Source organism: Oryctolagus cuniculus, chromosome 8 (assembly GCF_051225735.1).
Source record: "Oryctolagus cuniculus isolate XC-2025 breed Fujian yellow rabbit chromosome 8, ASM5122573v1, whole genome shotgun sequence".
Classification (NCBI taxonomy): Eukaryota; Metazoa; Chordata; class Mammalia; order Lagomorpha; family Leporidae; genus Oryctolagus; species Oryctolagus cuniculus.
Genome location: NC_142874.1, coordinates 125,453,856 through 125,525,944, shown reverse-complemented (window position 1 = coordinate 125,525,944; position 72,089 = coordinate 125,453,856). Strand labels below are relative to the sequence as shown.

At 37.1% G+C, this 72,089-nt stretch overlaps 3 protein-coding genes across 10 annotated transcripts; all 3 read right to left on the bottom strand.

Moving 5' to 3' along the window:
* Positions 1-7,599: 7,599 nt before the first annotated feature.
* On the bottom strand, positions 7,600-18,605 carry LOC149125150 (UDP-glucuronosyltransferase 2B31-like). Of its 2 annotated transcripts, none has more exons than XR_016212136.1 (6): positions 17,825-18,605; positions 16,265-16,413; positions 14,458-14,589; positions 11,773-11,860; positions 10,723-10,811; positions 7,600-8,113 (listed from the first exon to the last, which is right to left on the bottom strand). XR_016212136.1 is itself a non-coding variant. In XM_089302683.1 (6 exons), exons 1-6 carry the CDS (start codon positions 18,546-18,548, stop codon positions 7,834-7,836), a joined length of 1,593 nt encoding a protein of 530 aa, XP_089158809.1. In that variant the 5' UTR covers positions 18,549-18,603; the 3' UTR covers positions 7,600-7,833. The 2 variants fall into 2 exon arrangements, 1 of the variants encoding a protein (XP_089158809.1); XM_089302683.1 differs by having other exon boundaries at positions 10,723-10,942; positions 17,825-18,603.
* Positions 18,606-25,329: 6,724 nt separating this feature from the next.
* Positions 25,330-36,246, bottom strand: LOC100357464 (UDP-glucuronosyltransferase 2B14). 4 transcript variants are annotated; one of them, XM_051819758.3, is made up of 6 exons: positions 35,336-36,246; positions 33,550-33,698; positions 30,645-30,776; positions 28,563-28,650; positions 27,565-27,784; positions 25,330-25,767 (listed from the first exon to the last, which is right to left on the bottom strand). In XM_051819758.3, the coding sequence occupies exons 1-6, from the start codon at positions 36,057-36,059 to the stop codon at positions 25,488-25,490; spliced, it is 1,593 nt and encodes a 530-aa protein (XP_051675718.2). In that variant the 5' UTR covers positions 36,060-36,246; the 3' UTR covers positions 25,330-25,487. The 4 variants fall into 4 exon arrangements, 3 of the variants coding, with proteins under 3 accessions (XP_051675718.2, XP_089158805.1, XP_089158804.1); XM_089302679.1 differs by having other exon boundaries at positions 35,901-36,228; XR_016212134.1 differs by lacking the exons at positions 25,330-25,767; positions 27,565-27,784 and having other exon boundaries at positions 30,645-30,796; positions 35,336-36,236.
* A 5,346-nt stretch (positions 36,247-41,592) lies between these two features.
* On the bottom strand, positions 41,593-57,734 carry LOC138843182 (UDP-glucuronosyltransferase 2B14-like). Of its 4 annotated transcripts, none has more exons than XM_089302681.1 (6): positions 56,024-56,173; positions 54,892-55,040; positions 51,307-51,438; positions 48,811-48,898; positions 46,710-46,929; positions 41,656-43,792 (listed from the first exon to the last, which is right to left on the bottom strand). In XM_089302681.1, the coding sequence occupies exons 1-6, from the start codon at positions 56,037-56,039 to the stop codon at positions 43,513-43,515; spliced, it is 885 nt and encodes a 294-aa protein (XP_089158807.1). In that variant the 5' UTR covers positions 56,040-56,173; the 3' UTR covers positions 41,656-43,512. The 4 variants fall into 4 exon arrangements, 3 of the variants coding, with proteins under 3 accessions (XP_089158807.1, XP_069904170.1, XP_089158808.1); XM_070048069.2 differs by lacking the exon at positions 56,024-56,173 and adding an exon at positions 56,978-57,734 and having other exon boundaries at positions 41,657-43,792; XR_016212135.1 differs by lacking the exons at positions 48,811-48,898; positions 56,024-56,173 and adding an exon at positions 56,978-57,734 and having other exon boundaries at positions 41,593-43,792.
* Positions 57,735-72,089: the final 14,355 nt, after the last annotated feature.

Here is a 72,089-nt window from a genome sequence, read left to right as displayed (position 1 = left end):
GCGAACAAAGTCTAGAAGTGCAAGCTGGGTCCATACCAGGCCGGGAGCCATCTGGAGCAAAGCACACAGTGGGGTCAGCCCCAGGTGGGTAGCACAGATAGAAAAGCAGAGATTGGGCAACCAGAGGTGCAGGACAACAAGGGAGCTGCCCAGGTGTTCCAGGCCTTTTACTCACTTCCAAAGGGGTGTGGATACTTGTCTGATTGGCAGGTGGGCATACAGGTAAGATTAGGTAGGGGGCAGGGTGAAGGCATGGAATCCAGCTCTCTCAAATCTAATCAATTTAATCAAATCTGCCTGCTTATATAACTTGTACTCAGGTTTCATGGACTTTAGTCAACCTTTCTCTGAAACTGCCTCTGAAGTGATCATTCAGATGTAGCCACCGAATCTTGCGTTTATGAAAATAGGCCACAGGTCCTGGAAGTGGACCAAATTTCTGAGTCAATACTCCTAGAGCAACCCTTTGCTTTTTGCTATAAACAGGGAGAATGGCTTACAAGGTTAGGATTTTTAATACTGGAGCTCCTGCTAATAGCTCTTTAATCCTTTGGAATGCCTTTTGTAGCTTCCATGTCCAGCACAGTGGGTCGGCGTTGTTCATTTTAAAGCTTCAAATAAAGGTTCAGCTTTAACCTAAATCCTGGAAACTATTTCTATAGAATCTTATTATTCCTACAAATGTTCTTTGCTGTGGTGGCCCTATATAATAGAATACTTTCCTTTCTCTTGACTGAAAGAGCACACTTTCCTAGGGTCGGAATATATGCCAGGTAATCTACCTCTTGTTTAGAAACCTGAGCTTTTTTGCTGAAACACTCTTTGATTATTTTGCTAGATTCTGGGTTTAAGGAAATGCAGAAGAAAACATTCTTTAGATAAGGGTTTATCACAATAAGATGCAATGAAATAAATGCCTCAGTAATAGCCCTTAGGTCTTAAATAATTCTTTACTCTCCATTTAACTTTAAAACAGACAAGGTAGTAGTATAACAGGGGGACTGAGATACTACCTAGAGTCCATGTTTGAGGAACTTAATTAACATTAAGGAAGTACCTAAGGATAATAACAAATCTCTTTCAAGCCATGAAATTGAGCACCCAGACATAACTAAAACTTGTAAAGTTATTCTCTAAAAAAGGGGAGGTCAGCACTGTGGCACAGCAGGTTAAAGCCCCAGCCTGAAGCAACGGCATCCAATATGGGCAGTTCTAGTCCCAGCTCTGATGTAAGTTTGCTTATTAATATTTCTGAAATTAATAAGCTATGTGGGCTCTTGCCACGAATTCAGAGAAGAATTCTGAATACTGACTCAAAGAGACCAGATGACAGGGTAAGTTTTTAAGCTTTTTATTCAGGGAGAGAAATGCATAGGAGAGTGAGGGCTCTGTCTCAAGGGGAAAAGGAAGTCTGGATCCACACCGAGCAGAGAGTAGGCAAGAGCCACCTGCAGCAAGCGTTTGGTTATGAGCAGCTGCTAGCAGCTTATCACGAGCAGCAAAGTGAAGGCAGAGAGTGCAGGCTGTCCGAAGAACACATGTCCCAAAGGTGAGGGGAACAAGGGCAACAGGGTCAATAATGGTGAAAGAAGGGCTGGGCCTATCGTGTTTCAAGCCTTTTATCCACTTCCAAAGGGGAATGATTATGTGGCCTGATTGGCAGGTGTGCATACAGATGGGGTCAGATAGGAGGATGAGATCACACAGGGGACATGGCCTTCCAGCTCACAAATCTAATCACTTTTACTCTGTCTGTCTACATCATTCCCCTCTTAGAGACTTTCCAGCCCTTAATCCTAAGGGCTGTTGAAGGGCGTAGAATCATATCTTCTATAGCTGCTTCCTGCTTATGAGGGGTGTAGCGCAGGCCCTGCCTGTCCTGGGTCTGGAAGTCTCTATCTCAGCTAATAAATTCACTTTATAAACTAGAGCAGTCTCAGTCACTGCCAAAGGCTGTGTCCCTTCTGTGGTCAGAATTGTTGAGTTCTGAAACATGTAAGTTTGTTAATTAGCATAAGCAAAATCAGAACAAAACCAATTGTGAGTTGTGTGTGGCCTTAAGATGGAAAGGCTATCCTCATGTAGATCATAGGAATGGAAATTAAATCTAATTAATTCTAATTTCACTGAGGTGGTTGTTCTCAGTAGCACCTGGTAAGGTCCCTTTCACTGCTGTAACTGATCTGAAGTGGATCGTTCTATGAAGGGCTTGCTCAGGAATTTCTAATGTTGGAGCTTCTATTAAAAGTTCCCCTGTCCTGCACAGTGTGTCAGTGTCAGGGCCTTTTAAAGCCTCATACCAAGGCTTGCAATCCAATTCTTGGAATCCAGATTCCACAGAATCCTACCATTCCCAGAAATATCCTGAGTTGCCCTTTTACATAGAATAGCTTTCTTTTTCCCTTGACTGAGAAAGAACACTTTTCTGGAGTTAGAACATATGCCAGGTTCCCTACCTCTAGTTTAGAAACCTGAGCTTTGTTTGGAAACTTCTGTATCATAACTTTCCCAGATTTTGGGTTTAGAGGAATGCAGAAGAAATTTTCCCCTAGGTAAAGGTTTATCACACAGTAAGATGCATTGAAACAACCATCTCATTAGTAGTCCTGAGGCCTTAACCCTCCTTCACTCTGTATTTGACCTTGTGTTAAAACATATGATATAGAAATGTCACAGAGAGACATGGATCCAAGAATTTATGTTTGAGAATTTAAAGAAACACTTAAGAATACAGCCAATGGAGTTTAATACTTAGACATAACTAGACTTTATAACACATAAGAATATAACATGTTAGAACAAAGTAAATCTTTGGGAACAAGTTTTACCATTAATGCTAATTCTGTAGTTTTTTGAGGAAAGAGGTCTTGATTGGGAAGTTAGTAGATACTTGTTAATTTAACAATCAGCACTCTTATGTATGATGTTAGTGACCACCCGAGGCTCTTGACATGAGCTGCCGAGGCTATGGAAGCCTTTTGAAACCACAAACTACATCAGTATTTAGACGAGGCCATAAACAAAGTGGAAGTTCTCTCCTCGCTTTAGAGAAAAGTACCTCCTTCTTTGATGACTACTTCTTTCCACTGAGGTCTCACCTAGGGAGGTTCTCCATGTAGGGTCACTTTTTGCACAAGTGTGCTGGCTTTCCATTCCTGGAATGCTCTTGTGGGTTTTTCAGCTGGAACAAGAATGCCTTTAGAGCTGACCCGGAGGTCACTGAGCATTACTTACAACAATTGCCATTCTATGAGTCTGCTGTATGGACTGCTTCCCACGTTGGAGCATTCTCTCCTCCTCAAGCCTATCTATATTATCAAAGAACACTTAAAATGATATTTTATGAACCAGATCATGGGGATTTGAAATGCCATACAAACTGTACCCTTAGAAGTAAGTCCATAGGAATGTATGCAGAACTATACAGCTCAACAGTCTCTTTGTAGGACCTAAGAAGCAGAAATAGATATGACGACCCACAAGCCTAATCATCTGTAAGCTTGTGACTTGGATACCTTGCACTAACTATAATTTTGACACCTTAGGTTCTACATTTACACCCCAAATTGGGTCCATTATTTTACCCAGCCCACTGAAGGGGCTCCCTATTTCCACTAACTAGCATAAAGCCAAAGTAACATACAGAAATGAAAACAGAATGCTTCCTGGTCTGGGAAACAGCAGAAGGCCTAAGGGAAAACCACTTGGTCTGTGATGAAATCTCAGAAGGCCACCTCTAGATCTGGGTTACGGAATCCCAGGAAGCCACCACCATGCCTGATATATGGAATCCCAGAAAGCTCAAGAGAACCAGTGTAAAACTAAAATTAAAAAAAAAAAAAAACTGAAATTTAAAATTCTCACTGGAGCCTGCATTGTGGTGTAGTGGGTAAAGCCATAGCCTGTAGTGGCAGTATTCCATAGAAGCACCCGTTTGAGCCCTGGCTGCTCCCTTTCCAATCCAGCTCTCTTCTATGCCCTGGGAAAGCAGTGAAAGATGGCCCTTGTATCTGTGTGCGAACCCAGAAGAAGCTCCTGGCTCCTGGTTTTGGATCAGCCCAGCTCCTGTACTTGTGGCCATCTGGGGAGTGAACCAGTGGATGGAAAACCTCTTTCTCTCTGCCTCTTCCTCTCTGTAACTCTGCCTCTCATATAAATAAATAAATATTAGGAAAAAATTCTCCCTATTGGCCAGGCATTTAGCATATGATCAACTATGGGGGCCACCATATTGTGTTGTTGGTGAGGTCTTTGGCCCATCTTCCAGTCAGGGCAGAAGTCCCCCTGGTGCTGCCACATTGGGGGTAGCATTTGTTGCCCACTTTGAAGTAAAGGTGGAAGTACCCATAGCAGCCACTGGCTTCTAAACCACGTTTTTACTGGAACTCATCTTATGAGGTGGAAGTTCATATCAAAAGGAAGAAGGAAAGAAAAAAGAAAAGAAAATGGAATAGACAGTAGTCTAGCGTTAAGAGAGGTTCAATAATTCAGTCTCTGCTACCCATGTAAAAAATCTGGATTGCGTTTCTGGCTCCTCATCTCTATCCACCCAGTCCCAGCCATTGTGAGAATTTGAGGACTGAAATATTAGATGGGAGCTTTCATAGTCGCCCTGTTTGTTTTTCTGTCCATCTGCCTACCTGTCACATAAATAAATTTAAAAACAAATTTTGAAAGGGACCAGATTTCAAAGGTAGCCTCGTACAAATGATGGAATTCTTTTTATTTATTTATTTATTTTTGACAGGCAGAGTGTAAAATGAGAGAGAGACAGAGAGAAAGGTCTTCCTCTGCCGTTGGTTCACCATCCAATGGCCGTTGTGACCTGCACACTGTGGCCTACACACAGTGCTGATCCGATGGCAGGAGCCAGGTGCTTATCCTGGTCTCCCATGGGGCACAGGGCCCAAGTAATTGGGTCATCCTCCACTGCACTCCCTGGCCACAGCAGAGAGCTGGCCTGGAAGAGGGGCAACTGGGACAGAATCCAGCACCCGACCGGGACTAGAACCCGGTGTGCCAGCACCGCAAAGCGGAGGATTAGCCTAGTGAGCCACGGCGCTGGCCAATACTTTTTTATTTTTGTCATTACACACTGAACATTATTATTGGTAAAGTTACTAGTTAACATTTTACCTTTTTGTGATAATATCTTTCGTGTGTACTTGCCCTCAAGAATCTTGACAGAAACTCCCTGATTTCTGTGTTCCTCGCTAACATTGTGATGACATCAGAACTCTGTGTTGTGCCAGTTTAGTATCTATTTGTTTTTTATCAGACTGTTAACACCAAAGTTATTATCAATCACAAGCATTTATCATTTTAGCATTTATCATGTGTATCTTTGTTGAAAAAGTGATTGACCAGAGCCATTCTGACCGCTTACTTTTCACACAGGAAGCGTCTGTACTCAATCTTAAGCAGAATAAAAGAGGCTCAGTCAGTATGTGCCCACTATTAGGACGTTTCCTTCTAACCTCTCACTGAAGCCAAGCAAGGGCTGATGCAATCATCGTGGCCCTATCTTCTGTCAGCTCGCTGACCATTGGTCCCAGGGAAAAGACCGCAACTCCCTTTTCTCTAGAGCTCAGCACAAAGTTTTCCATTTCCTGTGCAGAGAGGACTTGCTCCTTCACAAAAGGGCAGCAGCACAGCAAATACTAGTGAAAGGACTGATGCCAACAACTAAGGAGTGAAAGTTAAATATTATCAGAGTATTAGAGTGTTGGTCACTGTTCAGATCTGCACAATTCTGGCTGTTGCAGCCATCTGGGGAGTGGACCAGCAAATGGAAGACCTCTCTTTCTCTCTCTCTCTGCCTCTGCCTCTCTACAATTCTGCCTTTCAAATAAATAAATAAATCTTAAAAAAAGAAGCCTAAGAGGAATGGAGAGTGAGCTGAAAGGAAAGACTTTTCCAAATAGCACCATCTCAGCAGTTAGGAGTTATTATAATTCAAATCCCACATACATTCCAATGGGAAATGGCTTGAGCAGGAAGAAGGGAATTACTTTGCTCTATTTTTAGGGATAAAGTTACCTGGAGGCTGCATGTGAAATCGGAGATGACCCCCTAAAATTCATACAAAAATGTGGCCCTTAAAATTCCCCAGAAGTGCCATCTGGGGTGCCACATATGCTACAGGAATTTGGGGTGCCATATGATATCACCATATACTTATTAATAAATCCTCAATATTAATAAGCATGAGAGGGTTCTTTCCTAATATTTAGAGAAGAATTCTAAATACTGGCACAGATAAACTGGCAGCATGGTATATTTTAAGCCTTTATTTAGTGAGAAAGATGCATAGAAGAGTGAGAGCTTTATTTAAGAGAGAGGTAAATCTGGGTTTATACCAAGCACCAAGAACCAGCCACGTGGAGGAGCATCTAGGCCAGGAAGCCTAGGGCAGGTGGCCAGAAGACCATGCGCCCTGGAGGCGCAAGGCTATAGCAAGCCCCCTCCTGGCAAGAGGCCAGGGAAGAAGAGAAGGGCGGGACACACCATGTCCCAGGCTTTTAACCCACTTCCAAAGGGGAGTGGTTAATTAACCTGATTAGCTGGTGCGCACCCAGGTGTGGTCAGGTAGGGGGATGAGGTCACTCAGGGGCCTGCTGAAGGTATCAAGTAGGGGGTGAGGTGACAGATGGGCGTGGCAAGGCGTGGTCTTCCAGCTCACAAACCTAATCAATTTTAGCCTGTGTGCTTGCCTACTTCACATGCCCAGTAAAAGCCAATCAGAAATACTAGTTTCCAAAGCCAAATGGAAAAGTGAGTCATTTTCATGTTTTAAACTCATTGAATAACTTCTATGGAAAAAGAATAAAACTACAAAATTATGAGCCAAAATGAAGTTAAAGTTTTGTGTGTTATTGAAAAAATAACAATGAGATTTTTTTAAATATAATTCTTTTTTGACAGGCAGAGTGGACAGTGAGAGAGAGAAAGAAAAAGATCTTCCTTTTCCGTTGGCTCACCCCCAATGGCTGCTGCGGCCAGCGCGCTGTGGCCGGCCCACTGCGCTATTGCTAAACCAGGAGCTTCTCCTGGTCTCCCATGAGGGTGCAGGGTCCAAGCACCTGGGCCATCTTCCACTACACTCCCGGGCCACAGCAGAGAGCTGGCCTGGAAGAGGAGCAACCACAACCGGACAGAATCACGTGCCCGACTGGGACTAGAACCTGGGGTGCCGGCACCGCAGGGGGAGGATTAGCCTATTGAGCCCCAGCACCAGCCACAATGAAATTTTTTTAAATTAAAATATTTGAGAGAGAGAGAAAAAGAGAGAGAGAATTTTCATCTCCTAATTCACTCAGTAAATATTTACAATAGTAGTGGCTGTGCCAGGATGAAACCAGAAACCAGGAACTCATTTCAGGTATAACACAAATGCTGCATGAACCCAAGGAGTCCCATCAGCAGAAACTGGAATCAGAACTGGAGAGGCCAAGGCTCAAACCCAGGCATTCTCATATTGAATGTAGGCATTGAACCTCTGTGCAAAACACAGGAAGACTAAATTCTTTGTGGTCATGTGTCCATGAAAAATCTGTGAATCATTATTCAGCTTATTTAGTATTAAAAGAGAAACTGAAATGTTGCATAATTTTTTTATTTGCCATAGATTGCTTTCTTTGGCCTGAGATATTTCTAATTTTTCAAAAGTTATTAATTCCTGGGAAACAAATTTGTACTTGACAAGGTAAATTGCAAAAACTAGTTTTGTCACAGGAGGAAAGGAACCTTGCATCACAGTTTCTTCTGCATTTTGTGCCTTTCAATTAGAGAACTCCCAAATATCAGGACTCTCAGCATCAGACTTAGGTAGAATCATTCCTTTTTGTTCTTCTTTCCAGTTTTAACAAACATTTTGTATGAAAAGAGACAACACTCTAGGATTATGAACACTACAGTTCCCACACAGGCCAGCAGGAACCCAATCACATCCAGAGAGTGGTACTGGTACCAGGTGAGGTCGTGGGCTGCAACCCGAAGGTGCTTGGCCCCTTTGTGGCGCATGACATACTCGATCCAGAAGACTGCTCGATCCAGGGGCTTTGTGGGTTGATCGTGGTGAATTCTTGATAACCTCATAGCATTCTCTTTATATCTATAGGAGAGAATAAAGATATCAACATTAAGAGGAAGTTAATTTGCTCAAGCACAACAAGTCCAAAGATACTAGTATTACAAGGAAGTCAATCTGCCTAAGTATATCATGTCCATATCGTTTTTATGAAAAGTGCCATGAATCATTCCACAAATACACAATAGAATTGCTATATAGTTGGTGCAATTTTGCTGATAACCTCAGAAAATGTTTCAGGCTTAATTGAAATTTTCTTATTGAGAAATATTTTCCAAGGCAATAATTGAAAATTGGGAGTCAAAGTTAAATGTTCCTTCGCTGAGTAAATGGTAATGTGTTACTCAAATTTTCAACTGAGATTGTGAAAAAGCAATTTGAGAACAATCGACTTGAAGCTTTTAAAGAGAAATTATTTCATGGTGGGTGAAATACCTCTAATCTGAATGGTCACCTTAAAAGATACCTTTCCTGGTTACATTAGCATAGCAGTCCTAGCCAATTGTAATATTTAGTGTTTACTTTGCTATTTCTTTCCTAACATTTTAAACCATACTGTATTTCCTATAGTAAACATATGATGCCTGCATGAAATATCTAAAAAACTGCACATATCCTAAGTGAACAGCTGGAAAGTTTATAATTAGGTTGAAAATTGTGACAAAGTGAGAATGTCAATGTACCTACTAATCAGATCATGGTCTAGGATGCTGCATCTTCACTCCTCAGGAACCATTTCATTCACTAATCCTGTTCCCAACTTAAGCATTTTGCTGACTTGTAATACCATATATTTATTCTTCTCCTCTATACATTGGAATCATATGGTATGTACTCATTTCTCTCTGACTTTTGTGTAAGATTTGTTTAACTCTGTTGCTGTACAATATTCTGTTGTAAAATAATACCAGGGATTATCTCTTCATTCAATACTTGATGGGCATTGGGTTTATCAAAAAGATTTTCCCATGGGTAATAACTCTGTTATGAAAATTCTTGGGTATGTCTTTTGGTTTTCATAGACATATTTTCTAGTGGATTTTTACATAGTATTGGGATTGCTGAAGCAAAGGGACACGTGTGAGTTCCTTGCTGATTATGAAAAACAAAGCAGATTCCAACATTTCCAAAAACCACAGATTTTTTTCAGTTTCTTTTTCTTATTTTAAAAAATGTATTTAGGTTATACAAGTTTCATGTATTTCATATACACAGATTTAGGAACATGGTGACATTTCAGGATCTCCTCTCCCTCCCAGCCATATCCCATCTCTTTTTCCTCCTTCCAATCATATTCATAGAGTTTTTTAATCTACGTTCTTTGCATTTTTTTTCTTTTACTTACAACATAAGCAGATCATCTACTCTTTATTGTTTGAATATTTTCAAATTTGATGAGGCTTTAAAATGAATATCATTCGCCCAATTCTGGTAGCTATTTTGATGGCTCATAAAATGTTTATTCCCAGTTGAAATATAGATCATATAGGTTATATGTGTTTATTTTGTTCTTCAAATCTCTTATTTAAGTTTTCATATGTTAGAGAAATCCCACCTGCAAGTTCTAGCCAAAGCTGGAGTCAGATATTCAATCCAGACCTACCACCTGTGATGCAAATACTTGAAGTATCATCTGTTGCTTCCCAGGGTATAAATTAGCAACAATGCTGGAATGGAGGTCGTGAGTGGGAACTGAACCTTGGCACTCCAATATAAGACACTGGCATCTCATGTGGCCTCAATGGCTAGACTAGAGACTTATCTTTATGTTGTCATCTTTTAATTAATTAATTTTAGCTTTTTCTGTTTTTAAAAGATTGATGTAATTCATAGATTGAATTCCAAGTTTTGATGAATTCACATTAAATCTCTGTTCCCATTCCATATTTTCTTTTCTATCTAGGTACAAGCTGGTGTTTCTTTTATTATATACTTCCTAAACTTTCAAAAATCAATCTCATAATTTATTTCTCCACTTTTTTGTTTATAAATGTATTTTACAGTGTTCCTTTATGTGATACCCTCCTTATATGGTAATAATATTATAGTATTAAGTCATAGTATTAATGACTGTTATGTTGAGGGTGGTCATGCTATGTACTGCATATCACACAGCATCATTTACTTTGGAGCATGACAAAAATTAATTCTTAAATATTTTCTCATCAGTTATCACAAATCCTATTTTTTCAAGAAAGTGAAAAAAAATTTACAATAGTATGTATTTCACAATATTATAAGTCTGTCACAATAATGATAAAATTATGAGCGAAAAGACTTATATTTCCAGAAAATTTAGGTAAAGAATTAAAATATTTCATCCTGTTCCTTTGGTTTATCATTCTTTCCTGTGTGTATTCTGCCATACTTAAAGATAATTCTCTATTTTTATAATTAAATGCATAGGTTCAATATTTCTTGTATGCGCCAAAATTGTTTAACTAATTGATTATCCCTTAAATCTATGAGGTCAAGTGTGACCTTGAAATGACTTTGTTGTTAAAAACAGAATTCAAATAGGATGCATCCTTCACACTCTTTCAAAATTACCCTCTTCAATAAGTTTGGAACTCATACTGATGACTAGAAACCATGTAGAAATACTACCTAAAAAAATGGACACTTATACTCACGATGGATTGTAAATGACTGTCTTCAATGCATTGAGTAAGTCTGTACTTGTCATTGTGTTAAAATCCAGTCTCACAGCTGCTCCCTTGGCCTGCATATGAACGATGTTATCAGGTTGATCCGCAAACAAAGGAATGCCCACCATAGGGACGCCATGGTAGATCGCCTCATAGATGCCATTGGTGCCACCATGAGTTATAAAAGCCTTGGTTTTTGGATGACCTATGGTTTGGTGAATTTCAGAAAATTGTTAATCATGAGTCTTTGCAGTGAAATGAGAAGTATGTAATACAAGACTTCAAAATGGGTGGTGTTTTCTAGATAACAGATTATATTAGACATGACTGAACATTGAAAATAACTTCATTTCTCAGAACAAGAGGCACTGAAGTCCACTGGAGAGGCAAATAAAAGTCACATAGGAGATGTGAATATAAGCTAGCCAAATAGACAAAAATGAGAATACTTTGTGTAACAGAAGCAGAATACTAGCATATTAGAACATTTTCTCTTGATAAAATTGTGAAGTTATTGGGCCTGAAAGTTGGGCATTCAAGTACACAAGTACTGGTGAAATCAGAAAAAGAGAGGCTACTATTCATCATGAAATGTGTTACCATTTTCTGAGAGATATTATGGATTTATTTTCATAGAAAATTCACTTGTAATCAAAGAAGAGCTATTATTTTTCAGTGACATTGAAATGCTCCTGAATAGCAGAAAATGTGACAGCTGTAGATATAGGAGATAGTAGGTCAAGTGTGAAATAGGAGATAAATGTTGGAAATTATTTAAAAAATTATCTGACAGAAACAATTACAGCTGATTTAATGATACTTTAATTCTTGCCATAAAGATTATAAGTATGTGCAGTAAAATATCAATTTTTATAGTATACAATTTTTCATTCTTAGGACTAGAAAATAAAGACATAATCACTTTATAATTAAATATTTTAATAATAAATGTTCAGCAGAATTGCTTCCTATTGAATTGTTTTCATTTTTATTGATTGTCATTCATAATTTCGTGTTTTTTCTTCAGGGTCTTACCTAGTAAATCATTCTGGGGGATCCACTTATACAGTCGGGTATTGGATCCTAAGGAACTTGGCTTCTGGCCATCAAATCTCCAGAAAATCTTGTAGGTAAAGAAAATGCCTCATACCATTAGTGGAAGTTCAAAGATACAACATGTCTGAATTTTCAAGAACTTAAGACTTCATCTAATTGAACACCTTCCAAATACAGATAAAGTATTGAAGAAAAGATGTTTGAAGCTAAGAAAATTATAAAGTTGTAGCAAACAGAATATCTCATTTTCATGAATGCAGTGCAATCATGATCTTCATTTATAGAAGCTTAGGGTAATGTGATTATCAGTCACAAAAATCAAGTGTTTTACAAATTCTTAAGGAGTCGATGTAATTTTAGTGTGGAAAATTGAACCAAATTAAAAAAAAGCTTCACATTCATTGTTTTAACCCAGTTCTCATCCTCCAAAGCTAATATTGTCTTCTTCCATTCTTTTTGAGAGATACAAGAAAGAATTTACTTCTATCTGCTTCTTCCTCAAGTTATGTATTATAGTTTTAGTTTTCATTTGTTTACAAAAGATTATATATAATCAAACAGTTGTGAATATAAGTGACCAGTGAATTCTAAGTAGAAAGAATTTATAACCTCTTTTAAATTACAAATGATTAACTACCATGAAGAAAAGTTACACTTGACAGATTTCAACCTGAATCCAATGGTCTATCACTATTGCTGACTTAGAAATTCTTCAGGTATAAAAACCACTGTGTCTGTCAATGTAGGAACAATAATATGTCGTTGAAACTGTTGAAAAATTCTAAACTGTGATGCTACTAAATTTTGTTTAACAGCCTGATTACACTTTCATGATGCACTACAAGACTTGATTGCAGTTACTAGCAAGGCCTTATAGACCAAAGCCATTTTCATGACTAGAATCAAATGAGGAACTGAATTTGTAATTCCCAAGAAATCCCCATAAAGCAGAATATAATTTATGAGTGCTCAACCTCTTTTTTCTCTATGGGTATTCTTTTTTTATTTATTTATTTTTTTATTTTTGACAGGCAGAGTGGACAGTGAGAGAGAGAGAAAGAGAGAAAGGTCTTCCTTTGCCGTTGGTTCACCCTCCAATGGCCGCCACGGCCGGTGCGCTGCGACCTGCGCACAGCACTGATCCGATGGCAGGAGCCAGGTGCTTTTCCTGGTCTCCCATGGGGTGCAGGGCCCAAGCACCTGGGCCATCCTCCACTGCACTCCCTGGCCACAGCAGAGAGCTGGCCTGGAAGAGGGGCAACCAGGACAGAATCCGGCGCCCCAACCGGGACTACAACCCGGTGTGCCGGCGCTGCTAGGCAGAGGATTAGCCTAGTGAGCCACGGCGCTGGCTTCTATGGGTATTCTTTTTTAAGATTTCTTTATTTATTTGAAAATTAGAGTTACACAAAAAGAAGGGGAGACAGTGAGAGACAGAGAGACGGAATCTTCCATCCTTATTTCCCAATTGGTCACACAGCCAGGCATCCAGGGCTGGTCCAGCCCAATCCTGGACCCTGGACCTCCATCTGGGTCTCTCATATGGGTGGCAGGGGCCCCAGTAGTTTAGCCATATCATACTTCTTTCTTAGGCTTATTGGAAGGAGCTGGATTGGAAGGAAAGTAGCCGGGACTACAACAGGCAATCTGATAGAGTATGACGGTACTAAGGGTGTCTTAACTCACTGCCTCACAATGTTAACCCCTATTTTATAAATATTAAGGTAGCATTAGGTTCACAGTAAACAATTGCTTTAGACATTAGAAGATACTATGCAGGAAACTAAAAGGTAGTTAACAAACAACTGAAGCCAACAGGCATATCTAAATATTAAAAATAAGTTACTAATACACATTTTGGAGCTAAGGGCATCTGAGTCGTTTCAAATGCCAGACTTCTCATACTCCCTTCTCCTTCCTTAGTCAGGAGGAAGTGTTAATCTGATGTATTAAATGCAGCATCTTTGTGGGGTCACATTTTATAATCCATAAAGTCCACTTCCAGGGAGAGATACATCGCTATCCTTTCCTTACATCCTCCTGCTTGAGACTGGCAGGGGCCAGTTCCACAGCACAACCTGTTTTTTTCTCTTTCTCTAAATCTACTTGGCTCAGGGAGGGGGTGGGTATCTGCACTCAAGACTGGTGGACTTTAGGCAACGTTTTCTGCACTGACCTCTGAACAGCTCACTGAATAGGGCTTTTCCAACATTGGAAAATGGTCAGGATATCACAGGAAGCCTAAATTACATGATTCAAGTCTGCCTTTTGTCAGTAATAATCAACATTTTACTGTTTTCTGATAATGTTGTATAGAAAGAACAATGGCCCTAAGTGTGCTGAAGAAAGAAGGATCAAATACAGCAGAATTTGGTGGTTTTTGTCCACTTGCCTACAATATCATGATATTACTAATATTTCATACTCTTCCCTGTTTATATATTTCTTACTGATCATAATGATGTCAACATCGATGTTTATCAGTCAAAAACAACCAGTATCATTTTGGCATCCATAATTTATATGTTTGTTTGAAATTATTTCAGAGATAAATCAGAGCTATTATAAGTTTACCTTTCACACAGGAAGGTTCTGTAATTAGATCTCTGCAAAACTTAACAAAATCACTCAGTAACTGCCCAACACTAAGGACTTTTTGCTAACCTTTTGTGGCAGCTGGGCAAGCGCTGATGCGATCACATTGGCCCTTTCCTCTGTCATGTTGCTGACCATGGACCCCAGGGAAAACACCACCACTCCCTCTTCCCCAGAGCTCTGCACAAAGTCTTCCATCTCCTGTGAAGGGAAAATTAGCTCTGTAACAAATGAGAAAACACTAGCAAACATAATCAATAGGAATCCTGCAAAAGACTTGAAAATCAAGGATATTAGTGTGGCCTCTGTTTTTCAATTGACCCAAACACTTAAGTTCTCTGGGAGGAGATGTGTAGTATGAAATAGATGGCTGGTATTATGCATTTGTGTTAAAATGTATGTGTCTTTATATAAGGAAGAAGCAAAATAGAGCCATTACACAATTTTTGAGGGAATTGGTGTTAGAAATTACACACAAATTCTCAATGTATTATTTATTAAACACTAATACAGGATGTTTTGGAAGCATGCACTACGGGTCGTTCATTTAGCTTCGGTTCTAATTGCTAGAGTTCTATTAAATTACATGAATATATCCTAGGAAGGGAATCTGAAGATTTATTTTAGTTTGGAGTCATTGATAGTTTACTAGTCTCTTGATGAACACAGAGGAAATGTTACTTTTGGTTAGGATCGTTTTATATGTGTTTTTTTCAGTACTAAAATCATTCATTTCCCAACTTTTGGTTGTCAGTTTTTCAAACATTTCTGATATAGTACCTCATAAAATGGAAGGTTAAGGTAACGACCACTTATGAGTCTTTTATTAGTAGTAGTATTTCCTTTGCAATAGTTCTAAGGATCCTATGTCCAGAGCCCTATATGTGTAGTTACACATTTGAGTCACCAATATTGGTGCATGTTTACAGATGACATAATTGATATAAATTTTTTCATTTTTACATGTTTACAAATGACAAATTCACATGTTTCTTTCACCTTTGGACAAAGAAATGTGGCATGTATAACTGATTGTGAGGGACCCTCTGCATCACCTCACATCCCAAAAATGAACCACAGTGGAAGGAGTCACCAAAGTCTTTTCCAATAGTCATTCTGTCAGCCTCTTAATTCTCTCACACCATGTAAGCTAGTGAGGACACGCTGACTTGACATTATTTGAGGATTATTCTCATTTGTGATCCCCAATATGTGGTAATTTAAAATTAACTGCATTGTATATAAAAATTATTCCATATTTTCAATATACTCTCTCATCAAGAAGTGAAACATAGGGCCAAAAGTTTCTGAAATGTCTTATCAGAATAGATTACTCATTTCTTTTTATTTATATTTTGAATTCCTAATTTTCTTTTTTTCCTTTGAACTAATAACTAAACCCTTCCAATCTGAAAAAAAAATGTATCTCATGATCGTAATTAGTGACATAAGCTTCTTTTCTTTTTTTTAAAGATCTACTTTATTTATTTCAAAGACGAGTTATAGAGAGAGGTAGAGACAGAGAGAGAGAGAGATGTCTTCCATACGCTAGTTCACTACTCAACTGACCTCAATGGCTGGAGTTGAACCAAGCCAAAGCCAGGAGCCAGGTGCTTCTTTTGGGTCTCCCACGTGGGTGCAGGGCCCCAGTGACTTGGGCCATCTTCCACTGCTTTCCCAGGCACATTAACAGGGGGCTAGATCAGAAGTAGAGCACCCAGGACTTGAACTGGTGCCCGTATGGGAGAGGTCGTTTTACCCCAGTTCCAATATCTTTCTGTGAGTTAAACTCTCTGAATGCATAATGCAGAATTATTTCCACTAGAAACGTCAAGAACACAAACAACAACAACAAATCAGTGTAGCACAGGTTCACCTTAGGCAAAGGCTTGGCAGGTCTGCAATGGAGTCCTCCAACAAAATGGAAATTGGGTAAGAATGGGCGAGGAAATTCCAAATCCCAGTAGGTTCGGATGAGCCACATGTCAGCTTTTCTCATTGTCTCAGATAGTGTAGTGGGTCTTCCTGAACGAAAAATACAGAATTTATAGCACATGGGAAAAATTGTCATGTGAATATGCCAGTTAATGATCTTAGACAATTTTGAATTATGTAGCCAAGGTTGTTTAAATGTTCCAATTGGGGTTTAAAAAATCTGTATGTATCATATAATGCACATTATAATTTTTGTAGTTCTTAACAAGAGCTCTGGAAACATTTTATGCTAAGGTCTAATTATTCATAGGCCATTAAAATTATAAACTGTAAAATTAGCCTGCGACAGATTTATTGAATTTTGAGACCACCCGGCAGTTGCTTTGGCAGGGACAGATAAAATGATTTTCCAGCTTTATAAAGCTTGCAGGCTGGATGCACCCCACTGCTGTACTTAAATAACTTGTGTGAGTCCACTTTCATATTTAATGTCACATCAGTATATTCTTCATCTCAAATATTTATGAAGATAAGCCAGCATGTAATTATGCAAATGAACATGCATTCTTTTTGTCTCTAAGGTCACAAAAATGACAAATATCAATTTAAAATCATTCTGACCTCCACAAGCAGTTTCCTGGAGGTATGTATTCTAATTTTCACAATTTAGTACATTGATTCTTAATTGTGGAATTTATTTTTGAGGTTTTTTGAGGGTATAACCGAATTCCTAGTAATTAGCTACAATACATTTCATTCATATCAGGAGACTAATAACATTGCATTACTAAAAATCAAAAATATTTGAATATAAAAGATGGAAACAACAAATTTACAAAATATGTGCTTGTACTCTACTGTAATGGGTATATCATTTATTATGAAAAATTATAACCATTAAAAATACAGACTAATAACTTGAATGTATTCTCTTCAAAAGAGTTTAGGATATGAATTTAGGATGAGAATTCATGATACATTGAGGACATGAGAAACCTCGAATTACAGTTGTCTGCTGAGACAGAGACATGGATCACCCAAGTGTGAGTGATTCTCCATTGTAATATAGGACGATATTTCCAGTTCTAAATGAGCACATTGATCCACGGAAGAGGAAACTATGCCACATATATATATCCACTTGCATGTAATACATATGTATATCTTTGATCTACGTGGCCATCAAGACAATTAGTCATATTTAAAATTGCTGTACTTACACATGAAAGAACATACATTCAGATGGGTATGTATTTCTATAGAGAAGTCGTTATTGGTTCAGTTTTCAAGGTTTTGATTTTCTGGAGTGTTTAGACACAGTTCTAACTGAACATCTATGTAAGCTTTTCCAGAGTATTTGCAAGAATAACAGATCATTTTACATTTCATTTCATCATTTTACTTATAAAAACAAATTACTCTGATTTTATACTCATTCAAGCTTGTCTTCAAAGGCTATGGATGGTTAGGACTTCACATCGTCAATTAAAACATGACTTACCTAGAACTTTGCTGTAAAATTGATCCCACTTCTTCTCATTAAATGTTTGGAACCAAAAGTCAAAATAGAACACATATATCATATTTTTCACCCTCTCCATAAATGTCATTTGATCAGTTAATTCTGATAAAACAATGGGCACATAGGAAGAAGGGAACATGAGTCCTCCACTATACTTTTCATAGGTGTAGCCAGGAGTGAAGCGGAGACTGTACACAAGGGGTGCTTCCAGAAGCTCAGCCAACAGCTCACCACAGGGACCTATGGCATCAGCAAGAACAATGTCAAACCTTGAGTCTTGTAGTTTCGCCATGAGTTTCTTGTTCAAAACAACTTCTTTACAAAACATTTTAATACAATCAGAATATTCCGAAAATATTTCTTGAACTTGTGAGAAATATTCCCAAAACATCTGTTTTTTAAAATCATATATCCATTTCCTGAGCCAACTTGTGAACAAACTCTCAAGATCATCTTTCATTAAAGATGTAGGATAAACTTCAAAGTTAATAGTTGATGTTTTGTTTGGATCCACAAGAATGGAAGCTGAAGATGTCAAAACAGTCACCTCATGGCCCCTCTGGATGAGCTCATCCAGGATGGTCTTCATATTAATCCAATGACTGTATTCTGTGGGCCACACCAACACCTTTCCACAGCTCCCAGAGCTGAAGCAACAACTCAGCTGCATTAGCAGAATAAGGGAGTTCCATTTCAAAGACATTTTGGCTTAATGCAATGCTTCTGTCAAATTATTCTTCCCTTCTGACAGAGAGCATAGTTATATGCAAGGATAAATCCATCAGGAAGTTAAATTATAACTCTTGCACTTCAAAGCAAAAACATCATATGAGCGATCTGACCATGTGGAAAGCAAGTGGGAAAACAAAATGCAGATGACCTTGTGTTACACAGTGTGTTAATATCTCATTTTGTTTGTGAGTGAAATCATCCATCTAAGACTGAATGGCCTTACATGTGCAAGTTACTTCCTTATAAAATATATTATATAATATTGTGGAGAACAGTAGTAACATGTTACAGGTTATTGTGACTGAAATCTCATTGACATAGAAATAGATCTTTCATGATGTATCATTAATGTATCATAAATTTTTAATGTTTCTAATTAAATTTTTCATAGTATATTTTTAGAATTGTGAGATCTTCACATTAATCGATTTTAGAAGAGCTTCATCTCCTTCAAAGAAGTATTTTACTTTCAGCCATCAACCGCACCATAATTTCTGCCAAACCAAAGCCTTGAACAACTACTAATCCAACTTTTGTCTCTGCAGATGCCCTGTTCTGGAAATGTGTGGGTATATCCATTTATGGATTCTAAAATCTAGGAATATATGCCCGTATATACGGCTGTATATCTGCGCCTCACTTTACTAATTGCTGTAGATTTATAGTTGGCCTTGATATAGGAAGGATAACCCTTCAAATATGTTCTTTTCAAGATTGGCTATTACTAGGTACCTTGAATATCTTTATGACTTTTAGGATCATCTTGTCAATTTATGTGATAGAGTCAGCTAGAATTTTGATAGTGGTGGTGTATGCTACTACAACTGCATCAAGTATTTCAATCAACAAGTGTGAAATATATTTCCATTTACTTAGCTCACATCAAGGGTCAAGGGGATTCTGGCGAAACAGATTTAATAGGATTCTTGTTGAGGACTGACCACGGTGATCAGACCACTGAGGGCATAGTAGGGAATGAAGAATCTGATCAGACATTGGGGATGCTTAGACACTGAGGAAGGGTAGATTTTAGGTAAATATTTTGCAAATTTCTCAATAAAGCTTTATTTCAAGAGAAAGTGCACAAATAGTCTTAGAAGTTTGAGAAATGACTAAAGCCAATAAATGCAGCCCGGGCTAAAGTTGTGATCCAGAAACTCAATCTGCGTCTCCCAGGTGGATGGCAGGGACTCACCCACATAAGTCATCAATCACTTACTACCTCCTAAGGTGCACATTAGCAGGAAGAAAGAATTGGACATGAGACTGGTACTCAAACCCAGGCATTTTTATAGAAGATATAAGATTGTGGCTGAACTGACCTAACATGAGTTTCACTGAAGATTGGTCACCGTGATGAGACCACAAGGGATGGTGCAAAGTGAAGACTCTGCTCAGATACTGGAAGTGATCAAATATTGGGTTCTGGCCAAACTGACATAGAAGGTTTTTCTTGCTGATACTGAATTTCACAAGCAAGTATCCAAATGCACTTAACAGAAGTTTTAAAAATTGATTTAAGGCCAGACAAGGCTCTGAGAGAGAACAAGAAAAAGAGAGTGTGCTAAGAAGAGACAAAAAAACAGAGAAGAACAGAGGAAGACATGGAGGCAGAGGCAGAGACATAGAGAAAAATAAAGAGGACATTTTCCTTTTCTTGCTAAGTCTTGGAAGATAAGTTTTGCTAAGTCCAGGGTATTCTCTTGGTTAAGACAACCACAACTCTGGCCAAATTCGAGGGAAGTTTGCGTGACTTGATGAAGGGATTCTACTCTTACAAATATTTGTAGTCATGTATACAAATCACCACCAGCAAAAGACTTTGAAATCACTAATACTGCTGTAGTAGAGACAAAAAGATACACCTCCTCGAAAACCTCATCCTTAGAATTTGTCACAATTATTGGGTTTTAATAGCAGAAATGTTAAATAATATACTTAATGATATTAAAGTGTATATTTAAATAATAAAGAAAGAATACCTCTAGTTTGCATATTTATGTTTCTAAACATTTAATAAACATTTGATTCTACAAGAAATTAAAGGACAAATCTCCTAGTTACACAATTATTCTCTGACACAGAATAAGATTCATGAAATATTTCCATGAAATATTTTATTCTCCAATTTCTATGGAATTTGAATATTGATGTCTTCAAGAAGCATATTTGATATAAAAAATGTTATCACAGAGAAAAAAAGATAAAAATATTACCTAAATTCTGTGTTTCTACATTATCACTTAGATTGTATTTAAATATGTTAAAACTTCATTACTTATAACCATACCATACAACCCAGCCATCCCACTCCTTGGAATTTACCCAAAGGAAATTAAATTGGCAAATAAAAGAGTGGTCTGCACCTCAATGTTTATTGCAGCTCAATTCACAATAGCTAAGATGTAGACTCAACCTAAATGCTCATCAACAGTAGACTGGGTAAAGAAATTATGAGATATGTACTCTATAGAATACTGTACAGCAGTAAAAAGAAATGAAATCCAATCATTTGCAACAAAATGGAGAAATCTGGAAAACATCATGCTGAGTAAATTAAGCCAGTCCCAAAGGGACAAATATCATATGTTCTCCCTGATCAGTGACAACTAACTGAGCTCCAAAAAGAAAACCTGTTGAAGTGGAAATGGACACTATGAAAAACAATGACTTGATCAGCCCTTGTCCTGACTGTTGATGAACAACTTAACACTTTATCCCTTTTAGTATTTTTTTTGTTCTACTTAATACTATTGATTGAATTCTATAATTAACACACAATTATTCTTAGGTGTTTAAATTTAATTGAAAAGTGATATTAGTTAAATATAAGAGTGGCAATAAGAGAAGGAGGAGATGTACAGTTCAGCACATGCTCAATCAGACTTGCCCTAAACGGTAGAGTTAGAAACATGCCAGGGGATCCCAATTAAATCTAATCAAGGTGGCATGTACCAATGCCATCGCAGTAGTCAAAGGGATAAGTTTCAGTTCATAATTGATCATAATGATAGGATTAAGAGTCAAAGGGATCACATAAACAAGACTAGTGTCTGCTATTACTAACTGATATAATTAAAGAAGGAGGGAACAATCCAACATGGGAAGCGGGATACACAGCAGACTCATAGAATGGCAGGTGTCCTAAACAGCACTCTGGCCTCAGAATCAGCCCTTAAGATCCAGATCCAGCTAAAAAGCCCATGAGAGTGTTTCAGCCATGGAAAGCCAAGACACTCTGGCAAAAAAAAAAAAAAAAAAAAAAAAAAAAAAAAAACAACCACAAAACACCTAAATGAAACATCTCTATGAGTGAGATCCCAGCGGAAAGAATGGGCCATCAAAGAAGGAGATACCTTTCTCTGAAGGGAGGAGAGAACTTCCACTTTGTCTATGACCTTGTGTAAATAAGATCCGAGTTGGCGAACTTAAGAGGCTTCCATAGCCTTGGCAACTCATGACAAGAGCCTAGGGTGATTACTGACGCCATAAACAAGAGTGTCAATTTGTTAAATCAACAAGAGGAGTCACTGTGCACTTACTCCCCATGTAGGATCTCTGTCCTTAATGTGTTGTACTATGTGAAATAATGGTATAACTATACATTTTGTGTTTCTGTGTGGGTGCAAACTGTTGAAATCTATTCTTCATATATACTAAATTGATCTTCTGTATATAAAGACAATTGAAAATGTATCTTGATGTGAATGAGATGGGAGAGGGAGCATGAGATGGGATGGTTGCGGGTGGGAGGGTTGTTATGGGGGGAAAAAGCCACTGTAATCCAAAAGCTGTACTTCGGAAATTTATATTTATTAAATAAAAGTCAAAAAAACTTAATTACTTATTTTCATTTGAGAAAAATAGGGGGGGTAGAAAGAATTTTCAATGTGATTGTTCACTCTCCAAGTGCCTTCAACAGCTGGAGCTGGGCCAGATCAAAGGCAGGAGCCAGGAACTCTCTGAGTCTACTACATGTATATCAGGAATCCAAATACTTGGCCCATCATTTGCCACTTCCCAGAAACGTTGGCAGGAAGCTGGATTAGAAGAAGCGGCAGGACTCCTTCCCAACTCTAATGTGGGATGTGGGCATCCCAACTGGTGGCCCAATCCACACACCACAGTATCTTTTATTTAAAAAATTTTGACTACTGAAACAATTGAGAGCAGCAAGTCTCAATCTTGAAGAAACAAGGTGGATTCTAATGTATTATGGAACTCTGATGATCATCAGCCAAGTCTATCTTCATGTTTACATGTGTTCCACACTATGTGTTGAAATATTCCTCCAAATGAAGATTTCTCAAAATTTAAGAGAAAGAATTCTTAAGTCACCCACAAGTAGACACAGATTTATGTGTCTCCCTTAGTGTTTAATAATTGCAAATAAGATCAAATTTGATAAGGTTATTGATGAATTTGACAAGGTTATATTTCATTCAGAAGTTATTTCATTAAGAAAGCAGCAGTAATTTATAATTTAACTTTAGTGGTGCATGAGCTTTATTATTGCCTCATAATCATAGATATGTACAAGATTTCACCTCTTAAAAAAAACACATTAATGTAGCTAACGTACTCTAAGGCATTACACTTTTCTTCTTTTAAATTTTACCACATAATGTCTATTTTGTTTTATAGTGGCTTGGTTATATATCAAAAGTTTAATAAAGGAAAATATTAACTATTAACTGGACATTATTATTGTAATTAATTTCATTAATAATTATTACTCAAAGTAATTTAGTAGTGTAGAAAAGTGCTGTAAACATTTTTCTTATTTTGCAAAAATGATAATTCTTTCTTTGAGCTATATAAATATGTATCATATCACACAAAACATTGTCTTTAACTTCCATTTTTTTCCTATGTATGCTTTACAATTGGTATTCTGATTTCAAAGGCCATGGTTAACAGTATTTAAAGGCAAGAAGTGAGTTTTTTCCATTTAAAAGACTTCATCTAGAATAGGTTTTAAAAATTGCTGTGCATAATATTTGGATCTGTATCTATTGTTTCCATTTTTATGTATTTTGAGGAAAGAACACATAAAGATATTAAAATTTATTATTTTTATATCCTAGTTATTACAGATATTAAAGGAGTTGGACATATCTGCCATAACAAGGCAAGGCTAGGAAACGGGAGGTCTCAGGGTCAACATTGCAACGTAGTTGGTTAAGCTGCCACTTCTGAAGCCACCATCCCAGATGGGTGCTGGTTTGAGACCAGCTATACCACTTCTGATCCAGCTCCTTGCTAATGTACCTGGGAAAGCAATGGGAGATGATCCAAGATCTTGGGGCCCTGCTCATGTGCAAGACCCAGAAAAAGCTCCAGATTCCTAGCTTCAGCCTGGCACAGTCCTGGCCATTGCAGTGATCTGGGGAGTGGATCAGTGGACTGAAGATTCTTTACCTGTTTGTCTCTTCTTCTCTCTGTGATTCTGCCTTTCAAGTAAATAAAAAAAAGTATTTTAAGACAAGAAAGTGGTCCGATGCTGTGACATAGTGGGTAAAAGCCACCAGCTGTGGTGCTTGCACCGCATATGGGTGCCGATTCAATACCCATCTGATCCATTTCTGGTCCAGCTCCCTCCTAATGCACCTGGGAAACCAGCAGAGGATGCCCCAAGTCTTTGGGCCCTGAACCCAGGAAGAAGACCCAGCAGAAGCTCCTGGCTGCTTGCTTCCAACTAGACTAGTTTCAGCCGTTGTGACCATTTAGGGAGTGAACCAGTGGATGACCATTCCTCTCTGTCTCTCCTTCTCTCTCTCCCTATAATTCTGACTTTCAAATAAATAATCTTTAAAAGAAAAAAAAGTCATTAGAGGTCTTAAGACAGGAGAGGGAAAATCTAGCATTATTATGTGTGTATGGAATAGAATAAACTTACTGGGATCAAGCCAATGTTCTTAACTAAAGGGAATTATTTTGTACTATACTATCTAGTTACATAAGATCATTCAATGAGGTGAAAACTGTAACCCAAGTATATTCAAGGCCTCATGTGGAAAAATATTTCCTTTTTCTTACCATATATTTTACTAGATTGCAAGGACTTAAATAGGAGACATGTGATGATCATTCGAAAATTTTAAAGCAAAAAATTGTTAATATATTTAGTATTTCATGAGATACTGGAACTATAACCTCCAGAAAGGATAAAGACATGCCTAAACACTCAGATAAGAGACTTCCCCAAGTAAAACCTCATTTCCATCTGCATGGATTATGGCAGTAATGTAAACCCAGACTCCATTCTCAGTCTTTGTTCAAGAAAATGCAATCTTGCCAAATTTTAAAACATACATTTTAACCTCACCTTAACAAACCACTTTAGTAGTTTTCAATTATCATGATGTTAAATAGTCCCTTTTGGAGAACATACTTCTTAACTACCCAGTGCTCATTTTTTATTTCTTTAAAATAAATATTTTCTCATGGTTAGCATTGAGGTCATTATACATAGGAATCCTTTTTACATACTGCAGTAATCTGAATAAATTATCTTTTAAATTTTAACAACAGTCTGATCAGTTTTCTTTGACAGGGACACAGATATTCTACTTGGTTGTATTTTAGATAAATACAGGGTTATTTCTGAATATGCACAAAAAACTTTCTTGCTGTGTTCAAACCAATAACTTGACATTCCAATGTCTTATTTTCCTTTTGGGGGGGCAGGTTTATGATAGAATAATAAGTCAACATTAACGTAGAATTGCATGAGAATTTATGAATATTCCTTAATGTTCAATCAATAATACTTTATTTGGATGCATCAGAAAGGCACAGATACCATAAAATGCCCAGGACAGTTTTTGCCACATCTTGATCCATAGTGTTTGCACTAAATGAAACAGTCTTACATATCTTGGTTGCTAGCCTTGGGTATGAAAAGACTCTAATCTCCCTTTCTCTTCTTTGCTGTTTTAGTGAGCTTTTGATAAACAAATAAACAAGTTTTTATGACAAGGAAAATAATGGTTGTCACACAGGCCAGTAGGAAAGCAATCACATCCAAGGAGTGGTACTGGTACCAGGTGAGGTCATGGGCTGCAACCCTAAGGTGCTTGGCCCCTTTGTGGCGCATGACATACTCGATCCAGAAGACTGCTCGATCCAGGGGCTTTGTGGGCTGATCGTGGTGAATTCTTGATAACTCCATGACATTATCTTTATAGCTGAAGGAAAATAAAATAGACAGCACATTATATAAATAAAATTATATAATTGTGAAATTTTCATACAGATGATAAAATGAGTGTCGTGTAAATATGGAAAAAATAAGTTATTTCCTTTGGTGATTATCACAAAGATCTTAGATGATAGTCTAAAATTTATTGGAGGCTTATAATCTCAAGAGGTGTAGAGAATAAGAGAAAGAACAAATATTTCTAACAGTTCATCCTAGAAAATGGGGTCATTTAGTCCTAAATGCAGCAAAAGGAAAACACAAAAACAATAAAAAAATCATTGGAAATGTGAAACTTGAATTATACAGTAGGGAGTATGAATAGCCCTGATGTACAAGGTTCAATATACTAAAAAAATTTCCGATAGAAGGCAGGTCCATGGCAAAGCTCAGGTGCATGTCTGGGAAACGCTGACAAGGTTATTACCAACTGTAATTGAAATACTGATATTATATCAGTGGATTAATGATTAAAACTGTGAAAGTATCACAGTAACTTGCCTTGTTTTGAACCTTGACTCTGATACTGCCTTATCCTTTTTATTAATTTCTCTGTTTCTAGTTTCATATCCATAAGTAGAATGGATAGGGATAATGCCTTTCTCATTCTAATGTTGTGAGGAATAATGAATTGATTCTTAGAATACTTTCAATTATTCTTATCATTTAGTAGACAGCAAATGTTTTCTTTTTAGTGTTGTGATATCAAACTAGAGAGTGTTTGACATTTTACTTTGAGACATTGCCATTACATTTGTATCTAGTATTGAAATGATGAAGGATATTGGTCATACAAAGATGAAGAGTGCATGTAGGGCTATTGCTGATTAAATCTAAACCACGAAGAGGGATAGTATGAAATGGAAGGAATAGCAATAGAGGGAATTACCCTTCTTGTTGTTTAAAAAGCACAACGGGAAGGATATTTCAGAGAAGTGCAATTCATATATGTGTATGTAATACAATAGAGAAAGACTATAATAAAGAAGTTATATAATGATGCAAAGAACTAATAAAGTGTGTGTCATTGGCCGGTCCCACAGCAATAGTGGGTAAAGCCAATGCCTGCAGTGCTGGCATCCCTTATGGGTGCCAGTTGGAGTCCCAGCTGTCCCACTTCAGAACCAGTTCTTTGCTATGGCCTGGGAAAGCAGTGGAACATGGCCCAAGTGTTTGGGCCCCTGCACTCATGTGGGGGACCTGGAAAAAGGTCCTGGCTCCTGGCTTCGGATAGACCCTGCTCTAGCCATTGCGGCCACTTGGGGAATGAACCAGCAGGTGGACGATCTCTCTCTCTCTCTGCCTCTGCCTCTATGTAAATCTGCTTTTCAAATAAATAAATAAATCTTTAAAAAAGGTGTGTCATATCATACACATTCAGTGTGTCAACTAATTAAGAAATTTTCTTCATTTCTCAGCATTGTATATATTAATTTTATAAAAATATACATCTGTACTGGAGAGGCATATTTTTACATTATGCTTCACCTGACTTTTAAAAACTTTCTTTTAATACTTTTGCTGTTATCTTCAGTGATAATTGTCATTCCATTTATGGACTATTTCAAAATTTCTGATCTATCCAAATATCTCTGACAAATTCTTTTACTAAAACAAACTAAAATTTATTGTGAAACTCCTAATCATTTATTGATGATTGCCTTCCAGGTTAAAGAAAATATGTATGCAACATTAAATTCATGTCCAAAGTCAACTGATGCCCCCTTAGCCTTCACGGAAAATTTATGTATAAATAATCTGTTGTTTTAAATAAAGTAATACTCACGAAGGGTCATGAATGACTGTCTTCAAGGCATTGAGCAAATCTGCACTTGACATTGTTTTCCAGTTCAGCCTAATGGCTGCCCCCTTGGCCGTCATGTATGCAACATTATCAGGTTGTTCCCCAAACAAAGGAAGGCCCACCATAGGGATGCCATGGTGGATTGCCTCATAGATGCCATTGGCTCCACCATGAGTTACAAAGGCTTTGGTTTTTGGATGACCTAGGATTGAGGGATTTTTCAATAAGATTATTAAGTATAAGTGTTAGCAATTATATGAAAAATGCACAGTATGAGACACTATAGCTAACAGTGATCTCCAGACCATGAGTGCCACAAAACTACATTAAAATTGCTTTCAAATCAAGAGGAAGAGACACCTAGGTACACTGGAGAGCTGATTGAAGGCCATATGCAAGACTTGAGCATTGAACAAAAGATTAACAAGTGGACATAGTGAAAGAGCATTTTTTGGATAAGACAAACTTCATATTCTAAAAAAGAAGCTGAGTGCATGTGAAAACACTTTTTCTAAAAGATATAGTATGTGGGATATCCAGCACAGCAAGGAGAGGCACTGTAACAACGGTGGAAACAGTGGAAAAGGAGACCACACTTCATCTTGACATGTGTTATCATTTAACATTAAATACATGGATTTTATATCATGAAAAATGTAGTCATTCATACCAATAATGTATATTACTTTTCAGTGTAGTTTGTTCACACTTACATTAGGGAACAGACAGAAGTAATAAATAAATTAGGACAAAAGCAATGTAGGAAATTTTTTAAACTTCTCTGTGAGAGGTAATTACATATAAAAACATTTTGAGTGTACAATAAAATGTTAAATGTTAAAGTTTACTACATTTCAAATAAGACTGGTGTTTGATCTTGAGCTTGTACATAATAAATTAGCATCAAGATTCCTGGTGATTGATTATCAGCCTGAATGACTGTTACTCATCATTTCACTGTTTGTTCTCAAGATACTTACCAAGAACGTCATTCTGGGGGACCCACTTATAGATTTGAGTATTGGGTCCTAAGTTTTCTGGTTTCTTGCCATGAAATCTCCAAATAACCTGTTAGATAAAGAAAATACCTATTTGATGAGTTGCATTTCAAAATAGGCCATGTTAGAATTCTATTGAGATTGAGAGCTCACCCAGTTAACATTGTCTTCCATAAGAAGGACAAGGAAATGAGAATAAGGCGAAGTTATGAGAACTATTAAAAAATTGAGGTAAGTAAAGTAACAACATTTTTTTGTATATTTTTACTTGAAAACAGGCATGTGACACATTCATAATCTTTCACATATAGTGCCTTGGTTAAGTGAGATCATGAATGGCCAATTCAAGTATTTCATTCTAGTGCAAAGAAGAGAAACTCAGGTCCAGTGAACTCTACTTTGTAAAGTGTATCTACTTTCTCTATTAGCTTCATTTTTCAAGTTTAACACAAAGCTTTTTTTTCAACTTTTATTTAATAAATATAAATTTCAAAAGTACAACTTTTGGATTATAGCTGCTTTTCCCATCATAAACTTCCTCCAACCAAACACAAAGATTTTTAATTAAGAAAATGAAATGAGAGTTTCTTTATGTTGACTTTTATATCACTACTAAGTGAAGTATCATTAGGATTGGACATCTTTTGGTGAATAAAAAAATTCTGTATAATCAGAAACGTGTGAGAACTAAAATAATTCTGCCTATGAACTATATATACTCATTCTGAATTATAAATTATTAAACACTTTTTCCAGAAGAATTTTCAATGAATTTTTAAATGAATTCAAAGTATTATTCATTTTTAAATGAATTCAAAGTATTATAATTATTAGTTGAAATGGAAATATTTTGAGTAGGAAAAAAGAGCTGATTCATAAGTAATATGGCAGTTGAAAGAAATCCAAAGCAGTGATGATGCTAAATTCTCTTCAAGTTAATTCTTCCACAATGCACTACAAACACTGAGAGTCATGTTTTAAATTTTTATTTAATGAACACTTTTTAATATGCTCGTCTATACCCAAACTACCACCATTCCAATAAAGAACTGGTTTTTGCATCTCCAAGCAATTCTCACAACTGGAGCATACAATATGAGTGTTTCAGTTATATATGCTCTGTGAGTATTAAAAGTAATTTCAGGTTCTCAGCATAATATAAACATACAACTAACACAGATGATTTCCACAGTTTATATCAGATAAAAATTAGTTCATAAATACTCAAAGCTAACTGCTATATTATGTGCATTAGACAAGTAGGCCTTAATGTATTTTATGAGTTGGGGACATTTGAACCTCTTTCTAGTCCATGCTTTCTTCTGTTGGACTCCTCACATTCTCTTCTCCCTCTATGCAGGAGGGAGAGGTGGATTAGGGGCAGAGTCTTTGAGGGTCCACAGTTTATGCTGCATAGGGTTCACCTCCAGAGCAGGGCCTCCCTGCACCCTTTCTTCTACATCTTTCTTATTCAGACACTGACAGGGTCCAGTACTAGGGGACAGGCTGGGATTTCTCTAAATCTACTTGGCTGAGTGGCAAGACTGGCGATACTGTCTTCCTTTCTCTCAACAGACTTGTGAATAGCACCCTGAATAAACCTATCCCCAAATGAGGGGAAATAAATAAGCCAGAATTACATAAGAAGTCCAAACTGCATGATACAATTCAGAATTTTCTCAACACCTACTTATGTTCAGTGTGCAGAGGCAGTTAGCAATTAACATTTCAATTCTTTCTAATAGCACTTTTAGTGTGTAGAATAGATTCAACATTCCTGGAAGAGAAAGAGCAAAGGACAGAGTAAAATAGGATTTCCGTGTACCTACCTACATTCTTTATATAATACTAAAACTTTGTACCAAATCTTTTAAATATATTTCTGAGGAAAACAAAAATAGCAAAGTCATCTGTACTACTGTAGCATTTTTGCTTTTAAACTGATATCTGAAGAATTAGAGCTGTTATAACTGTTTGCCTTTCATCAAAGAAGTCTGTAATCAGACCCTGTGCAAAGTTTAAGAGGCTTGTTTAGTAACTGTCCACTAGGACACTTTTTCTAACCTTCTGTGGAAGCTGGGCAAGTGCTGATGCAATCACATTGGTCCTTTCTTCTGTTATATTTCTGATCATGGACCCCAGGGAAAACAGTACAACTCCCTCTTCTCCAGAACTCTGCACAAAGTCTTCCATTTCCTGTGAAGAAAGACAAAAAGCTACAACACAACAAACACTAGTGAAAGGATTGGTGCAAGCAACAAAGAAAGTATTCAGTATTATTAGGAATTATTGGAATCGTATATATATATAAAACACAGTGATATATGCATTATAATTATCTTATATATTATATATTATGTAAAAGCATTGCTATATATACATTACATAAAATAATATAGATTATTATATATTATGTTTTATTATATGTGATATAATGCTGTGATTTATATATATGCATGTTTATTTATATGTGTGTGTGTGTGTGTATGAAAGACAAAATTTGCCACTTATCCATTTGTTGGTATAGAGGTGGTGTTGTATTTTCTTTTTTTTTTTTATTTATTATTTTTTGACAGGCAGAGTGGACAGTGAGAGAGAGAGACAGAGAGAAAGGTCAACTTTTGCCATTGGTTCATCCTCCAATGGCCACCATGGCTGGCACGCTGTGGCCTGCGCACCGCGCTGATCCAAAGCCAGGAGTCAGGTGCTTCTCCTGGTCTCCCATGTGGGTGCAGGGCCCAAGCACTTGGGCCATCCTCCACTGTGCTCCCGGGCCATAGCAGAGAGCTGGCCTGGAAGAGGGGCAACTGGGACAGAATCTGGTGCCCCAACCAGGACTAGAATCCAGTGTGTCGGCGCTGTAGGTGGAGGATTAGCTTATTGAACCGCAGTGCTGGCCCGGTGGTATTGTTAAGCCATCTTCAGCTGCTTTCTCAGGCATATTTGTAGGGACCTGGGTTGGAAGTAGAGCATCTGGGACATGAAAGATCACACATATGAGATGCTGGCATTGCAGATAGCATATTACCCACCATGCCACAAAGCTGCCTCCTGCCCCTTTTTTGACAAATGTCCTGTTGTGGTTGATTTAGGATCAGTAAGGATTCTTTGATAAACAATTGTAATGGTGTGGTATAGACATAAATATGTTATTTGATCATTCCTTTTACTATTGGCTGTATAATTTGCTTCCATTGTTTACTTTTATAAAAAAGAGTTTTAAATATTTATTTTGCACATTAATTTTCCCTGTAAATTTTCATATTAGCATATTATATAGAAAAGCATATAAGCAATTGTAAGTCCTGTTGTCATTTGTCCAATTTCTTATGTCCCATTTAAAAAGAATAAAGATTATCTCAGAATTTGATAATTAATGAAAAATCAAGTAATTATGAGATATAATAAACATAGAACACCACGGCTTCACAATCGTTGGCAAGGATTCTAACCTTGTATGAGTGAATAACTATAGGTATTATTACCATTATATTATTACCCATCCTTCTCTTTGTTCTCCTTTTCCCTGTTGTTAAATGAGTCTACAGCATTCTTCTGGATGGCTTTGAGCATATCATTTTGATGTTGGAAAACTAGTTCCTAATGAATGAGGCAATGTCTAAATTGTGAGTACTTTTTATATTTTTGGTACTAATAAAATAACAACATAAATAACAATAGTGTTCTGGCTTGTTTAGATCCAGAGACCTTTTATTACTGTTATTTATTTTTATTTTCACTTGACACAAAATTACACATATTTATAGGATACTACATAATGTTTTGATTTACATATACACTATGTAATATTCAAATCAGGGTAAGCACTTCCATCTCCTCAGACACCTACTCTGTATTTTAACTTCATTTTTTTTTTGAAAAAAGGCATGTACAGCACATTATTCTTGTCTGTAGCCCCCAGCTTTCTTCCTAGAACTTGTGTTTTATACTTAACTGTAAGTTCATACTGATTCATTAATCTTTAGCCACCCTTCACAGGCCCCTACTGTCAGCCTCTGGTAACCATCACTCTATTCCTAACTTCTCTGAGGTTAATTTTCAGATTCCTCATATAAGTGAGGTTACATGGTATTCGTCTTTCTGTGCCAGACTTTTTTCACGTAACAGAATAACCTCCATTTCAATCCATGTTATTGCAAATGGCAAGATCCCATCCTTTTTATGGTGAGTAGTACTCCAAGGTGTATATATACCATATTTTCTTTATTAATTCTTCAGTGGGTGGACACATAGGTTGTTTCCATTTCTTGGCTATTGTGAATAGTGCTGCAATAAACATGAAAATACAGATGTCTCTTTGATAGATAAATAACCTTTTAATATCAGAGACAGGTGGAGTGTTATCTCTTCCTATTTCTCATACAACACGAGTGTGGTATTATTGTATGATCAGGAATAGCCATGCTTAAAAGGGTTGCAATTTAGTTATCTATCATCTTTGCCTGAATTCATACAACAATGCTTCCCTTCTGCAAAGCCCTGTCTCTTTACAGATGAACCAAGTTACTGAATCTGGAGTCTTCATTTTTAAAGGATGTCTTGTCTTACCTCTCCCCAGATTAACTCTCTGGTCTTCTCTCCTATGCCCTCACTAGACCTTACAATTTCTTTCTTTCATGTGGATCCCAATTTCCTCCCTACAGAAATCAACCTCTTTATTCAACTCCATTCTCCTACACTGAGCATGTACTTCTTGGGAACTATAGTTACCACTCTACTTGCTTTTCCTTTTGTCAAGATCTCCTAGGTTACCCAAGTTGTTCACCAACAATTCTGAAATATGAATACTTGTGATTTGTAAAAATATATGAGTTTCTAATTGACAGACCACTTTACCTCACTTTTCCTAACGCTCTCCTTGTAAAGAAAATGTTCTAAATGAAGGATGACAGATCATTTCAACTGAAAATGTGAAGCAAACAAAACAGAGCAAACAGGGCATATTTACCTTGGGCAGAGGTTGGGCAGGTTTGCAGTGGAGCCCTCCAACAAAATGAATATTTGGTAAGGTTGGGCGAGGGAACTCCAAGTCCCAGTAGCTTCGAATGAGCCACATGTCAGCTTTCCCCACTAGCTCATAAAATTTAACGGGTCTTCCTGAATGGAGAAAGAAAAGGCAGGGTAAAAAGAGAATTGTCATGTGGAGTATAAAATGTAATTTTATGGGAGATGTTGAAATAACTCAATGACATATGCAATGTCTGTGCATTGATAAAGCATGTGTGTTTATTTATGCATAATTATGAGTATGCTTTATGCCCCATTCACATACTAGAAATATGTAAAGGCAACACTAACAGAGTTTCTGTCTCTAATATCACCTGAGTCTATTCACATAGTCAATAAAATAGCCTTCAATATAATTAAATGCGTATTTGTTTTCTCTCTAAAGTGAAGAAGGAAATGTAAACAACTATTTTACCTCCAGGATTTACTATAATCATAGAAAGAACTTTCCTGGGAGTACTCAGTCCAGTTTCTACAATTTAACAAGCTAGTCCTCATATGAAATTTCAGAGTGAACTCTGAGGTTTTTTTTTTTTTTTCCAAAATTTATTTGTTTATTTGAAATAATGATAGAGAAAAAATTTCCATCCACTGGTTCATTCTCTGTTTACAACAGCTAGGGCTAGGCCCGGCAGAATCCAAGAGCCAGGAATTCCTTGTGGGTTTCCCACATGGTTGATTGGGACCTAAGTATTCGAGCCATCATTCACTGCCTTCCAAGTACATTAGCAGGAAGTTAGATCATATGTGTGAGGTAGTTGGAACACAAACCAGACATTTTAACTTGAGATGTAACTGTTAAAATCATTGATTTGGCTGAATGTGACACCACATGTGCCTCAAAATGTGAAATAAAAATGTAATTGACAACTTCAATGGAAGAATAGACCAAGTGCCAGAGAGAATCTTGTCAAGGACAAGATTTTTAAATAACCTAATCAGACAAAAATAAACCAAAAAAGAAGTTGAAAGAATGAAGAAAGTTTACACAAAATATGGGATACCATTAAATGACTGAATATTCATGTTATGGATATTCCTGAGGGAGAAGAAAAGAAAAAAAGACATTGAGAACCTTCTAAATTGAATAAGAGTTGGCACATTTTTAATGGAGAAACAGAATTTGAAAACATTGAGATTAATTACATGTATGTACTCATTTCAATGAGATAATTTACAAACATTTAACGATATAATCTAGAATCAATAGAAACCTCAAATAATATTTTTTCAGTCTGCAATAAAACAGTGTGTATCTCAACTCTGAAGGAACTTTTTAGGTTATATGGAAAAACACCTTAATTTTCAAAAAGGGATATTCTTTTACACCAGGAAAAACAGTTTTCTCACTGTTGTCTGGACCTGAAGATGTGTGTAACACCTTGATCTTAATGTCTCTATTCACCAAAATGTTAGGGAACTGTCTCCTGACTTTTCTATATCATCAAGAAAGTAGAATAATATGGACATTATTTGCTTAGATAAATCCTCAATACTTAGTTATTTATAGATGTGTGACCTCCTGGAATGCCCTATCCAAGTGATGGGCCACTGGCTTCTAACTTACCCTGTAATATAAGCCTTCCCTTAACATTTGTGAGATTAATAAATCATTTGTCTTTCATGTCTTTATCTATATATAATTCTTCTGACTTTATATCCATAGAAGTTCAACTTCAGACATAGGAAATTAGGACTCTACATTACCAACGAACAACAGGACTTACCTAGTACTTCACTATACAGCCGATCCCACCTATTCTCATTAAATGTTTGAAACCAAAAGTCAAAATAAAGCATACATAGCATATTTTTCACCCTCTCCATGAACTTCATTTTCCCACTTAAATCAGACAGAATCATAGGTACATAGGAAGGAGGCAATGTAAGTCCTCCGCTGTATTTTTCCAAAATGTGGCCCGGAGAGAAGCGGAGACTGTACACAAAGGGTATTTTTAGTAGCTCAGCCAGCAGCTCACCACATGGACCAATGGCATCTGAGAGAAGGACATCAAATTTTGATTCTTGTAGTTTTGCCATGAGTTTCTTATTTGAAACTGCCTCTTTACAGAGATTTTCAAAACTATCAGAATATTCTAAAAACATTTCTTGCATTAGTGGAAAATATCCCCAGTACGAGTCCTTGTCTAAATCTGTCCACTTATTGACCCACTGTGTAAAAAAATCCTCCAGATCATCCTTAGTGAAAGATACAGAAAAATTTTCAAATTTGATGCCAGTTTCTTTGCTAGGATCAAGGAAAATGGAAGCTGAGTTTCTCAGAACAATCACCTCATGACCTCTCCGGACAAGTTCTTCCAGGATTATGTTTAAATTCATCCAATGACTGTACTCCATAGGCCACACCAGCACTTTCCCACATATTCCAAATCTGAAGCAACAACTCATCTGTAGCAGCAGCAGCAGAACTGAAACGTGCTTCATAGACATCCTGGTGAAATGCGATGTTTCCTATCCAGGAGCTGTCCCTTTCTGTGGCTATTCACGTTTATATCCAAGAAGAGATTTAACAAGAAGTTAAACTATAGCTTACATTTGTCAAAGTAAATATGTCATATGAATAAGCAGAGCTATGGACTGGGATGGCAGGTGAAAAAAGCCAAGGTAAATGATTTTGTGTTTATATGCGTGAGTAAGTTTCTATCTTATCATTAAGAACTTTCACCCGGCTCAGTCAATGGCCCGTGTGTGTAAGTCAGCTATGTTATGTAAGAGAGTTTTAACAGTGCCAAGAGCCATAGCAAATAAGGTGATGACATGACAAAGAATTAGAGATAAAATAATCACTTTACTCACATTTCCTGCACAGTGTAGTTGAAGGGAATGCTTGCAAAAGTTTTTATAAAATGTGATTCATATATATTAAATTCAAAATTTAATAAAGTACTTAATTCAGAGTTCTAGAGTTTATTCATATCAATCTATAACCACCAATGCTATGAATATTTCAACATATTATTACTCCAAATAGAAGCCCTGCAGGAAGCATATTGTGAGCCTGCATCCTGTGTCATATTGCCTGATTCAAATAATAGATCTGTTTTTATTTCATCTTCCTGCTAATGCATATCCTTTAAGGATCCCGGTGATGTTTCAAACAACTGAGTTCCTGCCAGCTATGTTGGAAACCCAGGTTGATTTTCCATGTCCTGGCCATGGCCTGGCAAATATCTGGCAGTAATTTGGGGAGCGAACCAGTGGGTGGGAAGTCTTTCTCTCTCTCCCTTTTAATTGAAATGAAAATAAATTTAAAAAAATTTAAATAAACATTGTACCCTTATGCTTTATACCACCCTACTCCTATTTCTTATTCCTCCAGTCCTCAGCAAGAACTAATTCACTTTAAGTCTCTATATATTTGTCTATTGTGGACAGTTCATGTAAATAAAATGTTATAGCAGTGGAGGCAGAAACAGTGGGATTTATCTCTGTGAGTGACATCCCTGCTGGAGGAGTAGGTTTCTAGTCACTTCAAACATGGAACCATCAGCCTATGAATGAGCTTAGCTATAGGTACTTGGAAATTTAGGGTATTGTGAAAGAACTGAAGGGCTGTGTTAGGACTGCGGCTGGCTGCAAGAAGGGGGACTCTTCTAAGCATTAGCTGTCAGTATTTTAGCCTGTGAAACACAAGGCAGGGCTATGTGAGAAAGAATGGAGGACTTACATCCTCAATCTGGCCCACACAGGTTATAACCAATATCATAACTTTCAAGTAGGAGCTGTAGGCAGAAGGAACATGGTTGTCTAGGCTGTGCACTACCTACAGTGGAGCTGCTCTGCCAGTGGTCTAAGCAGGGGGATAGGGAGTAGGTCAGAAATTAAATACCACAGGTTCTCACTGTTTTCAAGAAATCTTTGAACACATATTGGTTCCTTTTTTGGTGTATAACTTTATGAAAATTCAAGGCCTATCAAATGCTGTGCTTTTAAATAATTTTCACTAGTTATTTTGCATGGGAGCGGGTCCATGGAGATGCAGATGCTATCATGTGAGAAGTGACTATATTGGGGTTTTCTTGTCAGTTTGCCCCTCTGTTCATAAAAAATTATATCAACACAGACTTTTACAAGTACTGAAACTTTTCATTATTTTGCAAATAATTAATTTACAGATATTTAAAATACAAAATAGATGTCTTAAAAAGAGGTCTCAATTTGATTGAATTAGTAGGATGTCAAATTCTTGATCAGTTCAACTATTCTGAATGATACTGAATGATCGATTATATAATATCAAGCTTTGAAACTCCTATTTTAAGTCAGTGTGTCTACTTCACCAAGTAATTTTTACTTTGATTCACTAAACATAGATTTTAAATTGTCCTTGTTTACTAACTGTATACATTATAGAGAAATGATAGATAAGTAAGACAAAGTATATGAACTGCCTTTGGATAATGTTACTATACATGCCCATTGTCCCCACATTACAACTTTGAAAGTGGTATGTAAAGTTCACTTGCAAACAGGAATAGATTGACATTTCTATGCTTTCCGTTTCTGCTTTAAAGTAGCGCTGGTTATCCAGACTAAATGTATAGCTAATTTAAATAATTGAGACTATTCTTTGAAAAATGGCTACAGAAAAATATCATTATGTATACAATATATATGTCTACATTTCTCTGTTTATTCATCAAAGGAATCACTGTCATCTATGAAGACATAAATTCACTGTGCCAAACCTATTATATTGTTTAGTATGGTGATCACATTAATCATCCTTAAAAGCTGAAGTAAAATCTTTCACTTTATCACTGAACATATTTGTTCATGGTTTTACATGCATAAACGTGTAAATATTAAAACTATTGTAATACAACTCTTTTTAAGACTTTCTTTTTTTAAGATTTTTTATTTTTATTTATTTGACAGGTAGAGTTACAGACAGTGAGAAGGAAAGACAGAGAGAAAGGTCTTCCTTTCGTTGGTTCACCCCCCAAATGGCCACCATGGCAGGAGCTATGCTGATCTGAAGCCAGGAGCCAGGTGCTTCCTCCTGATCTCCCATGTGGGTGCAGGACCCAAACACTTGGGCCATCCTCCACACCCTCCCAGGCCACAGCAGAGAGCTGGACTGGAAGAGGAGCAACCGGGACTTGAACCCGGCGCCCATATGGGATTGCAGCGCCGCAGGTGTAGGATTAGCCAAGTGAGCCACATTGCCAGCCCCGTTATACAACTTTCTTAATCACTGTTTTCACATATATTCCTCATGTTTTATTCTATTAATTACTAAATACTTTTAAAGGAATACTACTGCAGTTCACTCAGCTTTGGTTCTACTTGCTACAACTCTTTAAATCATCTGCAAGATTCCAAGATGGTGGAATCAGGAGGGTAATTACTGCTCTAAGTCTAGGGGAAGGTAGTTGAAAAAAAGTGGAGAGTCTGCAATCTCAGGGAAGAGTTAGGGATGCCATGGGGGGTCTATGTGAATTGTGTAAATGGGCAGCACAGTTATGGACACAACCCAGGAACCCAGCAGCCAAGAGCCTCAGCACAGCTTTGGGGATTGATTTGACATGAGATTACAGCAGCCTGTGTCACAAGTGATATGACTTCAGATAGAACCTGGAGTGAGTCTGGCCTGGTGACCTCGGGGGACAGGGTACCTTCAAGCCTAGAGGAAAAAGGGGGCACCTTTCTCTCTTCCCCTTCCCTGACAATGGCTGGGAAAGGGCGGGTGCCACTTTGGACGTATGTTAAAACTGCACTAGTTTGTGTGCATGTGATCAGAAATCAGCTGAGAGGAGACATTTGAATCTGGCTGGGAGGATTAACATGGGGCTGGGCATGCATGCAGGACTGTGAAGTGCCCCTGGCCTCCTACTATATCGTGGCTCTGAGGTTCAAACTTCCTAGGCAGAGTGCCCACAGAGAGCTGACTCTGGGAATGTTTCTGCCTCTCTGTGGATGAGACAGACTCGTGGGGTGAAGCAGATCCTTGGCACCCTGTGACTGTGGGAGCCTTGTGTGTTGAGACTATGGGAACACTGTGACTACATGAGGGCACTGGGGAAAGATGGTCTCTGGGAAATCATGGTGAGTGACTCCACATACTCAGAGTTCCCTGAATGCCTGGGGTGGGTCAATACATGGGATACGTGCTCACACTGAGGATGGCACAGATCCTTTGTGTGGTTCTTCTGGCAGAAAAGAGGAGGAATGCACCTACTGTGGGCTAATACACAGGTGTTCATTACCTTGGAATAAAGGAGGTGAGGGTGTGACTACAACAACAGAGCTGCTAAAACTTTCCCTTCTGTTAATAAAGAGATGATCTATCATATCCAATTTGGGTATCACCCTGGATACTCCACCCACACTGGAACACAGACCAGAGCTACCTGGTTACACCCAGCACATGCCTCTGGGTATTGACTGAAGCAGCAGACACTTCACTAAGCCACAGAGGCATATTTCAATCATAAAAGCTATCTAAGAAAAAAATCAATATCTCCACAAATGCCTAAAAATAAATGCAGAAATTCAAGAAATAAGAGTAAAGAAGACAACAGGATGTCCCCAAAAGAACACAACCATACTTCAATACTGGAATTTAAAGATAAAAGATTGGTGAGATGTCAGAAAAAGAATTCAAAAGATTAAGCCTAGGATTACTCCGAAGCAATCAGAAGCAAATCCAGGAATTAAAGAAATCCATGCATTACATGAATGAAAAATATTCCTATGAAACTGAGATTTTAAAAAGAAGTCAATATTATTTGAAATGAAGAATTCAATAGATAAAATTTAAAAAGTAGTGGAAAGACTTAAGAACAGATTGGGTGAGGCAGAAGAAAGAATGTCCAAGATACAAGACATCAGGAAATTTTACAAAGATTGAAGAAGAAGAAGAAGACAACGAGGACGACGAGGAGGAAGAAATTAGAAAAATTTAAAACAGTGTTGTATATTTATGGAACAGTGTTGGAGATTTATGGGATACTATCAAATGATCCAACCTACTGGTCTCAGGAATTCTTGAAGGTAAGGAACGAGACAATGACCAGAAGGCATATTTAGTGAAATAATTACAGAAAACTTCCCTAATTTTGAGAAAGAAAGAAAGAAGCATTCAATTAGAGCAAATAGACGTGACCAGAAAAGATCTTACCATGATAAATTGCTTTTCAACTTACAACAGTAAAACATAAAGAAAAGATTCTAAAATGTACATGAGAAAAACATCTGATTACTTTCAGAGGATCTTCAGTTAGACTCACATGTGATTTCTCATCAGAAACCCTGCAGGCTAGGAGAGAATTGAGAGACATTGTCCAAGTGATAAGAGAAAAAAAAAAATCAACCCAGAATATTGTACTCTGTAAAGATGTCACCTGGTGTGCAAGGATGGCTCAACATTTGCAAATCAATAAATGAAATTCTTCACATTAACAAACTACAGAACAAAACCCATATGATTATCTCAATAGATGAAATAATTTGGTAAAATACAAATCCTTTCATGATGAAAAACCTTAAGCAAATTGGGTATAGAAGGGTCATTCCTCAACACAATCAAGGCAAAGTATAATAAACCCACAGCCATTAACTTATTAAATGGGAAAATGTTGGAAGCTCTCCCACTAAATTCAGGAACCAGACAAGGATGCCCACTGTCATCATTAGTAGTCAATACAGTATTGAAATTTTCAGCCAGAGCCATTAAGCAAGAAAAAAAAAAAATCAAAGGAATGCAAATTGGGAAGGAAGAAGTTAAACTATCCCTATTTGCAGATAATATGATTCTATAAATATGGAAACCAAAATAATCCATTAAGAAGCTATTGAAACTCATAAGAGAGTTTCTCAAAGAAGTAGCATATAAAACTAACACAGAAAATCAATAGTTTTGTATACACAGAAAAGACCATGGCTAAGAAATAACTTCCAAGGTCAATCTAATTCACAATAGCTATAAAGATTAAATACCTTGGAATAAATTTACCAACGATGTCAAAGATCTCTATGATGAAATGTATAAAACATTAAATAAAGAAACAGAATCAGAAACAAAAATGGAAAAAATCTTCCATGTTCATGGATTGGAATAATTGATATAATCAAAATATCCATCATAACAAAAGCAATTTACATATTGAATGTGATTCCTATCAAAATCTCAAGGGCATTCTTCTCAGACCAGGAAAAATGTTACTAAATTCATATGGAAGTACAAGAGACCCTGAGTAGCTAAAGCAATTTTATACAACAAAATCATAGTTTGAGATTTCACATTCAGAGCGAATGACAAGGAAAGGAAATGGATTCAGGCCAGAAGAACATTAAATGGAGATTATTGGTTATCGTACTACCTGTTTTATATGTTTTGATATTTTTCCACATTTTTTAACAATGAGTTTTCCATCTGTTCATAAGGATATGAAGAATGGGAATGACCAATCATATCAGTAATTAATCTGTTAGGAGAAGTTGTACATGTATCTTGGCATGATAAGAAACACTTTCTAGAGCATGGATAAAGGAGGCTTAGAACAGGGAGCCAGTGAGGAAAACATTGAACACAATTTACTTGCTTTGTTGCTGCAATCACCAGAATCGTGACTATTGCCTGCCTGCATGGTCACTAGATTCCTACGAAACTTTTTGCCATTTAAACACTTCATCTAAAATAGACTTTAAACTTTTCCATTTGTAATATTTGTATATTTATTCCATCTATTACATCCTTGTTAGGAAATAATACATAAAATGACATTTCAAAGTTCTGATTTTCATATTATACATATCCCAGGAATTGAATCAGTTCTAAACATCTGACAAGGCAAGGCTAAGAAATGGAAGATATTAAGCCAAAGAATGGGACTCCTCTAACAACATATTCCTCAGGACTGGACTAAACTTACAGGGTTTTAGTCATCCATCTTAACTAATAGGAAGTGGCCTGTCCTTTTATTTTGTGTCATACTATCTGGTAACACAGGTACATTCAATAAAGTGAAAACTGTACCTCAAGCATATTCAAGGAATCATGAGGAAAATATCTCATATTCTAAGCATTTTTCTGTGTTACATGGATTTCAATAAGAGACTAGCTAGGGCCATTCATATTAAAAAAAATCCATGATAATATAGTTTGCATTTCATGAGACATGTGTAATGTAAACTCCATAAAAGACAAAGGACATAATTCACTTTGTGTAGCTTGTTTTCCATCTACTAGGATTATAGCAGTAAGGGGAGCTCACGCTCTGTTTCTTCTTTGCTCAAAAAAATACAATACTGCCAAAAGGCAAAAAAAAAAAAAAAAAAAAAAAAAAGGACATGTGTACCCTACCTTACCAACCCACGTTGAGCAATTTTCCATTACCATTAATTTCCTTGGTCTCTTTTGCAAAGCAGGACTCTTAACTATCCAATGTATGTGTTTTATTTATTTTAAAATGTCAGCCACTTCTGTCCTAGGTGATGTTGAGGTCAGTATAAACAAGAGCTGTTTTAACATGCTACAGTGATCTTAATAAATTATCATGCACATGTTAACAACGATCTCATTCTGGTTTTCTTTGACACAGACACATATGGTCAAATAGAGGCCACTTCTGAATGAATGATAAATTCATGCTTCTTGCCCTTCTCGAATACCCTGACTTTAAAGGATCTAATTTTTTGCTTTTTTGTTTTTTTCAGATTTATGATATTCTGTCTCATTCAGCATTAAAGTAGAACTGCTTACGGATTTCTGGAATTAGACTTGCATATTCCTTAATGGCGAATCAACAATTAAATATATGGAATAATCTGAAAGGCACAATTCTCAAAAACTGTGCCAATCTTGTCACATCTTGATCCAAAGTGCTTGAATTAAATGGAGCAGTCTGATTTCTCTGACACCCACAGGTGTGAAAGAGCTCTAATCCCTCTTCTGCTTCTTTCCTATCTTAACGAGCTTTTGATAGACAAACAAATAACTCTTTATGACAAGAAAAATCAGAAGTGCTGCACAGGACACCAGGAACCCAACCACATCCAAAGAGTGGTACTGGAACCAGGTGAGGTCGTGGGCTGCAACCCTAAGGTGCTTTGCTCCTTTGTGCCGCATGACATACTCGATCCAGAAGACTGCTCGATCCAGGGGCTTCATGGGCTGATCATGGTGAATACTGGATAATGTCATGACATTCTCTTTATAGCTGAAGGGAAAACCAGTAGACAACAAATTACAGAATGAAATACAAAAAATTGATACCTGATATTTTCATGTAGATGATAAAATGCATGTCACATAACCATGGAAGAAAAATGATATTTTCTTTGAGGGTTAACATATTGATCTTAACTAATAGGCTAGAATTTATTAGATGCATAAGAAATTCAATGTGTAGATACTCAATATGTATATACAGAACTTGGGTTTGAATAAGTTTTGCCAACATTACACCCTAGGAATTGGGATCACCTAGTCCTAAATGTAAGAAGAAGAAAACACAAAAACAAAACCAAAAATTATTGAATGTGTAGAACTGGAATTATAGACTAGGAATTAGGGAGGATTTTATGTACAAGGTTCAAAACAATATCAAAATGTAGATGCAGAAGGGAGATCCATCAAAAGGTGCAGTTACATTTCTGGCAAAGTCTATAAGGTTTGCACCAACCACAGTAGGGATACTGGCTTTGTATCAATGGATAAATGATTACAACTATTAAGGTATCATAGTGAATTAATTACATTGCTTTGAACCCTGATGCTGACACTTCCTTGTCCTTTCTATAAATTTCTCTATTCCTAGTTGTTCATTTCTAAATGGGATGGATAGGAATAGTACCTTTCTTATTCTAATGTTTTGAGTAATATAGTAGTGATTCTTAGAATACTTTCAATTATTCTTTGCGTATATTATACCATCAATAAATGTTTTTATTATTTTTGTTATTGTTTTTGTTTTAGTATAATGATCTTAGCATCTAGAGAGTACTCAACATTTTACTTTGAGACATTGCAACTGCATTGTTGCTAGTGATAGAATGTAGCAATGTGGCTTACCAAATCTGAACCGAAAAGTGCTATAGCATGACATGGAAACAATCGCAGTGGAGGGAAATCCTCTTCCTACCATTAAGAATGCACAGGAGGAAGACAATTTTCAGAGGAGTAAATCTGAAAATCCAAGTTGTTTACCAATACCAGATCAGAATATTAGCAGGATCAGAATATTAGCATAGAAACTTGGCAAAGCAAAAAATGTAATGAAATTAGAAAGTGATTATGACATGCTGGCTTATGGAAAATAAGCCATTTTAGAAGAATTTAAAAAAAATAAGTAACTACCATGTGAGATCATGGATATGTTAAGCTGTTTCTCTGTAGGAACCTTTTTACTATCTACATATAACCCATAAAATCATGTTGTATATAGGAAATATACATGGTAGAATGCATTTTAAAAATAACATTTTATACATGGTAGAATTTATTTTAAAAATAACATTTTATAAATGCCCATGCAGAAGGGCCAGCACTGTGGTGTAAGGGGTAAAGCCGCCTTCTGCCGTGCCAGCATCCCATATGTGCACCAGTTCGAGTCCTGGCTGCTCCATTTCCAATCTGGCTCTCTGGTGTGACCTGGGAAAGCAGTAGAAAACGGCTCACGTGGGGTCCACGGCTCACTAGTCTAATCGTCCTCCTGTGGCGCCGGCACCCCAGGTTCTAGTCCTGGTCAGGGCGCCGGATTTGGTCCCGGTTTCCCCTTTTCCAGTCCAGCTCTTTGCTGTGGCCCAGGAAGGCAGTGGGGGATGGCCTAAGTGCTTGGGGCCCTGTACCTGCATTGGAGACCAAGAGCAAGCACCTGGTTCCTGGCTTCGGACTGGTGCAGCATGTTGGCCATAGCGGCCATTTGTGGGGTGAACCAATGGAAGGAAGACCTTTCTCTCTGTGTCTCTCTCTCTCAGTATCTAACTCTGCATGTCAAAAGAAAGGAAGGAAGGAAGGAAGGAAGGAAGGAAGGAAGGAAGGAAGGAAGGAAGGAAGGAAGGAAGGAAGGAAGGAAGAAAAAAAGAAAGAAAGAAAGAAAGAAAGAAAGAAAGAAAGAAAGAAAGAAAGAAAGAAAGAAAGAAAGAAAGAAAGAAAGAAAGAAAGAAAGAAAGAAAGAAGAAAGAAAAAGGCTCAACCCTTGGGACCTTTTACCTGTGCAGGAGACCTAGAAGAATCTCCTGGCTCCTGGCTCCTGGCTCCTGGCTCCTGGCTCCTGGCTTCGGATCAGCACAGCTCCTGAGGTTGCAGCCAATAGGGGAGTGAACCAGCAGATGGAAGATGTCTTTCTCTCTCTGCCTCACCTTCTCTTTCTGTGTAACTCTGACTTTCAAATAAATAAATAAATCTTTTTTTAAAAAGTACCCATACCAAAAAAGAAAAACTCATAAATGTGCTTAAAGTAGGTGAGTACTTTTTTTTTTTTCTTTTTAAAGATTTTATTTATTCATTTGATAGGTAGATTTACAGACAGAAAGAGAGGTCTTCCTTCCTTTGGTTCACCCCACAAATGGTTGCAACGGCCGGAACTGTGCCAATCTGAAGCCAGAAGCCAGAAGATTCCACTGTGTCTCCCACGAGGGTGCAGGGGCCCAAGCACTTGGGACATCTTCCAGTGCTATCCCAGGACAGAGCAGAGAGCTAGACTGGAAGAAGAGCAACTGGGACTACAACCGGCACCCATAGGGGATGCTGGAACCACAGGTAGAGGATTAACCTAGTGCACCAAGGCACCAGCCCCTGGTGAGTACTTTCATAGCATGTGTGTTTACCTGCTGCATTTGTCTTCTTAATGCTTTCGTTTAATCCTGTTGTAGTCGTCTTCAGTTACACCTCTCATTCCATTTCTAGGCTATTTCAGATATGCACACTATCTGAAAATCTATGACAAACCCGTCTCTTAAAACTACTCAAAAACATTATGAAACTCACAAGAACTATTTGACAATTTCCTTCCAACTTGAAGAAAATTTGTGCTCAATGTTTTGCTCATTTTCAGACTCAACTGCTGCACTCTTGGCCTTCAGGTGAAAACTTATGTGTAAATATTATACAGATTTAATGAAAGTAATACTCACGAGGGGTCATTGATGACTGTCTTCAAGGCATTGAGCAAATCTGCACTTGACATTGTTTTCCAGTTCAGCCTAATGGCTGCCCCCTTGGCCGTCATGTGGGCAAGGTTATCAGGTTGTTCAGAAAAAAAAGGAAGGCCCACCATAGGGATACCATGGTAGATTGCCTCATAGATGCCATTGGCTCCACCATGAGTTACAAAGGCTTTGGTTTTTGGATGACCTAGGAATGAGGGATTTTCAATAAGATTATTACATATGTCTTACAAGTGAAACATAACAGATCATGAGAGCATTAAAACATTTAGATTGCTTCCAGATCAAGAGGAAGAGGCACCTAAGTAACTGGAGAGATAAGTGAATACTATGTGGAAGTGGAAGTGTGAAATTAAGACTTGAGCAGTAAATGCAAGATTAACACAAAGAAAGAGGATATTCCAGAAAAAATAAACTTCATATTCAAAAATAGAAGCTGAGTGCATTTTGAACATTTTATTACAAGATATAGTATATTTCTCTGACCTCAGAATCAGCCCTAAAAACATTCTGGACTGGCTGAAAAGTCCATGACAGTATTTCAGGCATCGAAAGCCAACAAATTGTACTACATGAAAGACCTCATTGGATGAGACCCCCCAGATGAAAGAAGTGGTCATCAAAGAAGGAGGTGCTTTTCTCTGAAGGGAGAAGAGAACTTCCACGTTGCTCATGGCCTTGTCTAAATACTGACAGAATCTGTGGATTCAAACAGCTTTTTTTTTTTCTTTTCTTTTTCAACAGGCAGAGTGGACAGTGAGAGAGAGAGACAGAAAGGTCTTCCATTTGCCGTTGGTTCACCCTGCAATGGCTGCCGCGACCGGCGCCTCGCGCTGATCCGAAGCCAGGAGCCAGGTGCTTCTCTTGGTCTCCCATGCGGGTGCAGGGCCCAAGGGCTTGGGCCATCCTCCACTGCCTTCCTGGGCCACAGCAGAGAGCTGGCCTGGAAGAGGGGCAACCGGGACAGAATCCGGCGCCCCTCAAACGGCTTTCAGAACCTATGCAGTTCATGTCAAGAGCCTGGGGTGATCACTGACATCACACATTACAATGTTAATTGTTAAATTTAGAGCAGGAGTCACTATGCACTAACTTCCCATGCAGGACCTCTGTATTAAAAGAGTTTTATTATAATTATGTCTAAGTGCTTGTCAAAGATGTATTGGCTGTTCTTTGGATGTTTCTTTAAAGTTAATTAAAGTTAATTCTTGGATGTTTCTTTAAAGTTAATTTTCTAAAAAAATAAGTGAAATTATCTTCAAGATGCAGTAACTTTGAACAGACTTTATCTGCATTGTTGAGGAACAATTGTTTTCATGCAATTTGTTGAGCTTTTTATTTAACATAGAGTTGGTCTTCTGCATATAAAGTTAATCGAAATGGATCTTAGTGGAGAATGAGAATGAGAGAAGGAGGAGGTAGAGGGGTGGGAGTGGGGGTGGGAGGATGGTGTGAAATCACAATATTTCTAAAGTTGAGTCCGTAGTCCTTAAATAAACGTTTCTTTCAGAAAAATAAAATTAAATACAATTAAATTCATAAAATAAAAACCAAAAGAGCAAAAACACAAACCAAAAAAGATATAGTGCATTCACTAAGTCTGTTTTTGAGGTGCCCCAAACAACCAGGAGTGGCACTGTGGCAGTACTGAAAACCGACAAAGTACAGCCAACACTTCATTTTGAAACATGCTATCACTTCACAATAAAGACTTTTCCCATAGGAAATGCAGGATCATTCATAATAAGAAAGTGTGTTGTTTTCCAGAGGCTTTCGAAAACAACACAGTGAGAGGACAGAAATAATATTTGAATTAGGAGACAGAAAATGCAGGAAATTGTTGAAAGTGAGAGATATTTTGATTCCAGCCATAAAACATGTAAATGTGCATTTAAGAAAATGCTCAGTGTTTTAGGTTATTATATTTCTCCTCGAGCTAGAAAATAAATTTAAATATGTTTGATGCTGAGTTTCTCCATAAGATGTGGCCATGCAGATTTCAGTTAAACTATTATCATCCGAATTGGCTTTTATTCGTGTTTTCAGCAATTGTTCTCCAGAGTCTTACCAAGAAGATCATTCTGGGGGATCCAGTCATAGATCCGCGTGTTGGGTCCTAATGTTTTTGGTTTCTGGCCATCAAATCTCCATATAACCTATTAGATAAAGAGAATATCTAACCCATGAGCTTAATTTCAAATGATAGTGTATTGCAATTCTAATGCATTTCAGAGGTCCCCTAGCTAATTGCTGTCCATAGGAAAGAAGGATGAGGGCTTAAGTAATGAGAACTACTAAATGCCTGAAGTAAATAGAGGGCTTACTTTCCCGTACTTGTTGTATATGCAGTCAGATGTGGAAAGTAACCATGATGTTTCACATGTAGCAGCTTAGTTATGTGAGATGATGAATAAAAAATTCAAGAATTTATTTACAGTGCATACTTTTCATGACTGTTGAAATCTTTACTTAATATATACTAAACTGATCTTCTGTATATAAAGAGAATTGAAAATGAATCTTGATGTGAATGGAAGGGGAGAGGTAGTGGGAAAGGGGAGGGTTGTGGGTGGGAGGGAAGTTATGAAGGGGGAGCCATTGTAATCCATAAGCTGTACTTTGGAAATTTATATTCATTAAATAAAAGTTAAAAAATGTGTATTTTTCTGTTATAATAATCTTCTAATTACAATACTAAGGTTTTTTAAAAAATAGAGTGGAAGTTTAGTTATATCCATGTTTTCATAATTTCTTTATGATTTCACATCTTTTAATTGATAAAAAGCAATTCTGTATGATCAAAAATATGTGAGAAATAAATTAATTCTGCTTAGGAACTACATATCATTTGTTTTAGATTACAAATTATTAAACACTATTTCTAAGAAGAATTTCAAGTTGCAACTTTGCAATGAATCCAAAATATTATAATTCTTGCTAGAGTTGGAAATATTTTAAAAGTACAGGGAAAGGCTAATTCATGTATAGTACAGCAGTTGAAAAAAATCTGAAATTGTGATGCCATTAATTTTCTTCAGTTGATTTTGATCCTTCTACAATGAACTATAAAGCATCGAGAGACATGATTAGTATGTGCTGCTATACCCAATCACCATGCCCTGTACTAAAGTCTGCTACAGGCTTAGGAATTTCTGAGAAATTCGCATAAATTGAAGTGTAAACCAGAAGTGCTTCACTTCTGGATGCTCTGTGAGTCTTAAATTCAGCTTCTCAGCAAAATAATGATGATGATGATGATGATAATTTAGGTGATTAATAGAAACTTATATGAGATTAAAAATGGTTCATAAATACCTACAGATAAAAGATACATTGCATACATTAGAAAATTAGTCTCTGCTATGTTTTCTGTAATGGGAGCATTTGAACCTCTTCCCATGCTACGTTTGTCTCTACTTGATTCCTTATACTCCCCCTCCCTTATCAACCCAGAAAAAACTATTAATGTGCTGGATTAGAAACAAATTCTTGAGGTTCCAAATTTTGTACTGCATGGAGTGCACCTCTGGTTACGACCCTCCTCCACTCTTTCTCTTACACGTTTTTGATTTTGATATTGAAGGAGTCCAGTCCCAAGGGACAGGCTAGATTTTTTTTTTCTACTTTCTTTAAATATCTTGGCTAAGTAAGTGACAATCTGGACTGGGGATTGGTGAGACATGATCCTCCTTTGTTGAAATAGATTTGTGAGTAAAACTATGAATAGACCCATTCACACATTGGGGGGAATCAAGAAGCTAGAATTATATGGGAAAATCTAAACTGTATGATGTACTTCAGATATTTTTTCATATCCACCTATATTCATTATGCAGTTAGCAATTAACATTTAAATCTTTCCAAATAATATCTTTAGTGCATACAATAGTGTTGGCATTGCTTGAAGGGAAAAGATCAAAGAATAGGGTAAAATCTGGTGATTTTTATGTACCTGTCTGTATTTTTAGGATAATAATAAACCTTTGGGGCCAGTCTGTGGCATAGTGGGTAAAGTCACCACCTGCAGTGCTGGCATTCCATATAGGTGCCCGTTCCAGTACCGGCTGCTCCACTTCCTATCCAAATCTGCCATGGCATGGGAAAGCAGTAAAAGATGGCCCACGTCCTTGGCCTTTGTATCCATGTGGGAGACCTGGAAGAAGCTTCTGGGTCCTGGCTTCAGATTGGCACACTCCAGCCATTACGGCTCTTTGCAGAATGAACAAGTGGATGAAAGACTTCTCTCTGCCTCTGCCTCTGCCTCTGCCTCTGTGTAATTCTCTTTCAAATAAATAAATAAGTAAATCTTTTTAAAAAGCTTAAAGTTTATGCTATATCTCAAATATATTTATTTCCTATTTCAAAAGATATACCAGAGTTATTTGAAATCACAAACCTCAGCACTATTTTAACATCTGAGAATTGTAGGTTTTTAAACTGATAACTGAGAATTAGAGGTATCATAACAATTTACCTTTCACAAAAAAGTTTCTGTAATCAGCCCCTTTGCTGAGTTAAACAGAATCATGCAGTAGCTCCCCACAATTAGGACACTTTTTCAAACCTTTTGTGGCAGCTGGGCAAAGGCTGATGCGATCGCATTGGCCCTTTCTTCTGTCATGTTGCTGACCATGGACCCCAGGGAAAACACCACCACTCCCTCTTCTCCAGAGCTCTGCACAAACTCTTCCATTTCCTGTGAAGAAAAAATTTGCACCATCACAAAAGGCCAGCCACACAGCAAACACTAGTGAAAAGATTGCTAAGAACAATAAAGGAAATAACAGCATTATCAGGAATTATTGGAGTAGTAGCTGATGTAAATCCATGGTATGCAAAATTTGCCATTTATCTATTTCTTAGTGTAAAGGTGTTGGTGCGAAAACCATGTCACGCATGTTTTTTCTTCTGATAACTGAACTTTAAACACAATGTACATTCTAGGGTATATATTAAAGAAATATAATGCTAGTCCACATTTCTTTTGTATGGGAAAAATAGGACCATATTATATTTATCTTCTTTGCCCTACTGTTTTCAACAAACCTACTTTTTGGAATGATTTGATGTTTTTAAAGATTCTTTGCTAAAGGAATTGTAATGGTGTGGCATACACATATATATGTTACCTGTTCATTCTTTTTAATACTGGCTATTTATTTTATTTCCAATATTTATTTCCTCTTTATATTTTCATATAAGTATCTTATATGACCAAACATAGAAGTAATTTTAAGATTCTCACTTGTCTAATTTCTCAAAGAGTAGAGATTATCTGAAAATTTGATAATTTATGAAAAATCAAGTTATTATGGGGAATAAAGGTAGTACTAACAAAAGAATAAGAAGAGAGACTTCACATCAATGGCTTTGATTCAAATCTCATACCCATATTATTTTAAATTATCACAATTATGTTATTATCCACCTATCTCATTGTTTTCCTTGTCCATCAATTTTTTGTATTACTTCTCCTAACCATTTATTAGTCAACTTAAGAATGGACAAATGGCATTCCACTGTGTATGATTACCATATTTTCTTTATCTATTCATCTGTGGATGGATACTTGGGTTGTATCCATTTCTTGGGTAAAGTGAAGTGTGCTGCAATACATAGAAGTACAGATGTCTCTGATAGACTGAAATCAGTTCTTTTTGGAATAACAATTTTATTTTAAACTTTACTTCTTTTTTAAAAAACTTTACTTCTAATAACTGTATTTCTTACACAGCTTAACATGGGCATGATATTCTTGGATGACCAGGAATAATCGTCTTTATGAATGTTAACTTTTAGCTATATATCATCTGTACTGAAACTGCATGTGTGAGTGTGTGTTTTAAGATTAAATTATGTGAAAATCAAAGTAACTAAGAGAGAGAGAGAGGAAAAATGAGAGAAAGAGAGAGAGAGAGAAAGAGAGGGAATGAATCTTTCATCTGATGGTTCACTCTCTAAAGGGCCACAATGGCTAAGGCTAGGCCAGGCTGAAGCCAAGAGCCAGGAGCTTCATCCGGGTCTTTCATGTGGGTGGCAGGAGCACACACATTTAGGCTATCTTCCACTGATTTCAAAGGCCATTAGCAAGGAGATGGATAGGAAGGGAATCAGCTGGGACTGTCACCCTTATGTGATATCCGTGTTGCAGGCAGTGGCTTTACCCACTATGCCACAACACCGGCCCTGGTGTCTGAACTCTTACAGCAACCTCCTGAATGATTCTTCTTTCCTCAGTCTTGGCTCTGGCTCTGTGCAGATGAATCAATCACTGTATACTGCAGGCTTTTTGATCGGTGACGACTGACTGAACACCAAGAGGGAAACCTGTTGGAGTGAGGTGGACACTATGGGAAATGGTGGCTTGATCAGCATAGCCCTGACTGTTAATGAACAACTAAATACATTATCCCTCTTAGTAGTTTTTTTATCTGTTCTACTTAATATGACTGGTTTAGATCTGTAATTGATGCACAGTTATTCTTAAGTGTTGAAAATTAACTGAAATGTGATCCCTGTTGAACATGATGGTGGGAATGGGAGAGGGAAGAGATGTATAATTTGGGACATGCTCAGGCTGACTTGCCCCAAGTGGTGGAGTTGGAAGCATACCAGGGGATTCCAATTCAATCCCATCGAGGTGGCATGTACCAATGCCATCTCACTATTCCAGGTGATCAGTTTCAGTTCACAGTTGGTCATGGTGAAGGGACTGGGAGTCAAAGGGAGCACATAGACAAGTCTAGTACCTGCTAACGCTAACTGATGGAGTAAATAAAGGGGAGAGTGATCCAACATGGGAAGTGAGATGCTCAGCAGACTCGTAGAATGGCAGATGTCCTAAATAGCACTCTGGCCTCAGAATCAGCCCTAAAGGCATTCGGAGCCGGCTGAAAAGCTCATGAGAGTATTTCAGGCATGGAAAGCCAAGACACTCTGGCAAAAGATCTCTGCGAGTGAGATCCCAGTGGAAAGAACAGGTCATCAAAGAAGGAGGTACCTTTCTCTGAAGGGAGGAGAGAACCTCCACTTTGACTATGACCTTGTCTAAACAAGATAAGAGTCGGAGAACTCAGAGGGCTTCCATAGCCTTGGAAACTCATGACTGGAGCATAGGTAGATTACTGATGCCATAGACAGGAGTGTCAATTGGTAAAGTCAACAACAGGAGTCACTGTGCACTTACTCCTCATGTAGGATCTCTATCCTTAATGTGCTGTACATTGAGATTTAATGCTATAACGAGTACTCAAACAATATATTTCACTTTGTGTTTCTATGGGGGTGCAAACTGCTGAAATCCTTACTTAATGCATACTAAACTGATCCTCTGTTAAAAAAAAAAAAAAGAAATTATCAATTCCCAACTTGACTCTCACTGGGATTAAACATGACAATAGGTCTGCTCTGATTTCATCATCATTTAAAAAAATCATCTATTATTTTTCACTTTATGTATCTGTGTGGGAGCAAACTGTTGAAATCCATACTTAATGTATACTAAGCTGATCTTCTGTATATTAAGATAATCGAAAATGAATCTTGATGTGAATGGAAGGGGAGAGCGAGTGGGAAAGGGGAGGGTTGTGGGTGGGAGGGACGGTATGGGGGGGAAGCCATTGTAATCCATAAGTCCTACTTTGGAAATTTATATGCATTAAATAAAAGTTAAAAAAAAATAAGAAAAAAAAAACTTTACTAAAAGATTAGGACATGTTTCATGTATTTCATATATACAATTCTAAGAAGAAAACCATACTTCCCTCATTTGGTCATATCTCTCCTTGACTTATCTCCTCTCAGGTCCTCTCTCCAATACCCTCACTAGGCAATTTAACTTATTCATTTTTTCTGGATACAAATTCTCTCTCTAGAGAAATCAACCTTATAGTCAACTTAATTCTCTTATACTAAACTCTACCTTTTTTTTTTTTAACAGAATCTCTTAGGTAATACACACGGTTCTCCAATGATCATGAAATCTGAATATTGTGATTGTCTAGAAGATATGTGTTTGTAATTAATAGGCCACTTTATCTGGTTTTCATAACTTTCTCCCTATAAGCCAAATGTTCTAAATGAACAATGGAAGATCATGTGCACTGAAAATGCAAAACAAACAGAACAGAGCAAATAGGAATCTGTTTACCTTGGGCAGAGGTTTGGCAGGTTTGCAGTGGAGCCCTCCAACAAATTGAATATTTGGTAAGGTTGGGCGAGGAAACTCCAAGTCCCAGTAGCTTCGAATGAGCCACAGGTCAGCTTTCCCCACTAGCTCTGAGAATGTAACAGGTCTTCCTGAATGGGGAGAGAAAAGGCAAGGTAAAGAGAGAATTGTGATGTGAGGTATTGCATGTAAAGTTCTGAGAGATGTTGAAGTAATACAGTCAGTGACGATATGAGTACCCTGTACACATTCTTTACATATTAGATATATACAAACCCAATGAAAAGAGAGCTTGTGTCTCTAGTATCACCTCTGTATATACAAAATCATGCTCCGTATAATAATCCACAATAGAATTAGATGCGTATTTCTTTTTTCTGTAAAGTTGCAAAAGTAGCAAATGCAAATTTAAACAACTATGTTAGATACAGAAGGGATCATAATCTTGAATAGAACTTTCCTGGCAGTACTCAGTCTGGTTTCTGCAATTTAGCAAGCTGGAGCCAGTATGGACTTTCCAGGTGAACTGTGAGGTCTTCTTTGTCCTTTCCTCCTGCTTATTTTCTTCTTCTTTTTTCTCCTTCTCCTCCTCCACCTCTTCCTCCTTCTTCTACTTCATTTATGTTTATTTGAATAAATACAGAGAGAGAGGGTGGGAGAAATCTTCATCTGCTTATTCATTCCCCAAGTAGTTACAAGAGACAAGGTTAGGCCACCCTGAAGCCAGGAACCATGAAGTCCTTGTGGTTCTCCCAAATGGGTGGCAGAGACCCAAGTACTTGGGCCATCACCATCTGCCCTCTGAGCATATATGAAGGAAGTTGGATTAAGCACTCTAGTATGGGATGCAAGAGTTCCAAGTGGCAGTTTAACTTACTTCAACACCAGCCCCAAACTGTGAGATGTTTAAGAGTGTGACTGAGTTCCTTATACTGATTGTTGTTTTGGGTTCACATAAAGAAAATACCAATATATATTTACACAGAAATTGATATATAAATAATTATGATCATCACTGAAAGTATTTTTTAAATTATAAAACAGTGCATTTGTGTTCCCCATAGTTTCAACTCATTTTTAGTCAAGAAAGATAATTTTAAAAAATGGACTAGACCTGTGCTGCAGTTCATTAGGCTAATCCTCTGCCTGCGGCGCCAGCACCTGGGTTCTAGTCCCGGTCAGGGTGCCAGATTCTGTCCCAGTTGCTCCTCTTCCAATCCAGCTCTCTGCTGTGGCCCAGGAAGGCAGTGGAGGGTGTCCCAGGTCCTTGGGTCCTGCACCTGCATGGGAGATCAGGAGGACGAACCTGGCTCCTGGCTTCAGATCGGTTTAGCATGTTGGCCGTGGCAGCCATTTTGGGGGGTGAACCAACTGAAGGAAGACCTTTCTCTCTGCCTCTCTCTCTCTGTCTAACTCTGTCAAAAAATGGACTAATTACATATATATCTATTCTTCAGTGAGATATTCATAAATAGATAACAATGTAATATGGAATCAATAGAATCCTCAAATAACAGGTTTTTTCAGTCTGTGATAAAACATTGTATATATCAATTGTGAAAGAACCATTTAGGTTATATTGAAAAATTCTTTAATTTTTAAATAAGGAAACCCTTGCACACCAGGTAAACAATTTACTCAATGATTCTTAGATACTTGGGCTAAAATGTGTAGCAATTTGATTTTCATGCTTTCATCCATCAAGATATTAGGGATGAAAATAAATTAAAATTAATATAGATGTTAGTGAAGTATCTCCTGACTTTTCTATACCATGAGAAAATTCTGAAAAAATGGACATGGAAGTCCTTAGAGAAATCTTCAGGGTTCCAGCTGCAGTTGTGTGACTTCCTAGGATGCCATATCATGGTGATGAGCCTCCGGCTTCTAGCTCACCTGGAATATAAATCTGTCCATAACATCTGAGAGATTAATAGATCATTTCATCTTTCTTTTTTATTTTTTACTCACAAAAGACAAATTCCTCTGACTTTCTATTCATACAACCTCAGATTCACAGTCATAACAAAGTTAGGACTCGACATTACCAACAAAATACATGACTTACCTAGTACTTCACTATAAAATTGGTCCCACCTCTTCTTATTAAACACTTGAAACCAGAGGTCAAAATAAAGCATACATAGCATATTGTTTACCCTCTCCATGAATGTCATTTTCCCACTTAAATCAGAAAGAATAATAGGAACGTAGGAAGGTGGAAATAAAAGTCCTCCACTGTATTTTTCCATAGTGTAGCCGGGAGTGAAGCGGAGACTGTACACAAAGGGTATTTTAAGCAGCTCGGCCAGCAGCTCACCACAAGGACCAATAGCATCTGAAAGAAGGATGTCAAATCTTGACTCTTGTAGCTTTGCCATGAGTGTCTTGTTGAAAACTACTTCTTTACAGGCATTTTCAGAACTGTCAGAATATTCTGAAAAGAGCTTTTGCAGTAGTGAAAAATATTTCCATTGTGAGTTCTGGCGTGCATTTGTCCATGTACTAGCAAAGTGTACAAAAAAATCTATCAGGTCTTCTTTGGTGGCAGCAGTAGGAAAAGTTTCAAATTTAATATTAGTTTGTTTGCTTGGATCAATGAAAATGGAAGCTGAATTTCTCAGAACAATCACCTCATGACCTCTCCGGACAAGTTCATCCAGGATTACATTTAAATTCATCCAGTGACTGAAGTCCACGGGCCACACCAGCACCTTTCCACAGCTCCCAGTTCTGAAGCAGCAACTCAGCTGTAGCAGCAGCAGCAGAACTGAAACATGTTTCACAGACATCTTGGTGAAATCAGTGCTTCCTCTCCAATTGCTGTCCCTTTATGTCACTACTCATGTTTATATCCATGAAGAAATCTAGCAAGTTAAAATATAACTTGGCATTGATAAAGGTAATTATATTGTATAAACACTCAGACCTATGGACTGGGATGGTAGGTGGAAAAGCCAAGGTAAATGACCTTGTGTTTATATGAGTGATATTAGTGTCATTTTATGATTAAGTATTTTCACTTAGCTCTGAGACAATGACCTGTGTGTACAAGTCAACCATGTTATGTGAAAGTGTAGAATAGTGCCAAGAGCTGTGGCAAATGAGAGGCGATGACATGACCCAAAAATAGAGATAGTGTAATTTTGCTGCTTATCCACATTTCCTGCACAGTATGGTCCAAGAGATTATTTGTAAAGATTTTCATAGAGTATAATTTACATACATAAAATTCTAAATTCACATCTCAAAGTGTATAATTAAATGTTGTAGTGTACTATTCATATGAATATGTAACCACCATCACTGAAATTTTTTGAACATTTCATTACTCCAAACAGAAGCCCTCGGGGCAAGCATTTGGTGTAGCCAATAACACTGGCATGTCCACATCCCATGTCAGATTGCCTGGTTCAAGTTCCAGATCTGCTTTGATTCTAGCTTCTTACTATGCACACCTTTTGAGGAATCATGTGATGTTTCAAATGGTTGAGTTCCTACCAGTCACATGGGAGACTCAGATTGATTTCCCATGTGCTGGCCTAATCCCGGCACAGATCTGGCTGTTGGCATTTGAAGAGTGAAACAATTAGTGGAAGGTCTTTCTGCTTTTCAATCAAAGTGGAAAAAATTTTGAAAAATCTTTAAAAGAAGCTTGTACCCTCCATCTTTTTTAACCCTACACCCTTCCTTTTTCTGATTCTTCCAATCCCTGGTAAGTACTCATTCATTTTATGACTCTATATATTCACCTATTGTGGACATTCCATATAAATAAAATGAAAGCACATTTGGAAATGGGCAATGGAATTTATCTCTATGGGTGACCCACCTGCTGGAAGAGGCACAGTCGTTAACCTCTCCCATCATGGAATCACCAGCCTATGAGTAAGCAGGGAAAAGACTATTTGGTACCTGGGAATTCAGGGTGTTGTGGCCAAAGTGAACTCCTATGTCAGGACTGTGACTAGATAGGAAAGAGGGAGACCCTTCTTAGCATTACCTGTCTGGATTTTAGCCTTTGTGACACATAGAAGAGCTATATGAAGAAGAAGGAGCACTGATACCTTCAACCTGGCTGATGAGGGCTATGGCTGGTATCATAAACTTGCAACAGGAGCTGTGGGTAAAAGGAGCTTGATGGTCTAGGCGGCATCCACCCACAGTGGTGTTGCTGTGACATTGGTCTAAGCAGTGAGAGAGGGAGCAGGTCATGGATTATACGCCACTGGCTCTCATTGTTTTCACCATCTTTGAATATGTTTTCTTTTTTATATGTCATATGCCCTTAGGTAAATACCCAAATTGATTTAATGTTGTGCATTTAAATAATTTTCACTAGTTCTTCCTTCACTTGGGAATGCTCCATGGAGATGCCCATACTGTCTTGTGAGTAGTGGCAGCTTCAAGGTTTTTTTTTTTGTGTGTGTGTGTGTGTGTGTGTCAATTTGCCCTGTTTATAAAAATTATATGAGCTAGGCTCTCATAAATATTGGATCTTTTAAATTTTTCCAAGAAATATGTTTATAGATATTTAAAATATAAAAAGGATATCTTAAAAAGAAGTCCTAAGTTGATTGAATTGATAATATGCCAGATTCTTGCTCACTAGAAGTATTTTCAAAGACACTGACTGATTATAAAATATCAAACCTTGGCACTTGATCTGTTGAATCACTGTAACTATTTCACCATGTATTTTTCATTTTGCTTCATTAAACATAGATTCAAATAGTCCCTGATATAGCTTTAAAGCTAAAGTAAAATCTTTCAATTTATCACTGAACATATTTATTTATGGTTTTACATGAAAATTTGTAAACATATGTAAATTGGTGTTTATACAAATCAATTTCAAATGACAAGGAATGACATAAAGTTGCTCTCTCATTATGTATTCATTTTTGTTTTTGCCCTGAATTTTAAGGTTTATTTTTAATTGCTCATCTAAATTATTTTATTGTATGAAATACATTTAATTTTTTTTCTAACTTGATATGATTTTATGCTTTTGACAGTTTTTGCCAGAAGTATGAGATCCAAAGAAAATTCCTTCTTAGAGTCACAGCCCGTGAGTATCTGGGTTCCAGTAAATCTAGAAAACTTCGCACTCACTTTTGTCTTAAACACCATAAAGGCCTTGGGCAAGTCTGGGATATGATTTCCACTCAAGAGCCTTATGTTCTCATCATAGTGCCTCACTGGAATGATGATTTACATGAGGACTGTACAACAGAAACATAGATTAGGCCTATTACAAAATTCAGCACACACAAAAGGGACAGGGAATACATCACAAACATATATTGCATGATTCAATTCACATTTTTTTCTTTTTTTTAACTTTTATTTAGTGAATATAAATTTCCAAAGTACAGCTTATGGATTACAATGGCTTCCCCCCCCATAACATCCCTCCCACCCGTAACCCTCCCCTTTCCCACTCCCTCTCCCCTTCCATTCACATCAAGATTCATTTTCGATTCTCTTTATATACAGAAGATCAGTTTAGCATACATTAAGTAAAGATTTCAACTGTTTGCTCCCACACAGAAACATAAAGTGAAAAATACTGTTTGAGTACTAGTTATAGCATTAAATCTCAATGTACAGCACACTAAGGACAAAGATCCTACATGAGGAGGAAGTGCACAGTGACTCCTGTGGTTGACTTAACAAATTGACACTCTTGTTTATGGCATCAGTAATCACCCTAGGCTCTTGTCATGAGCTGCCAAGGCTATGGAAGCCCCCTGAGTTCACTGACTCTGATAATTTTTAGACAAGGCCATGGTCAAAGTGGAAGTTCTCTCCTCCCTTCAGAGAAAGGTACCTCCTTCTTTGATGACCCGTTCTTTCCACTGGGATCTCACTCACAGAGATCTTTCATTTAGTTTTTTTTTTTTTTTTTTCCCCAGAGTGTCTTGGCTTTCCATGCCTGAAATACTCTCATGGGCTTTTCAGCCGGATCTGCGTGCCTTAAGGGCTGATTCTGAGGCCAGAGTGCTGTTTAGGACATCTGCCATTCTATGGGTCTGCTGTGTATCTCATTTCCCATGTTGGATCATTTCTTCCTTTTTTATTCTATCAGCTAGTATTTGCAGACACTATTCTTGTTTATGTGATCCCTTTGACTCTTAGTCCTATCATTATGATCAATTGTGAACAGAAATTGATCACTGGGACTAGTGAGATGGCATTGGTACATGCCACCTTGATGGGATTGAATTGGAATCCCCAGGTATGTTTCTAACTCTACCATTTGGGGCAAGTCAGGTTGAGCATGTCCCGAATTGCACATCTCTTCCCTCTCTTATTCCCACTCTTATATTTAACAGCAATCACTTTTCAGTTAAGTTTCAGCACTTAAGAAGAATTGTGTATTGATTACAGTATTCAACCAAAAGTACTAAGTAGAACAAGCAAATTCACATCAATTCACATTTTAAAAAAATACCTGCTTAGTGTTATGATACTAATAAAGTTACATAAGAAAAACAATTCTTCTCTGATAAACTAAGAGTATACAGTACTTTAGAAATTCTGCAATGAAAACGAAGAGTATACAATTTAATGATTTCTCTGTACCTGAACACAATATCACAATAATACCAATACTTCACCTGTATCACCTAAATATATTTTTTTCTGATAACAGTGTTAGTATCAAAATTCTTAACAACCAACAATATCTTCTGTATTGATTTAGCTTCTGCTTTGTATATCTTTGTCTTAAAAGTGATTTCAGAGGTAAATTAGAGCTATTGCAACAGTTTACCATGAAGCTTCTGTAACCAGATACTTTACAGAATGTCACAAACTCACTCAGTACTTGCCCCCATTAGGGTAATTCTCTTTTTGTGGAAGCTTCTCAAGGTCTAATGCAATTACATTGACTCTTCTGGCATGTAACTAATCATTGGCCCTAGAGAAAACAATTACACTCATAATGTGGTGATACTTGCTTTACTGCAGTAACCTGGACTTAATACTGATTTATCTCCAAGATACACCAGCATTAAGTATGCCATTACTTCTGTCCACATACTTTTATAAGTAAGTATTTTACTTGCCTTGTGGACCTCAACCAATTCTTCTCACACCTTTGTGAATCTTATAAATTGTTATCTGTTGTGATCTTCCTGAATGCTAGGAGTTATCAGCTCTCACTCTGATCAGCAATATGATTGTTATTCAAGCTATCAGTGAGTTATCCGGTGTCAGATTCCATTTTGTGCATATGCTTTTGTAGAGCCACTTCTGCTACAAACTCTCCTAGATTACGTTGCCCTCAGAAAGAAGAGTCTGATAGAGATCAGAGCACAGAGTTATGTTGAGAAATGATCTTTGGGTGGAGGAGCACAAGATGAGGGAGAGTGACACTGGAAGACTGTTTGTTGAGTGAGATCCCTCAGGGGTTCCATGCACAGAAGTCTAGGAAGTATTCATGCAGAAGGTGGGAGATTGCATTATTGGACGAGCACTGTTTGCTTTGTGTGTGTGCACATACCTGCTTGTATTTATTCACCTTGTCATTCTGCCATTTCGTTTGCTTCTCTCAGGTGTTTGCTGGTCTTCAGTTGTTCATTTATACTGAAACAGGAAACAGAATGACTCAGCATCATCATATCTTTGTGGAAAGGCATGGTAACTGGTTGCCTTTGATATTTATACAGAGTTAATATTATTTTACCTAAAGTTACCCATGGATGTTAGAATGAAGAAAATTTTACTTTAATGTGCTCTGTTGGTTCCAATTACTTTGATTTGTCTTGGACAATTTATTTCAATGTCTTTAGAGAGAAACTTTCTGATTTTGTGGATGGAAAATAAAAATGACGGTATAGGGGTTGTAGTAAAGTTTACATCGGATTTTTCAATTTTCTCAATAATTTTTTCTTTACCAGTTTCCCTCCTCTTTTTGATTCTTCCTTTTCTCCTTCTTTCTTTCTGTTATCTCTTTTTCTTTCTTTTTTTTTCAAGATTGATTTATTTATTTGAAAGACAGAGTTACAGAAAGGCAGAGGCAGAGAGAGGGGGAGAGTCTTCCATCTGCTGGTTCACTCCAAATGGCCACAATGGCCAGAGCTGCAGCGATCCAAAGCCAGAAGCCAGGAGCTTCTTCCTGGTTCTCCCACATGGGTGCAGAGGCCCAAGGACTTGAACCATCTTTTACTGCTTTTCCAGGCCATAGCAGAGAGCTGGATAGAAGTAGAGCAGCCGGTATTTGGAACAGCACCCATATGGGATGCTGGCACTGCAGGTGGCTGCTTTACTGCCTATACCAACAGTGCCAACCCCCCCCCCCATTCTCTGTATTTTTTTTTTTTTGCATTTTCATTGTCATTTCTCTTTCGATTTCTTTAATCCATAATAAGGCTTCCATATTTTTGTTATTTTTTCCTTTTGTTGAATTATTGGCCAGAGATGTTATCTAATCCTTAATATGCATTTTTAATGTTTCTTTATGCTTATAATCAGAATGCATTTTCTGTCCATCATTTTCAAAGGTATAAAAGATGTTGAAACATCTCAGTTATTGTGTTCTTATCTTTGATCACTTTCTTAAAATGATCTGTAGATTTCTGCACTGTATAGTTATGACAGTTTCCTTTTGGACTGAATAGTTTCTTGTAAGAAGATCCTTTGAGACAGTGCAAATATCTTCTATCTTCTTTGAATCCCACATTTTGCCCTCTAATTTTAGCTTCCATATATAGTTAATTCATGTCTGAAACAAAATTAGTGTACAGTTAGCCTAATGATGATTCCTAGCTGTAAAATTTCTTCCATAATTATTGGAATTCTATTATAAGGAAAATTTACTTCCTTTATTTTATAATTTTTCTATCAAAATAGTAAAATTTATAAATGGTTTCTATATTTGTTTTTTAAAATGTATTTATAATTATAATCCATTGTTATCATTATTTTGTTGCTCAAATTAATACCAATGTGATACACTAGGACTCCTTATAGTTGCCTGTCATATTTTTTGACACATTCCTAGAATTTGATTGCTTTTTCACTTTTAGATAGCACAAGACTCTTCGGACTCATCCTGGACTTTGCTTACTTGAGGATCAATAAGGATCTTTTCACCAAGAAGCTAGGATTACTTTTATTTAAAAAAAGTCTCTACAAAAATATTCAAATAATAGATGTGCTCATTAATTGTCATATAACATTGCTTACAGGCCACTGTATGAAAGAGTTTTGGGAAATAAATATTTATAGCTTTGAACTTATTTAAATAATAAATATATCTTAACTACTGTTACAGAAAGCACCAAAAGAATATAGTATGAAAAAAAGCCTAAATTTAAATTCTGACGGATTCACATAAACTGGTAACTAATATAGTACATTTGTTATCTTTAAAAAATACTATTACATTAATTTAAGTATGAATTAACAAATTCATTTTTTCATACACAGATTTTCAGATATTTTTAATCCAGCTATTATTTTTATTTTAAAAAGGAAAAGCATAGGACCAGATGGATTCACTGCTGAATTCTACCAGACATTTAAAGAAGAACTAACTCCATTTCTTCTCAAACTATTCAGAACAATTGAAAAAGAGGGAGTCCTCCCAAATTCTTTCTATGAAGCCAGCATCACCTTAATTCCTAAGCCAGAAAAAGATGCAGCATTGAAAGAGAATTACAGACCAATATCCCTGATGAACATAGATGCAAAAATCCTCAATAAAATTCTCGCCAACAGAATGCAACAACACATCAGAAAGATCATCCACCCAGACCAAGTGGGATTTATCCCTGGTATGCAGGGATGGTTTAATATGCACAAAACAATCAATGTGATACACCACATTGACAGACTGCAGAAGAAAAACCATATGATTATCTCAATAGATGCCGAGAAAGCATTTGATAAAATACAACACCCTTTCATGATGAAAACTCTAAGGAAACTGGGTATGGAAGGAACATTCCTCAATACAATCAAAGCAATCTATGAAAAACCCACAGCCAACATCCCATTGAATGGGGAAAAGTTGGAAGCATTTCCACTGAGATCTGGTACCAGAAAGGGATGCCCACTCTCACCACTGCTATTCAATATATTTCTGGAAGTTCTAGCCAGAGCTATTAGGCAAGAAAAAGAAATTAAAGGGATACAAATTGGGAAGGAAGAACTCAAACTATCCCTCTTTGCAGATGATATGATTCTTCATTTAGGGGATCCAAAGAACTCTACTAAGAGATTATTGGAACTCATAGAAGATTTTGGCAAGGTAGCAGGGTATAAAATCAATGCACAAAAATCAACAGCCTTTGTATACACAGGCAATGCCATGGCTGAGGAAGAACTTCTAAGATCAATCCCATTCACAATAGCTACAAAAACAATCAAATACCTTGGAATAAATTTAACCAAGGACGTTAAAGATCTCTATGATGAAAATTACAAAACCTTAAAGAAAGAAATAGAAGAGGATACCAAGAAATGGAAAAATCCTCCATGTTCATGAATTAGAGAATCAATATCATCAAAATGTCCTTTCGCCCAAAAGCGATTTATAAATTCAATGTGATACCAATCAAGATACCGAAGACCTTCTTATCAGATCTGGAAAAAATGATGCTGAAATTCATATGGAGACACAGGAGACCTCGAATAGCTAAAGCAATCTTGTATAACAAAAACAAAGCTGGAAGCATCACAATACCAGATTTCAGGACATACTACAGGGCAGTTGTAATCAAAACAGCATGGTACTGGTACAGAAACGGATGGATAGACCAATGGAACAGAATAGAAACACCAGAAATCAATCCAAACATCTACATCCAACTCATATTTGATCAAGGATCCAAAATCAATCCCTGGAGTAAGGACAGTCTATTCAATAAATGGTGCTAGGAAAATTGGATTTCCACGTGCAGAATCATGAAGCAAGACCCCTACCTTTCACCTTACACAAAAATTCACTCGACATGGATTAAAGACTTAAAACTACGACCTGACACCATCAAATTATTACAGAGTATTGGAAAAACCCTGCAAGATATAACTACCGGCAATGACTTCTTGGAAAACACCCCAGAAGTACAGGCAGTCAAAGCCAAAATTAACATTTGGGATTGTATCAAATGGAGAAGTTTCTGTACTGCAAAAGAAACAGTCAGGAAAGTGAAGAGGTAACCAACAGAATGGGAAAATATATTTGCAAACTATGCAACTGATAAAGGGTTGACAACAAGAATCTACAAAGAAATCAAGAAACTCCACAACATCAAAACAAACAACCCACTTAAGAGATGGGCCAAGGACCTCAACAGACATTTTTCAAAAGAGGAAATGCAAGTGGCCAACAGACACATGAAAAAATGTTCAAGATCACTAGCCATCAGGGAAATGCAAATCAAAACCACAACGAGGTTCCACCTCACCCCGGTTAGAATGGCTCACATTCAGAAATCTACCAACAATAGATGCTGAGAGAATGTGGGGAAAAAGGGACACTAACCCACTGTTGGGGGGAATGCAAATTGGTTAAGCCACTATGGAAGTCAGTCTGGAGATTCTTCAGAAACCTGAATATAAACCTACCAATCAACCCAGCCATCCCACTCCTTGGAATTTACCCAAAGCAAATGAAATTGGCAAACAAGCTGTCTGCACATTAATGTTTATTGCAGCTCAATTCACAATAGCTAAGACCTGGAACCAACCCAAATGCCCATCAACAGTAGACTGGATAAAGAAATTAAGGGACATGTACTCTAGAATACTATGCAGCAGTCAAAAACAATGAAACCCAGTCATTTGCAACAAGATGGAGGAACTTGGAAAACATCATGCTGAGTGAATTAAGCCAGTCCCAAAGGGACAAATATCATATGTTCTCCGTGATCAGCGACAACTAACTGAGCACCAAAGGGGAAACTTGTTGAAATGAAATGTACACTATGAGAAACAGTGACTTGTCCTGACGGTTGATGTACAATGTAATACTTTATCCATTTTAGTATTTTTTTTGTTCTAGTACCATTGGTTGAACTCTGTAATTAACACACATTTATTCTTAGGTGTTTAAATTTTAACGGAAAAGTGATCCCTGTTAGGAATTTGGAAAACATTATGCTGAGTGAAATAAGCCAATCCCAAAGGGACAAATACCACTTGTTCTCCTTGATAGGTGACAACTAACTGAGCACCAAAAAGGAAACCTGTTAAAGTGAAATGAACACTATGAGAAACAGTGACTTGATCAGCCCTCACCCTGACTGTTGATGAGCAACTTGATATGTTATCCCTCTTAGTATTTTTTTTTTGTTTGTTCTACTTAATACTTTTGGTTGAATACTGTAATCAATACACAATTATTCTGAAGTGCTGAAACTTAACTGAAAAGTGATTGCTGTTAAAAACAAGAGTGGGAATAAGAGAGGGAAGAGATGTGCAATTTGGGACATGCTCAAGCTGACTTGCCCCAAACGGTAGAGTTAGAAACATACCTGGGGATTCCAATTCAATCCCATCAAGGTGGCATGTACCAATGCCATCTCACTAGTCCCAGTGATCAATTTCTGTTCACAATTGATCATAATGATAGGACTAAGAGTCAAAGGGATCACATAAACAAGAATAGTGTCTGCAAATACTAGCTGATAGAACATAAAAGGAAGAGAACGATCCAACATGGGAAGTGAGATACACAGCACACCCATAGAATGGCAGATGTCCTAAACAGCACTCTGGGGGGGAAAAAAAAAAAAACCTAAATGAAAGATCTCTGCGAGTGAGATACCAGTGAAAAGAACTGGTCATCAAAGAAGGAGGTACATTTCTCTGAAGGGAGGAGAGAACTTCCACTTTGACCATGGCCTTCTCTAAATATTATCATAGTCAGTGAACTCAGGGGGCTTCCATAGCCTTGGCAGCTCATGACAAGAGCCTAGGGTGATTACTGATGCCATATACAAGAGTGTCAATTTGTTAAATGAACAACAGGAGTCACTGTGCACTTCCTCCTCATGTAGGATCTTTGTCCTTAGTGTGCTGTACATTGAGATTTAATGCTATAACTAGTACTCAAACAGTATTTTCCACTTTATGTTTCAGTGTGGGAGCAAACGGTTGAAATCTTTACTTAATGTATGCTAAACTGATCTTCTGTATATAAAGAGAATCGAAAATGAATCTTGATGTGAATGGAAGGGGAGAGGGAGTGGGAAAGGGGAGGGTTACGGGTGGGAGGGACGTTATGGGGGGGGGGAAGCCATTGTAATCCATAAGCTGTATTTTGGAAATTTATATTCATTAAATAAAAGTTTAAAAAAATAAAAATAAAAAAAGACCTACTATGAAGTCAATCAGGCTCTTTAAGTATATATGTATATATTTATGAAAACCTATAACTAATGTTAACAGGACAAAATAAATATAAGAATAACAATTTCAAAGTCACATTAAAGATTTATAATGTCAAATGTTATCAAGAAAAATATTACATGTAGAGAGAAGTAGTTCACAAAGATTTGATAGATAATGAGTAATGTGAGATGCTAGCGTTTTTCAATATTTGTAGATAAGCAGTAATAATTACATGAAAGTAAATTATTTTGGAAACAAAATTACAAAATTCAAGTTTTCAGTGTTACATTTTCAAATTCTGTACATGTTTTCCTTTCAATTTTAAATGGAATATATAATAAAACTGATTTCAGGCAAGATGAGAGACGAAATCTCAAAAATTTCTAATGTATTTGTATGGGACCAATTTGAATATGGAGCAATAAGATATTAAAAATCACTAATTAAAAGGCAAACCCTCTGTGTCTGTGCATACATTTAGAGTTCTATTTAATGTAATGTACTGAGCTGGTAAGTGATCACTCAACTATTTTACACTTCTTCTGCTCTGAACTCTATGCATATCCTGAAGAAAAAAGAACAACATAGAACAACATACGCAGCCACGTGTGAAAGCAAGAAACAGTAGTCACCAATTACCAGCATCAGAGGGAATTTCATTAAAAGACATTTGGTACCTAAAGAGAAAAGCATGAATAAAAAGGATTCAAAATGAGACAAAGTCCTTAAAAGTAGGGACCAAAATTAATTAAATCTATAGAATGTTGAACCTTTCTGCTTTTTTAGTAATTTTATTTAAGGCACACAAATTTTATACATTTCCAACATATAGATTCAGGAACATAGCTGTACACCCCCCTCGACCTCTTGCCTATGCTCCCACTCTTCTTCCTCCTCACTCTCCTATTCTCATTCTTAATTTTTACAAGCATCTATTTTCAGTTAACTTTATTCTCATAAGATTAATCCTACACTAAATAAGGAGTTTAACAAATAGTATGAAGAAATGCTGTTCCTTAACACTAGGGACGAGGACTGTTAAAAATCAAAATTGAAAAGTTTCAAAATGTCAATTTCACTTCTATATATTGCCTTTTAGATACTCTATTCTTTACCACACATCAAAGAGAAAATACAGCATTTGGCTATTTTGGGACCGGCTTATTACACTAAGTATAATAATTTCCAGTTGCATCCATTTTGTTTAAAAAGACAGGATTTTATGTTGTTGTTGTTATCACTGTGTGGTACTTCATAGTGAATTGAGCTACGATAAACACGGGAGTACTGGTCTAGCCAACGTGGAAGTCACTATGGAGATGTCTCAAACATCTGAATATAGACCTACCATGTGATAACCCAGCCATCCCACTCCTGGGAATTTACCCCCACAAAAAGAAATCAGTATACCTTTCTGAACCTTTCTGCTTTAAGCATAAAATAATTATATTGGGGTGCTAGAAAAATATCAAGAATTATAATGTACCTGTAGTTGTCCCTAGGATACAGCACAGTTAGCCAAGACGCCATTCTCAAGGGATCACTGCATGACACAAGTTATTTAGAATATTTGCAGAAGTCAATACCTATGATGATTTGAGAAAATAATCAACCATACATGAGGGTACTTCAAAAAGTTCATGGGAATGGAATTAAAAGATAAATTTATTTTTGCCTACAAAAATGTTGAAATCCATGTGTAAATTTTCATAATGTGCATTTTTTCATAAACATTTTGGTGTCTTCTTGAATGCTTGGGCTTCAAAGTTTTCACAACAAAATGAACATTTTTAATTCCAATTTTTCACAGATTTTTGAAGTACCTTCTAGAATAGTAAGTTTTCCCTACATGAATTAGATTCAGAAAAAATAATCAGAGTATGTTTTAACTAAGATCTATTTTCATTTAACTTAATACACATACAGTTAACTGTGTTAAATAAAGGGTTCAGGGTCTGGCACTGTGGCGCAGCAGGTTAATGTCCTGGCCTGACGTGCCAGGCATCCCATAAGGGCGTCAGTTCGAGACCCAGCTGCTCAATTTCCTATCCAGCTCTGTGTTATGGCCTGGGAAAGCAGTACAAGATAGCCCAAGTCCTTGGGACCCTGCACCCATGAGAGAGACCCAGAAGAAGCTCCTGGCTCCTGGCTTTGGATTGGTGCAGCTCTGGCCGTTGCAGCCAATCGGGGAGAGAACCACCAGATGGAAGACCTCTTTCTCTCTCTGCTTCTCCTCTATCTGTGTAACTCTGACTTTCAAATCAATAAATGAATGTTTACAAAAATAAAGAGTTCAACCATTAGTATGAAAGAAAAAAAGGGTATGTAAAATAAGATAAAATAAATGAAAAGAAAGAAAAAATACAAAAGCACAAAAAACGAACCTGTTCCTCAATAGTCAAGGCATGTGCTGTTCCATGTATTTTCTCTCAAAATGTTGATTTCATTTCTACATGTTGCCTTTTATGTGCTCTATTAGTTATCACAGGTCAGTGAGAACATATGGTATTTGTCCCTTTGGGACTGGCTTATTGCACCAATGATGATGTTTTCCACTTCATCTGTTTTGTTGCAAATGACTGAATTTCATTTGTTTTTACTGCTATGTAGTATTCCGTGGTGCACATATCCCATAACATCTTTATCCCGTCTTCAGTTGATGGGCTTCTAGGTTGATTCCATGTCTTTGATTTGTGTATTGAGCTGCAACAACATGGAGGTACAGGTAGCTCTTTCATATGCAGATGTCATTTCCGGTGGGTGCATTTCCAGGAGTGGGATGGCTGGATCATACGGTAAGTCTGTGTTCATGTTTCTGAGATATCTCCCTACTGTCTTCCATAGTGGCTTTACTAGCATACATTTCCACCAACAGTGGGTAAGGGTACTTTTCCCCCACATCCTCACCAGCATTTGTTGTTTGTAGATTTCTGTAGGAAAGCCAGAATGTGGTTTTAAAGCAAATATAGTCCAAATGTTAAGGTTGGATAATAGGTAACATAAGTCTATTAATCAGAAAAATATTCACTGATTACCTAAATTTAATTTTATAAAATAAATACCTAAATGGGTCAATAAAAATAGGATAGAATATTGAGAAAATTCGTAAATTTTGTGCTTTCCTAACTGAATCTTGACAGAACCTACAATAGAAGTCCCCTAAATTCTCTAAAGAATTCTCAGTAAACAGATTAAAATGCAAAAGAGTTATTTATTAACATGTTACATCAAGGCCTTCTTGATTTTGTGCATTTAAATTCTCTTGATTCTGGTTGTGTTCCTGTCTACAACCATCCATCTTATGCTCTATTGAAGTATTTGTAAACTGATTCAGTGTTTTTGGGTCAATATCAATCTCATTATATCCTGACTCTTGAAGCCTGTTATCATGACTCATCAATCGAGCTCCAAAACTCACCTTCTTTCACCTAGAATTTCAGATTAATTTTTAACCAAGTCATCTGACCTTCATTGATCTCAGTTCTTTGCTGGTTACATCAAACCAGGGTCATGATGATAGCGGTTTCATTTATGAATAGTAAATTTGTAGCAAATAACAAATTTCCCTTCATGTCTTTTCCACACCAAAGATGTGTCAATTAAAAAAAAAAAAAATTAAAATAAGAGCAGTATATGAATAAAAAAGATATGAATGGACCATAAGCACAAAGAAGATGTTCAGTCAGGTTAACAATTATGGGTTTCTCAACAAAATCAATGATACATGTTCCTATAATTTGATTTGTGAGTAGAACTATGAATAGACCCATTCACACATTAGGGGGAATCAAGAAGCTATATGGGAAAATCTAAACTGTATGATGTACTTCAGA

What these genes read in the sequence shown, in the direction of transcription:
- LOC149125150 (XM_089302683.1), bottom strand. Translation starts at nt 18,548, where the DNA reads ATGTCTTTGAAATGGAACTCCCTTATTCTGCTAATGCAGCTGAGTTGT. An exon ending in ATTTTACAGCAAAGTTCTAG is followed by an intron (nt 16,414 to 17,824) that starts GTAAGTCATGTT and finishes TTTTTCGTTCAG; the next exon opens with GAAGACCCACTACACTATCT. An exon ending in TTGCCCAGCTGCCACAAAAG is followed by an intron (nt 11,861 to 14,457) that starts GTTAGCAAAAAG and finishes TTTACCTACAAG; the next exon opens with ATTTTCTGGAGATTTGATGG.
- LOC100357464 (XM_051819758.3), bottom strand. Translation starts at nt 36,059, where the DNA reads ATGTCTATGAAGCACGTTTCAGTTCTGCTGCTGCTGCTACAGATGAGT. An exon ending in GCTGTATAGTGAAGTACTAG is followed by an intron (nt 33,699 to 35,335) that starts GTAAGTCCTGTT and finishes TTCTCCATTCAG; the next exon opens with GAAGACCCGTTAAATTTTAT. An exon ending in CTGCCCAACCTCTGCCCAAG is followed by an intron (nt 30,777 to 33,549) that starts GTAAATATGCCC and finishes CTTTCTTCACAG; the next exon opens with GAAATGGAAGACTTTGTGCA.
- LOC138843182 (XM_070048069.2), bottom strand. Translation starts at nt 57,701, where the DNA reads ATGTCTGTGAAACATGTTTCAGTTCTGCTGCTGCTGCTACAGCTGAGT. An exon ending in ATTTTATAGTGAAGTACTAG is followed by an intron (nt 55,041 to 56,977) that starts GTAAGTCATGTA and finishes CTCCCCATTCAG; the next exon opens with GAAGACCTGTTACATTCTCA. An exon ending in CTGCCAAACCTCTGCCCAAG is followed by an intron (nt 51,439 to 54,891) that starts GTAAACAGATTC and finishes TTTTCTTCACAG; the next exon opens with GAAATGGAAGAGTTTGTGCA.